This window comes from Pituophis catenifer, unplaced genomic scaffold, assembly GCF_029215685.1.
Source record: "Pituophis catenifer annectens isolate HBS135680 unplaced genomic scaffold, rPitCat1.0.hap2 SCAF_11, whole genome shotgun sequence".
Classification (NCBI taxonomy): domain Eukaryota; kingdom Metazoa; phylum Chordata; class Lepidosauria; order Squamata; family Colubridae; genus Pituophis; species Pituophis catenifer.
Window position 1 is genome coordinate 9657562 of NW_027256891.1, and position 66894 is coordinate 9724455.

Consider the following 66894-nt stretch of genomic DNA (forward strand, 5'->3'; position numbering starts at 1 on the left):
AAATGGGGATTTTGCAGTAACCTTTCCCTGGAGTGGGGTGAGAATGGAGATTTTACAGTATCCTTCCCCTGCCACGCCCACCAAGCTATGCCACAGCCACCAAGTCACACCCACAGAACCGGTAGTAAAAATTTTTGAAACCGACCACTGCTTCTGGCTCTTTCTAGCGATTGCACTCAAAACTTTTAGGGATCATCTGTGAGCTTAAAATATCACTTTGCATGTTTCTGCCCAACAGGAAAGACTAGAGACCACGTAGGAAATAAACATCATCAGATGCAGACAGGAAAGACTTCCATATCCCAGAGCAGATCAAGAAATAATGCACTTGGACTTGTCCATCATTTGGACTTGAGGATGGAGTTCTGAAATGTCTTTAAAAAGTTGCACTTGTTGACTTGAAGGGGAGGGGAAACAAACCGCAAAATATGTTTTGTCTCAACTATGTGTCTTCAGCAAATAATGCTGCAATCAGGATCTAACTCAGCAGCCAAGTCAAGATGTCTTCAGCCAACTTCTGCTCTGGTTAAGGTTTAGCAATACAATTGCTCAACTGCTGCCTGCTGAAATGTTCACTTCCTTTTTCCTTGCACAATGAGAGGTAGGGAAGCAAACCAAATATCTAACAGATCCATGTTAGTTAATCCCAGAGAGCAATATGTCTGTAATATGATCATCGTCACAAAAACTGTGAAGCTCCCAAGAACAGCGCCATGTAATCGGTCAAGGTGATGGACCAGGAGTGGGAGATCCAAATCAAGTTCACCCTTAACTGTGGGAGCTCCCTAAGTGACTTTGGTGTGGTGGAATGTAATCTGGATTCCCAGGTGGGAGGGGTTATCTGGGTGAGGAAAAAGAAGCTGCAGAGCTTGGAATGTCTGGTAAGCAGGAAGAGGGCAAAGGCTAGCAATTTCTAACAATTTGTAGCAATTCACAGAGAATGTCTATAGTTATACTATATTTATAGTTATGCGGATAGTTGCTTTGGTCTGGCAAGATTCTGTCTGTAGGTGAACAAGATTGAAGACAAATATTAGGGTTAAGGTTCATTCTCCGAGCTTCTGGGTTGGTTTACAAACATTTTGTTACCAGGCTAGGTAACATCTTCAGTGGAGTTTAGGCTAACTCTAGTCTAAACTGTACTGAAGAGGTTACCTAGCTTGTAATGAACTGTTCAGAAACCAACCCACAAGCTCGGGGAACAAACCTCCACCCTCATCCTACACCTGAGTTACAGATATTCACCACTATTGCAAAGGCAAATATGTCGAAGAGTCAGTCATCCAGGTCAAGTTGTCTGGAGGTTGAGTCATGGCAACTAGGCTTATAAATCCAATTGCCATGATTCAACCTTCAGACAACAATAAACTACTTGGAAGTAATTCCACATGTCCTTCTTGGGCAGTCACTCTCTCTGATCCCAACATGGTGATTGTTGGAATAAAAAGAAGATGAAGTCTGATCCCCAATAAGACCGTTGGATGGCCGGACAAAAATCAGGCTATAAACCTAATAAATAGATAAAATATGTGTGTTTACAAGTTTCACACTGCTTACATAGAGTCAAACTATAGTGAAAGTGGCTCCGAGTTGTATTTTGCTCACTGGGTTCACATCATCCATTTCATTCCTGGCTCCACCCTAGTCATCCTTTCATATTGGAAGCATTATCACAAGGAAAACATCTGCATTTTTTATCGTTCTCATTTCATTTGATAGAAGGTAAATAATTGTAATTTTGTCCCCCTACCATCAAGAACATTTCAATGAAATATTAATGGAAGGAATGTAGGGAAATATCTTGTTTTTCATACCTCCAGTGGCTACAATGTAATTGGGATTAAGATTCTCTGGTACGGTTGTCAGAGGCTGCCTGGACAATCCCTGCAGGTTTCTTGGCAAGGATTTTCAGAAGTGGTCAAGGGTCATTGCTTCCTTCCTATTGCTGAGAAAAAGTGGCTGGCCCAAAATCACACAGCTGGCTTTATGTATAAGGTGGGACTAGAATTCACAGTCTCCCAGTTTCTAGCCTGGTGCCTTAACCACTATGAATCATATGTGTTATTAATAAGCAATGGAAATAAACCATTGTTCCATTCTTCTAAGTTTACTGCTCAGAAAAGGCCCTTTATGTTGGGGAAGAAACTTCAGCCACACATAATTGGAAGAAGAAGAGAAAGAAGAGACACAACACAAATGCAAATTTGAATATTCCAACATATTCATGATATGATAACCTTGAAAAATTTATTGCTAGATTTAAAAAAAAGGCACTGGCAGTTCTTTCATTGTTTTCTCTTTTGTGGTAAGAAACAAAGGAAACAGTGAGAAAGTGAGGATTATGAACAAATGATTTCTGGGTGCCACTTAAAATTCTGCAAATGACCAAAGCAATTGTTGCGTAACATCCTTGCTCATTGGTTGACCCATGATACAAGGCAACCGAGTGCATTAGCCATGAAATCAGCCATTGTATATGCATCAGATAAATGTTCTCTTTTAGGAGTGGAAACAAGTTTTATTTTGTATAGGTTTTTGCACTAAGTTCTGGAATTACTTGATCTGGACAGAGAAGTGTGTTCCTATTACCTCCCTATAAACAGCTGCACAGCTAAGCTTTACTTGTGCTTGTGAAGCTACTGTTGAGAATATCAGTTGAAGAACACAACTTGCTCTAAATTGTAAGTTTCACCAAGATTGTCCCTGAAGTTGACTTACTTGTAAGTTAGTGGCCAACCATCGTAGACCATACAGTAAAGCACACAATATATGCAGAGAATTATGAAACTATATGTTGTTTGGGCAGCAATTACTCAGCAGAGAGTCACAGCAGGTGGCAGTATCTAGCTAACCCTGGTGATTTGAAGAAAGCTAAACAGCATTAGATCTGATCAAAATTTGGACAGATGAAAGCCACAGCTCAAAAGAGCACTAGGAAGCCAGAGTTTAACCAGATTGTGGTTTGAATAACATCGTCAGTTTGGTAGTTCTCATCATAGGTGATGACAATATATAATTCTGAGGAAACACCCTGATTTCCAAGGTTTTCCCTCTGGTCCAGTTAATAGTTATAATTTGGTACTTGTTGAGAAAATCAGCAAGGTGTTCTGGGTTCTTTTTTCTTCAGTAAGCTGCATGTGGCTAGAATTTTTTGCACCAGTCTACAATTAAATTTCTTCTTTCTCGCCTTCTCCAGACTTAGTGCTTTCAATGGTTAACCATTCATGGTTCAGTTGACAACCAATTTCAAAGCTGAGCTGACCTTAGCCAACAGTTTATGTATCTACCAGTATCTATCTCTTTCATCTATCTATCTATCTATCATCTATCTATCTATCTATCTATCTATCTATCTATCTATCTATCTATCTATCTTCGATCTATCTATCTATCTTCTATCTATCTATCATCTATCTATCTATCTTCTATCTATCTATATCTATCTTCTATCTATCTTCTATCTATCTATCTTCTATCTATCTATCTATCTATCTATCTATCTATCTATCTATCTTCTATCTATCTAAAATCTTGTGAAAAGTGACATTTGAGTGCAGGTTATTTTTTCATCCAGTTTTACACCAAAGTTGTAAACCTAACAAATTAGGTGGAAATATACCTAGGAATGTGTTCTTTAAAAAAACAAACAAACTGCAAACAAAACTGCTTTTTCTATCCCCTGATGTTGTCTAACCTCGGCCCTAAAACATTACATTTGAAATCGCTCTCCAAAGAGGTAATGGTCAGCCTCTCTCCAACTTTAAATTGAAAAGTTTTTTTTTTTTTGTCTTTTGTTTTGCTTTATAGCTGAGGACTCTGATGAACAGTTTCACAACCAAACAAAAAGATCCTATTCTTGCTCAGGGTGTACTGAAGTCAGCTTTTTCCAGATGCAGTTGGGAGTCTGGAAGCCTGGTCAAAGCTCTCATTGTATTCTCAATACAAGCATTTGTAGGCGATTGGCACTAGCACGGTCACCAATAACCCGTCCTTGCACAGGAGCCAAAACCAAATGGGATGAAGCTGAATTCACTGTACTGTACTGAGGCTCACATGGATGGCCAGCAACAGGTCTCTCCAATTTACTGTGTTTGAGCCAACAGTTTATCTATATACTGCCTTATCTATCTTATTCCTTACTAGCACTGATGATGTTACCTAGTTAGGGTCATGAAACGTCTGCAAGTAAACAACCAAATTCACAGAGCACCAAGGACCCCCCCATCCATCCAAGTCTAAAATTAAGGGTAAAGGTTTCTCCTGTCCAGTTGTGTCTGAATCTAGGGGGCGGTGTTCATCTCTGTTTCTTAACTGAAGGCAGGGGTGGTATTCACTTAGCTTCGCTACAGGTTCGCAAATGTGAGCATGTGCAAACTTGCTTCGCTCGCATGTGCCACCTTTGCGCATGCACAGGGCCTTCCGCGCATGTGCAGAGCATCAAAAACGGGATGTGATGTTGTCTGGGTGGGCGGGCGGGCGGAGCCTCCCGCAGCCGCCGCTACCAGTTCGTGCGAACCGGATACAAACGGCTGAATACCACCACTGGCTAAAGGGAGCCAGCATTATCCGAGGACACTTCCATGGTTATGTAGCCAGCATGAATTTATGCTGAGGTGCATAGCATGCTGTTACTTTCCCACCAAAGTGGTACTATTTATCTACTCGCATTTGCATGCTTTCTGTTGCATGATGTTTGGATACTGAACCCAGCTATCAGCTTTCAGCTGACAAAATGGCTCAGCATCTTTAACAACTGAGTGATCATGCCTCCATATCTATCTATCTATCTATCTATCTATCTATCTATCTATCTATCTATCTTCATTCCCTATGCCATTCATCTGGTAAGCTTGCAAGATGCTTTTTTCTTGCCATGTACATGTATACATCCAAACAAGACTGTGCTGTTTCTCTCTGTCATAATTTTGTGTTTATTTTGCCATGTTAATGTAGTGTATATTGGAGGTGGTGATCGTTTGACAGCTGTATGCAATGAAATTTCATTTTAATGTATGCCGATTAGTGTACATTTCAAAATGACAAACTATTCTATTCTATTCTATTCTATTCTATTCTATTCTATTCTATTCTATTCTATTCTATTCTATTCTATTCTATTCTATTCTAGTCTATTCTAGTCTAGTCTAGTCTAGTCTAGTCTCACTCTGTCTAGTTTAGAATCTGCCCATCTTGCTCACATAAAATCTGCACATAAGAGGCAAGGATGGTTAAAAATTCATCCTTACAAGTTAATTCAAAGGCTGGGATGCCTTCAGGATGCTAACCAGCCCCACAGGGTGGTTCTTCTGAGCTCCCCACGAAGCCGCAGAGCCACATTTTCACTCCTTTGCCAAAGGCCAGGCGACTGACTGACTGACTGCCAGATTGGATCAGCCAGCAGATCCTCCGGGAGACGGTCAACGTTGTTAATGCCACTCATGATCGTTAATCCCTTTTTCCAGCAGCTACAAGGTGAAATACCAGATCATGTTTCACCTTCATTAGCATACTCAACTGCATTTCACACCCCACAGACCTTGCTTGAATGCACAGGTGCTATTTTAGCAGGGCAGGTTTTGCCCCCCCCCCCCCCGCCCCAAGGGGTGCGCAGCTGGAACCCAGGCCGTCTTAAGGACCCCTCTCCAAAGCCCACCTCCCCGCTGCTGGGGGAAAGCCTTCCCCCGATTATTTATTATTTATTGGTGGCAGGAGACCGACTCCTGCCACCAATAGCCTCCCACTGGCCAGTCCGCTCCCACAGAGAGGGTCTCCTCAGGGTGCCATCGGCCAAGTTATGTCGGCTGACGACACCCAGGGGGAGGGCCTTCTCTGTGGGAGCCCCAGCCCTGTGGAATGAACTGCCCCCGGAAATACGTAAGATCTCTGACCTCCGGGTGTTTCGCTGTGCACTGAAGGCCCTGTTGTTCCGCCAGGCCGGGCTATCGACATGATAATTTTAAATTGGGGTATTTTAAATTTCTGGGGTTTTAAATGGAGCCAAATTTATTTAATAATTTTAAATTTTAAATGGATGTTTGTCTTGTGTTTTTAAATAGGCTGTACACCGCCCTGAGTCCTTTGGGAGAAGGGCGGTATAGAAATAAAATTATGATTATGATTATGATTATTAAAATTTGTATACCGCCCTTCTCCCGAAGGACTCAGTGCGGTGCACAGCCAAAATTAAAATACATACAATACAAAATTTAAAATCATTTACAAGCAGAATTAAATCAAATTGGCTTCCCAAAACATTAAAGCCCATTACCCTTAAAATAACCCATTAAAATGTTAAGCCAGCATTCGTGGAGGAGGGGGGGGCATCTTTTCCCTTCCCTCGGCGTTGCTGCGGTCTTTCCATTTTGCGTCGTGAAATCTAGGGCACTTTTCCCAAAGGGAGCAGCTCTTCTGAATCCAGGCACATAAACCGATCCCCCAAAACAAAGGCCGGCTGCCTTCATCTCCCTCCAATCGGAGGTGCAAATGCAGCCGCCCAGAAGAGGCAGCCCATCCCCGCCACCCCCCCACCCACCCAGCCCTTCCTTCCCCGTGGCAGGGGCGAAGCCAGGCAGCCGCCCACCGAGCACCCCCGCCGGGCTGGCTACCCAGATCCAAGAGCCGGAGACTCGGCCGGCTCGGGGAGTTTTGCAGCAGCCCAGCCCAAGCTGCGCGCCGCCCCGCGGGGACCCCCAAAGCCCGTCCCGGGTCTCGGCGCGGCTGCAAACATCGCCCCGACCCAGCCCAGCCCCGCCCCGCAGGCTGCAAAGCCAGCGCCGGGCCCCGCCCCCGTGGGGCGCGCGGGGGGCGTGGCCGGCCAGGCGAGCGAGCGAGCGAGGGGGGGGGCGTGGCCAGCGGCCTGAAGCGTCGCGGCCCGCCGGTCACATGACGCGCCGCCATTTTGTCTGGCGCGGGCGCGGGCCTCTGAGGTGAGGAGGCAGCGGCGGCGGCGGCGGCGGCGCCGACAGGCCGGACGGGGCGGAGGTCTGGCCGGCCGGGAGCCGCGTCGACGTCGTTGCCCGCGAGAGAAGAGAGAGAGAGAGAGGAGAAGGAGAAGGGGAGAGGCCGGAGGGAAGCGGACAGGGCCATCCCTCGGCTTAGCCTGGGCTGCACGGCGGCTGGGCCGGGCTTGGCGGCGCTCCGCCCCGCGGCCTGCCTGCCGCCGCCGCCGCCGCTCCTCCTCCTTCTCCTGCTGCTGCTGCTGCTGCTGCCTTGCGCCGTCGGGGAAGTCCTCCGCTGCTGAGGGGCCGCCGGAGCCCAGCTGGGAAGGGAACGCCGCCGCCGCCGCCGTCATGTCGGGCCAGTCGATCACCGACCGGATCACGGCGGCGCAGCACAGCGTCACCGGCTCGGCCATCGCCAAGGCCGTCTGCAAGGCCACCACCCACGAAGTCATGGGCCCCAAGAAGAAGCACCTCGACTGTGAGTGCGGGGGGCGGGGCGGGGAGGGATAGTGGCTGCCGAACACGCGTGTGCATTCCCACGTTCCTCCCGCGCTCTCTCTCTCCCCCGTGTCGGGGCCCAGTGTGGGATTCCGTAGCCGCTCTCCGATTTTCTCCAGGGTTGGGTGGCGGCTCGTCCTGACCGGACTAACCAGGGCTTAGTCAGGCCCAGCGGCCGGGTTTCTGCTGCGTTTTGGGCCCCTGTCCAGAACAATGGGGGCTGGGGGCTCGGATGGTGGGGGGAGGGGTGTTTCTGGAAAAGCTGTGCTTGGGCAGCCCCCCCCCCCGCCAGCCTCTCCATGGGCCAGGTGGGTAAAATGGGTTAATGGCTGGGCTGCACGGATTGACAAGAACGGCTTGGATGGGGGAATCGAACCCAATTCTTCAATTTTGCAGGAAGGATTCAGATGGAGTGTGTGACAGGCAGAGATTTTAGTTTCCTCTTTTTCGTCGCCTCTGGAAGACTAACTCCCTTCTCCTTTGGTCAGATGCTGAGGGTTCCCCCTGATGTAATGACCTGCGGGAGTCTGTAACCTCTCTGTCCTGGCTTGCTGGCATCCTGGGTTGTGCTGGGTTGTTGGCATCCCTTCCTTGGACTGCATTGCCAATTGGGGGATAGGATCTCTATTGTAGCAGTTGTCAAAAAAGTATCTGGGTATGGAGCTATGCACACTATGCCATCTTTTCAGATCCAAATCACAATATGTCATATGTAACTTCTTTCGGCTCTACCTCTACTTACCTACCTTGGAAAGTAGTGTAACTGTTTGGCAAAAGGGTTTATTTTAATTGTCAGCTAAAGAAAAGAGTGGAAGGAAGGAAGCATCAGGTGATAAAGACTCTGCCTGGAGTCCTGAAGAGCTGATAGCAGTTACTGAGGATGGGATAGTGCTCTGGGTTAAATGGAAAAATCAATAGCTTTGGGTTAATCAGATGGCTTCCAGTCCTTATCTTTCTTGGATGAGCAGGTGCAAAGGTGATCAGCAAGACTGCTTCACAGTTGGGGACAACAAAAGAGGTGCAGTTTGCCAGGCAGGGTCGAAGGGCTGAAGCCACTTTAGAATAAACCTGTGAGCAAGCATGATTAAACACATGAGTTGTTACCACTTTGATGAGTCCTGACCAGCCGTTAGAGAAGGTGTGAATCAAGTTAAATGTTCCTGTCTTACGGGATCAGTAATATTCTGCTGCCCTTTAGAACAACTATCTGTTAGGTTAATGGGGTGGGGAATTGCTATTTTAGCTTTGTTTTAAAAAAAGCAAACACCAAAATATATAAAAGAGTAACAGTTTTATTTCCTGAGTTTCTTCGTTTCCTCCCATCTCTTTGTGGTACAAATAAACATGCCTCTTCCAAGTAACTCAAATGTAAAGAAGACATATTTTAAATGTGAATTACTTGGAAGAGGCATACTTATTTGTACCACAATACAAATAAACATGCCTCTTCCAAGTAACTCAAATTTAAAATGTGTCTTCTGTAAGAGATCAAGTAAGCAGGTCCAGTAACTCTTGTCATAATACAACTGCCTCCAAATAAAGGACATTCTTGACCTAATGATCTGAGGTCTAAAGCCTTCTATTAACATGTCAACCAGATAAGATAAGGTAGTGTGGTTCTGGGCTTTCAGAGCTCACCAGTATAAATTCAGTTGTTCAGCCTTGCTTTTTATATAGTAGTTAAAAATTGCCTCCTTGGAAGAAGAGTTTTTATTTTATGCTAGAAGATTGCAGGAGAAAGTGTTTCTTGGAATCAATATGGAACTACTAAACATTATAGTAATAATAATATAAGGCATTATTATACATGCACAGTCTTTGGCTGGATTTGGTATTTTTATCCACCTATTGTGTTTTTCCCCAGGACCCAGTGTGATAGACAGATATTGTTGTTTAATAATATTAAAGCTTATATCACAAGATGTAGACTGCTCCAAATAAATCTGCCATTGGCAATTTTGATGGTGATTTTGTGAATGCTGATGGCATTCAAGTGGTGTTCCAGATGTTTTGCACCCAAGTCATCTATTGGTACTTTCTTTGCTTTGCCATAGCCCTCTATTTTGATCTGCATTTTTTTTTTTTTTGGTATTTTGGTATTTTTCTCCAGTTTTTTTGTTCTGCTGTTTCCTAGTACTGCCATGTCCACTATCCAGACTTTTTTTTGTCTTTCTTAGCAATTGTTAAGTCTGTGGTATGGCATATGCTTATCTGTCCCAGAGCTCTTTGGCTTTTTCATTTTCTACTACTACTTCTACTTTGTGTTCTCACCAGTTCTTGCAGCCAAGTAGTATTTCTGGCAAGATATTCCAATGCACCGTTGTTGCTACCTTTCTTATTCGGTTCTTTGTTACAAAGCTGAGCAATGATCTTGCAATATTTTATTATGGTTATGGTTGAAGTCAGCCACATATTTATAGGAGATTTGGCATTTTTATCCAGCTATCATTATTATTATTTTTAAAAAGCTTCATTCTGGCTGCCTCCATGCAGTTATTTTGACAGCATTAAGAAAGTGGCTTAACCTTGCTTTAATCCAGAATGTTTTTGTTTATTTCCAAATGTAGCCAACAGCCTGGGATTCGCTGGTTGGTCCCATTCAAATGCTAACTGGGGCCAACCCTGCTTAGCTTCTAGGATTAAGCAAGGACAAGTAGTAAGCCAAAGATCTGAGCCCAGTAATATTACTTTGCAATTTAGTAAGCAACATAGATAATAAATTATTGACTAATCAGGAATTTTCTAGTTGCTCTTTGGAATTATGCTGATATTAAATGCAGTCCCAGGGCATGTACTTTTATTGAAACTTTGACTCTTCCTTTCTGTATTTTCCTGTTATAATGGAGCAAAAGTTATAGTGCAGCATTAAGTTTGCATCACTTTGACTTTCTAAAGAAATGTTTATTTCACAGTATGAAACAGATGTCATTCTCATGTTTTATTCTGCAAAAAGGCACATTGTAAGAAGCATCTGCTTTTACTCTTTGATGTAGCATATAGAAATATGTACACTTTTATTTGTATTTATTTAAGGCTTACATTTTTTTTGAGACAATACTACCTGTTCTATACTCTCCTAGCAACAAGTTTACTTTGTCACTAAAGCATGCATGCATCATCTGCAGTTGCAATTAGCAGTGCTAATATGAGATTGTCATTTCCTAACCTTTCAGCTTGCCTGAGTGTTGCTGATTATAGAATTGTGGTTGTTGTAATAGAAGATGCTAGCCTAGAAAAAACTACTTGACATATAGGTGCATTATTTACTCTGGAGTAAATTTAAGCCATACATGCTAATGTTTATTTACTTTCAGAAAGGTAACAGAGATCAGTTGTTTAGTTCTAGAAGGATAATTGTTGTAGGAGCAGCAAAGTCTTATGGCACCTAAAAACTTATTGCTTCTTCAAACTTGCTTGGACATTTCATCTCTACTAACTACAGTCCCAAGATATTTTTCATTTATAGTCTGTAGATATTTTGTATGTCTTCTGGTTTTTACTTCCTGTTCAGATGTCAGCTTAAAATCAGTAAACTCAATTGTACAAGGAAGTTAGGAAGTGAACAACAGGATAGGGTTGCTCAATAACATTGAAAATGATGATATTTTTAAAAAGAAAATAGATTTAATCTATTGCAGCAGTTGTTCAAATGAGTTCCACTACATTCATTTAAGCATTATGTCTGCCATAGTGCAAAGAAAGAATTAAATTCAAGAAGGCATGTGAAATGCTTGTTTGATTTTTGTTCAGTATGGTAGGAAAAATCTATACAATGCTGCTAAATTCATCCCGTTTCTTTTGTTTGGAAAATGTCTTATTTAATGGTGAGAATGTAAGGTAAACTAATGTGAAATTGAATGACATCATTGGATGTTCATAGTACAAAAAGGTTAACAAATGCCTCCATGCTGGGTTCCTATACTTATGTTTAAAAATGTCCTGTACTGCTGCTTTTGTTGCCTTGAATTCCTTTTACAGCACAGGGATAGAATAATATATATATTTTAAAAAAGCATTGCCAGTGCTGTATTTAAATTCCCCCCCCCCCCATCTTTGTGTTCCTGCACATAACAGTAGCTAGGATTTATGAACATTCCTTCATTCTTCAATTTTTTTACAACAGTAAAGATTATTAAAGTAGCATTCTGGAGGATAAGTGAAAAGTAATATAATTTAAGAGCAGAAAGTACCGTAGGTTTTGATCAGAAGACAAACAAAATTCAGAACGCTCCCGTTCAATTCACTTCAGGTCATAGACTTTCAGATCATATACTAGCTCTCATGCTCATTAAGTATTGCCTCTGCATATTACATGTGCATTGATTTAAAGCAAGGAATTTATTATTTATAGCAGGGGCAAAAGTCTGATTAAACTGAGTATAATGTCCCAATATTGACTGTTGCATTTCCTAGTCGGTCATTCACACTAGTTGCTTTAAATTACATTATATGTTGTTTCATTCTTGCATCTTTGTTGCATTGTTTACATTTCAAGCTATCAGTTTTTCCTAGGATTAGTATCCTAGCATTAATTATGAAAATATAGAAGCCAGTAGTGCAAGCATGTATTTGTTAAACAAATTGTGTTATGATTCAGTATGGTCATAAATCACAGTGACTCCATTCACATATTGTATTAGGCCAAACCAAATTAATTACGTTATGTCTTACATGATATATATATGATATATATATATACCCATCCATTAGGTGGGTTTACATATCTTACTAATGTATAATGTGGTTTCTTAGCATTTTCAATTGTTCAAACCCTGACATCATTTGGCACAATATAGGAGTTTAATCACTGTGGCTCAGCTGATGGTGGCCCAAAGAACAAAATAACAATATCATACTGTGCTTTATATCGCGGAGTGTCTGCTACCTCTCAATTTGAGTGATTTAGAGCATTTATGTTTATAATATGATAAATATACAAACACATGCTCAAACTAGTGTTGAGTGCTTGCTTTTAGGATCATTGCTCAGGCATGTCAATTTTCCCTTCTTAGCCACTCTTTAGAACTTAAAAAAAAATTCAGCTATTCTTATAGCTTCCACTTGTAAAATTTTTATTCCAACATAGAAAACTATTGTAAACCATAATCCCCCTAGCCACAGCCCCATCCTTTCAGTGGATAACAATGACTGCACATTTTTAAAGGTTAACAGTGTGCATGGCTATCTTTCTAGGTCTGTTAGAAAGTGTGTGTTATTCTTAGAATAAGGGCATTTTAATACCCAGTCATAGCTTTGCTGAGCTCCTGTATTTCTCCATATTGTCAGCAGTTCTCGATTTAATTCCTGGCAAGTTCAGAAATGAGTATTTATTATGCTCTCTAAAACTTCCCTAGAAATTAAAATTAAGGTGATCTATTGTGACCTCTTCTTATATATGATGTAAATGTTTCAGAAGTCTTGGAATCTCACAGAACTGTTCTTTTTATTTTTAATAAATACTTACCTATTGTATGGCTATTAACTATTGCTCACTAAACCATATATAGTTTGGTATTCACCTGCTTTCCCACGATATTTCAATATGGCATGTCAGTTAAAATGTTTACTAGAGTCAAATTAGCAAATCCCCTTACTTCGTTGTGGGTGGCAATGATATTTCTACTTGGATATTAAATAGAATTATAAAATTTTGCATCTTTAAAAAAATGATGCATCTTGAATCTACTTTGGTCTGTTTCCGTTAATGCATGGGATGTGTGTGTGAAGAAGATGGACACATAATTATCAAATTTGCCTTTTCTGCAAATGCGCAGAATGACCTACATAATTTTTTTCCTTCAACACAACCTTGTGAGATAGATTTGACTAAGAGATAGTGGCTATGTTTGATCTGAGGTATGATTTACTAATTAATTTTTCTGGATTTGTGTGCACACTGAGCCAGTAATTAAATACCAGTCTGGATTCACACAATATACTAGGCTAAAAATCTGGCTGGCCAAGTCAGTAATTTAGGCAGTAGTGCAGACACAGCCAATGACTGGCCCATAGTGACCCAGTGAACTTGTCCAGTTGAAGGTTGCAAATATACTGCAGCAGAGATTCTGCTTTTTTTAAAAAAAAATAAAATGTTAACTCAGATTTATTGCTTGATAAAAACTGTTCAGAAATCATGTGATCCAGGAATGCAGTTCAGGCTAGCTGTCATGTTCTAGATAGGCATTTTTCACAGTTTCTTATCTGCTAGATGAGATGTTCAGTAATCAATAATGGATTTTCAGTACAGAAGGTTTTTTAGTTTTCCTATTGTGATTGTGAACATTGGGCAGTTATGTTGATTTATTATAACAGCATTCTTGCTGGAAGTTTATCTTCACTTACCAATAGTGACTTTAGCTACATAACACAAGTTTTTAAACCTTAAATAATAGTAATTGATATTTTTCATTCTGTAGATTGCTTTACACTCGAGAATAAAAGCTTCAAATTGATTCAGTATCAAATGAGCCTGCTTCACTCTAGGGCAGGCAGTGCAAAGCAGCATATTCTAGGTGGCTCAAGACTAGAGGATAGCTTAATATTATGAGCCAGTTGCCAGACAACAATGTCATACACCAGCAGTGCTGTATCTGGGGATATAGTTACCACTCTTCCCAGACAGTGGGGGTGGTAGACTTGCCACTTCTTGTGATGGCTTGCTTCTATTCTACTACATGCTTTGGGTTTTGCAAGCCAAATGGTAGTCCCTAAACATTAGTTATGCCTCGGGATTATCAGTAGCGCAAAAAAGTCTGCAGATTTATAGCTTGCATTTGATAATAGAGGAAATCAGAATTGGATCATATCTTTAGTTACTTATAGGCATGCTGGATAGGGAAATCACTCGATTCTTTTTGAAAATAAGAGTATTTCTAATGCGATACCAAAGGAGTCACTACTCCTTTGTGACGTAGAGGGCATGGCTGAGTTAGATTGCCCAGTTTTGCATTTCATAGTGCTTGAATCTTGTTCCTTCTTGAAAACACATCATAATTGATGAATTAGGATTCAGACTTCATATTTTTTACCATCATTTTATGGTTTTATGCCTATTAACCTTTAATATAAGCCTCCATTTTCTCACTTAATTGCTTCATTGATTTTTTTCTAGGTTTGGCTTCAGTCTAGTCTAGTGTGTAGATGACTGTTATTAAAAGTCCATCGAGGCAACAGATATAAAATGTATAATAATGGACAGTCTTTGTGAAAAAGACTGAGAACACCCAGTGAATCAAAATCCTGGAAAGAAAAAAGATTCCTTGCTAGTTGCAGAAATCTGTTTTCTAGAAAAAATTATCAGGCCTTTTGATGAGTTTTTAAGTTGAGATTTAAGAGGCAGCAATTCATAAAAAATGCTGTTTTAATGCAGCTTCTTATAATTCACAAAGCAGTACAAAATTGTCATTGTAATGCAAACAAATACAATAGGATCTGAAATGAATGCAATGAATTATACTGCTTGTTATTGCAGTAAGAATACTGTATTTTTCCCCCTAAAGTCCAGTTTGCACATCTAGGGAAAATGAAGAAATGTATATATAGATAACAGTGATATGCTGGGAAATCCAATGGGTCACTTTGAATAACCACACTATTCATATAATCAGCAACTAATTGAGTGATCATGAATAGAGGGAAAAATTCCAGCTATTACTTTACATCTTGGCACTATGGTATAATTTAGATGTCCAGTTTGAACAAAACCATAGTTATCAAAACATTGGTTATCTTTTCTCATTTGTGGTCTTGAAGCACTGAACAAAAGGCTCAAATTCCAATTTGCTGGGATTTTGGGCAGATCAGCAATGTATTTATATTTAAAATACATTATAATTGCAGTAAAAATATATTGTAATGTATTTATACAGGGTCTAAAGTAACCGCTGTTTTTCTTGTGAGGAATTTTTTCCCCATGTTTGCTTTGAGCATTTCATCCAGTATCAACTACACAGTTATAGTTTCTTGTTCCAGATATATGTATGTGAATGAATTGGACTGAACATTTCAGAAGGATAGGCTAAATTCAAAGTAGATCGTGAATTGGAAAGAGATGGAAGTATGCTACTCTTCCATACTTGATTTGCAAGGGCTTGTATATTGATCCCTTAAGATTAGAGGTTAAGAGAAGGAGTGGCTGAGACTTTGATAGTCTGCAGAAATTCTTTATTGCTCTTTGCCCTCTGTGGCTGTCATGGACTCTCATAGTCTGATTGAAGAACATTTGGAGGGCATCAGTGGGCCTGTGCTTTCTCTGAAGGACGGGAATATTATCACTCAACTCTATGATGCAGACGTGCCTGTATATGGTGAAGAATTACTGTACATGCTATGCTGGGTCAGGTTGATAAATTAGCTGCAGAACATGGACAAAGATTAAGTTCATCTGCATCTACAGTTTGGGCAGGACCATTTGCAGAAATGAAATATTTAATTATTTAATTATTTAATTAACCAATTCCTGAGTTGGCAGGCTATTCCTTTGTGATTTCCCAGGAACAACAATATCAAAAAAAATGGAAGTAGGAAATGATGGTTTGGAAAATAAGGAGTAGGAAATTTCTAGGAAAATGGTGACTTTTAGAGGCCTGAGCAAACAGGGAATATTTGAGCCTGGTCACACAAGAGGAAGAAAGTTGAATGATATTAAGAGAAATAAAATCAGGGTGATGTTTATAGTTTCAGAGGATGCAAAATTTGAATGCTTGCATATCCTGCTTGTTTACAGTAACAAAAAATCCAGGTGAGGAAAAGTGAAACAATACATTATTTTACAACCTGAATCATTTGAAGAAATTGGGGAATATAGGATAGCGAGGGAAAGATGAGAGATTTTCTAATGTTATTCATGCCTGCTCAGGTTCCAGTAAAAATGCTAACTGGATCTTAGCTTGACTGCAGGACTGTTAGACCATTGAACAGAACACCAGTACTATTAAACATTTGCTCTGCTGTCCCATTGCCTGTCTGTTTGTTCTCTCTTCAGCTCTTTGGGTTTCTTGGGTATGATATCAGGAAAAAATCTTAGCTGTGAATCTTTGGGCCAACCTCCTCCTATATTCATTTTCTGTTCATATTTCTCAGCTGGTTTCTCAGGTTACTATATGCTTTCTCTGCTCATCCTTGTTTCTCATTTAAGAAGTAACATGGTTCTCCTTATTTTTGCTATAAAATAGTCTCCTATGCCAATTTTATGTTATTCCAAGGTAAGATCTCTATAAACTAACAAATATTTATTAAGGAATTAGTTTTTTTTAAAGCACATTGGAAATATATTGCTATAATTTGTTTGAATTTAAGGTGTCTGATTTTGCTGCAACAAGCTGATATTTGTGTGTGAAATGTTTATAGACAATCCAGCACTATTTGTATTTTCTCACTGCTTGTATAATCAGTGAAGTTTGGGCTTGTCCTATTTCACTGCACGTCTTTCAAACCTGCCCAATTGCTTCCCATAACATTTTTATCTATTTTTTTAGCACGTTCAAAATGTTAGTGAATAATAATCCAAGAGTCTTGAAGTTCTGGAAGGGACTCCACTCTCTGTCCCGCCCTCCAGTTTTGGCTAGATACATTATTTTAAACTTTTGTCTACGTGTCAGTAATAATATACCCTATTTCTAATCCTGTCATGCTCTAAACACAATTTGCCACTTCTGATTTGGTAAAACTTTTCTTTTAGATGCATACATCAGTTCCTGTTTGTAAAGGATGAATAGATGTGTCTGCTTGATTCAGCAAGTGTCATTTTTACCAGAGAACCAAAATGATGCTGCAAAAGAAAGTTGCTTGATACTAAAGATGTGGAATCATAATGAAACATTTAGAAAGTGTTTAATGTAATTTCATATAGAAGAAACTTTCTCCAGTTAATGTGTGAAAGGTGAAGAACACAAGTAGTCCTTGTTTAGCCATCACAGTCAGGAGAGGCAATTTGACTGTTAAGCAAAGCAGTCACTAAATGAAACTACAACTGCCTTTGATGTTGCTTCAGCTTTCCTTTCCTTTACAGATCTAGAAAGGTCATAACTATGAGGAATGATCTTAAAGTTACTTTTTCATCACTGTTGTAACTGCTAAATGAGGACTACTTGTAGTTGGTTGAATATGAGAGTAAAGTTTAGGATTCCAAATGCTCTTGAATATATCCCTTTTTTGAGCTTTTGTCAGTATAAAAAATCACCTTGTGGTGAGACTGGCAGCAAACAAATTTGATAAATAAATATTTATTAAAACATCTTGTTTTTGAATTTCAGATTTAATTCAATGCACAAATGAGATGAATGTGAATATTCCACAGTTAGCAGATACGCTTTTTGAGAGGACGGCAAACAGTAGCTGGGTAGTAGTGTTCAAAGCTCTAATTACAACGCACCACCTCATGATGTATGGAAATGAGGTAAGAAAGCAGCATTTTGCAATACGGAGTTTCATTTCAAAATGGGAGAGGTTTCAGAATAAGAGTCTGGTGAATTTCCGAAGGACAAGTATGGTAGAGACATCAAGAACCTCAGGAGGAATTGCATAACTAGCTCCTTATTAGAAAGCAAATACTGGCATATAAAGTTACTCTATTAGTTTCTTCTGTCCCCCACCCCCCATTACTGAGTTAGCAATGTGTTAAATGAAATACTTACACAAGTGTTGGTATAGTTTCTAAATCCTATGTTCTCATGAGATTCTGGTCTGGCAGGTTTTATTTTTGCCCTTAAAAATTCAAGAGTTCTATTGCTGACTTGCCATTTTAACCACATTGTGCTGTTAGCATTTGACTATTTCAGACTTCTTGGGGAGTCCGAATGAGAATGTGTTGAATGTACATTCCAAGCTTACTTTGTGACGAAATTGAACAATGCATTCTCCATTGTTGTCTAGTTACCAGTCCTTTGTCCCCAAAGTGTGTTTATGCTACTTTTAGAAGGCATGTTTGTCATAAAATCTACCAGTTCCACTCTTACCATGCAAAAATGTATCCCTTTGATTTGAAAAACAGAGTGGTATTTGCTTTACAGGAGACTAGTTTTTACAGGATCGAGACAATCCTGACTCAGATAAAGGCAGATCTTCCTAAAGGGGTTTATAGTGTTCAGTCATGAAGGAAGCTGATAGAATGGAAACTAAAACAAAACAAAAACAAAAACCCATATCTTACAATTGGAAGAATCCCAAAGGACAATGAGATAATAACTTGTTAGTTGTGTCACCTTGCAGCAATTAAAGCATTAAGAGTAGACTGTCTTTGCCTTCTACTAGCTCTATTTTCCTATTATATGTAGATGTAAACCTTGTTTAGTTGCCATGAGAATAATCTCAGAATAGTATGTATATCTTCTTTATAACTATGATATATGAGGTGCATGCAGAATGAGCAATGTGCAGTTGAATTTTGCTTCCATTTCCCTTTTCCATGGAACCATTTGTAAACCAGAGTTGCTATGAAATACATTGCATATCAGTTTCTCTTACATCATTCTGCTCCACTTTTGCCTCTCTGGTTAGTGATTGCAAAATTGTAACTATTAATAGATATAATTGATTTGCCTTAGTAAAAACAAGAAATAGTTTTTGTTTAGGTGATTGAGGAACTACATGTAGTTCTCTATTTATAATAGTTCACTTTGATTGTTCAAAGTTATAATGGCACTGAAAAAAGTTACTTATGACCGTTTTTCACAGTTACAATCTTTGCAGCATCCCCATGATCACATGATCAAAATTCAGATGCTTGGCAACTGGTTCATACTTGTGATTGTTGCTGCATCCCGGGGTCATGTGATCACTTTTTTTGCAACCTTCTGACAAGCAAAGTCATTGGGGAAGTCAGATTCACTTAACAACCAGGTTACTAACTTATCAACTGCAGTGATTCACTTAACAACTGTGGCAAGAAATGTAATGTTTTAAACTAACAAATTCTCATTTCACAACATAAATTTTGGGCTCAATTGTGATTGTAAGTTGAGGACTATCTGTATTTCATGTGTCACTTGCTTAGAAATTAGCAATATAAAATATTTCTAAAGAAAGATAATCTGCAGAAATATAATAAAAATAATCTGAATTCTGATTCACTTGTTCACAGCGCTTTATTCAATACTTGGCATCTCGAAATACATTATTTAATCTCAACAATTATCTGGATAAAAGTGCCATGCAGGGTAAGGATTCTTTTTCTTTAAAAAATTAGTTTGAATTTATATTCTGTATTTAAATTGAATCATATTTGATTAGCCTGTTACATTTCTTTATCTTGGTCGGATTTTTGTTATTGATAATGAAAATGATTCCTCAGACGATTGGGGCTTTACAGGTGAACATTGAATTTGCAGCAGTCAAATCTTCTAACTTGAGGAAAGGAATTTTTTAGGGCCAGCATCCTTCCATCATTGCTATTACCTGACATATATGCGAACATTCTCCTTGCCTTTGAGAAATTGAGACAATTCAACATCTTTTTACTGTAGCTTTTATAAGGATCTTCCAAAGGACATGATAATCCCTCTTTTACTATTTAAGTGCACCTGGGGAACAGACCATTTTTACGCTCACTTTTTACTTTACAGTCTCAATCTGTGAAACCACCTACGCACTAGACAAAATTTATTGTAGTAGCAGTTCAATTGAGGCAACAATTAACATGAAACATGTCTTTTGCTTTTTAACTGATGGATTTTGTTTGCTTGTATATTGCTGATCTCTATAAATAAAGAATTTGTTTTGAATTGTAAGCAATTTGTCAGAGTCAATTACTAAAATACCAGCTTATTGATGATTTACAAGCTAAATAATGAGGACATAAATTGTTCTAAAACAACTTCTCAAAGTGTTGTTGGCTTTTATTTAATGAGGTAATACTGCCATTCATAGGGACTACATCAGTTAGCTAGTATCAAGAGGTTTACAAGTTGAAGCAGTTGGAAGATGGATATTCCAAGGAACTGGAATTAATTTGGATCCCAATACAGCCAGAAGAATTGTTATAAGAAGGCTTTTGAAGGGATTTGAATATGGCTCTGTGAAAGGGGAGCGAATGATTATGCCAGAGACCAAGAAACAGATGAATAAATAAGTTCCTTGGACCCTCTATTGATAAAGAGAGGACAGATCTCCCACTTGTGCTCTGGATGGCTACTTCATGTCAAGAAATCATAGGACAGTAGTTTCCTGTGAGTTTGAACATCAGAAGACAACCGTGTTAGCCATCTTGCTTGCAACTGCAGTGGAGATTTTTAAAGGACACTCAGTTAGCAGACCTCACTTTCTAATCAATTTTAGAAATTGCTTATTAACTACTTCTGAACTATTAGAGATCTTTAGAATGACAGTGTGTATCTTTAATTCTGAATAAAACAACATTTTAATCATAAGCTTAAGAATTTAAAGATTCTGAAAGAGATAGCAAAAAGCAAAAAAAAAGTATTTTTCAGAGTTTAAAACACACCTTAGTTTTTGGGGAGGAAAATAAGAAAAAAGCTGATTGGTGGGTGGATCGGCCTCCCTGAATACCCCCAATCAGCTTTTCCAGAGGTGAATTTTAGCAACGGGTTCCTTGGTTGTAAGCTCTGTGCCTTGCTCTGCTGGTTATTGTGTCATTCTCCAGATTTGTTAGTATAGTTTGGTTAGAAGCTTTACTGATTCTTCTTTTGTTGCTTGCCATATTATTTTAGATAAAACCTTTCTGAGACTTTTTTCCTGAAGCTTCTTTCAGAGGCTTCTTTCAGCCTCTGAAATCTCCATTTGCGAGGCTGGGTGAGGCTACATTCGGAGTATAAGATGCACCCAGATTTTCACCCTCTTTTTTGGGGAGGGAAAAAGGTCCATCTTATACTCTGAAAAATACAGTAAATAAGATTTTGATCTTAGAAAGTTATAAACAGACTAAGAGTCCATATAAAATTGGAATATTGAAGTTTTTATAACAAGATTTTGGAATTAATTATGAAGAACACACCCCTTCTGGAAAACAGATTCTGTTTTGGTTTTTACAAGATTAACAAAGAATTTCATGATTTCAAAAACTGGACACTAGAATGAACTAAAGATTTGGACTATAGGAAAGATATGTAGGTTTTCAAAATGGTGGAAAACATAATAAAATTGAAATACTGAAGGAGACTTTTGAAGAATGGAATCAGAAAATAGCCACAATATCAACAATATAAGTAATTATGTTTGCTTCTATGGATAGACTGTAGTATAGTAAAAGATGTTACTGAAGCAATGTCAGATATAGAATAAATATTTGATAAGATAGAAATGGTTTCAAAAATTAATTTAGACTGACAGGCGAAGAGAACAATTTAGGAAAGAATGTTTCACTGGATCTACAAAAGAAATTGGCTCAGGCTTTAAAATTTAAAAGGGAAGTGCAAATGACAAACCAAGAGAGTGACCTGAATAAAATTTTCCTATTGGATTTACAGAATTGGCTTCTTAAAGATTTGAAGTACTCTGTGTAATGGGACAAAGAAGAAATGAAGAGAAATCAAATTCTATGATAATATTTATAATTAAAGATTAAAACTGTTAAAAGTGAAAGGAATTAATATAAAGTTGGTTTAATTGATTAAGGTTAAAATGCAATATTTTGTTACTTGTGGTTATCTTTGTGCTGACACCAGGATTGAAAACATGATGCTTTATATATTTGTTTATAGTTAAGATATAGGATGAAGAAATAAATGTAACTTTAGAAAGGATGAAGAGTTATTAAATTTGTTTATACTTGTGATGAAGTTGTAAAGCAACTTTTTAATGTTTCTTTTTCTTTATTCTGACTTATATATTTTCCTTGCATTTTTATTCCCAATTTCTTTCCTTTCTTTTAGCTTGTATTATTATCTGGCTATTATAGTAAAAAAAAATTCTGACTAATTTTTAACACAGAAGAAAAGTTATAAGAATGTAAAAATAAAAAAAAGTCTAACTGAAAATTTCTTTATTTTCAGGCTATGATATGTCTACCTTCATCAGACGATATAGCAGATACTTGAATGAAAAAGCACTTTCTTATAGACTTGTAGCAGTTGATTTCACCAAAATGAAAAGAGGGTAAGGGTCACTTCGATTATCATGCTCTTGTATTTGGCAATCAGATGTTGAGTGGAACCAGCTTAAAGGAAATACTGTACATAGAGAAAACCAAGAAAGATCCAAATTGCTACATCAATTTAAAGTATTTACAATACTGTTTTCAGTTAACTTTTTCTGCATTTTGAATACAGGTATAACATTAATAGGAAATATTCCTTAAAGAGATTCAATAATGTGATTTGAAAAATGAAAAAAATCCCTTTCTTTGCCTATTTTTCTACTTGATTTCAGAAGTTATTCTCATGTACATAATGCAGAAAGGGGCAGTTTTAGTAGACTCTGACACATAGGGTGCAATTTTGTTGCACTGCACGCATTATTCTGATAAACCTCTCAAAATATATTTTCCATTATGTCTTTGAAGGATTGATGGTGTGATGAGGACAATGAATACTGAAAAACTTTTGAAAACCCTGCCAATTATTCAGAATCAGCTGGATGCACTTCTTGATTTTGATGTAAGCCTAGGAATTGCTCTTTACTGCTATAAACAGAGTTCAAGTTATCCAAGGGAATGAGGGAATGTTTTTATTCTCTCATGTTTTAACTCTTCATTTTCCCCATTTTCTGTGCAGGCAAACCCAAATGAACTAACCAATGGAGTAATCAATGCTGCCTTCATGCTCCTCTTTAAAGATTCCATTAGGCTTTTTGCGGCCTATAATGAAGGGATCATTAACCTACTAGGTATGTGAAATAAAAATAATTTAAATAGAGACATGTAAATATGCGTATGTGGTTTTCTAAATATTTTCCATCACTACTTTATATTCCATTTTGTTGGTTTAGTTTGTCTTATTTCACAATTTGTTTCTCAGACACACATATGTCCCTTGGCCAACACATAATAGCTTTGCTTATGCTTTTCTCTGTTGCATTCTTTTCCAATATCTGCATGTAGCTTCTTCTGCCTTATATCCGTAATATGTTAGAAATTACTTTAAAAAAACAACTACTACTATTGTACAGCTTTGACCAGCTAGGATGTTGAAATGTTCCATAACACTTCAGCAGCTTAACTAGTTCTCAGGAAACACACACTTCACTTACCAAAATAAACAGCTAAAGAAGTTTCTAGAGTTGTAATTTGCATTGTTTGTTATTTCCTGGTATTAAATTAATCTGAATTTTGGAAGTGGGAGAGGGGAATAAATTGACAAAAGTGTAAGCAACATGGTAAAACAAACCACATGTGAACCAGCTAATTATGCTTAACGAAACTAAAACTGAAATTATGCATACCACACATGGTTTGGGGGAGATAGAAACTTGATTCTTGGTATATCAATGCAGACCAAATTCTTAAAGTATTCTGAATGTAGATACAACTTCTTGGGACCATCCTAATCTTTGTAGTAATGATAAAATTGTGAAAATTTGCATTCATCCATAACTATGAAAAAGGCCTTGTGTGGTCAGAAGATGCTGAAGAGTTAGTAAAATTCTCATTAAACATCACCAAAGCCACTTTGGGAATAAATTGATTGACATTTATTTTCGTTGTCTTAAGATTTATAATAAAGTTAAAAAATGGAAAGTAGAATAATAGAATTCAGTGTGGATGAGAATTCTATTAATCTAAATTCTCACCCACAATTTAATTTAGGATCCAGCTGTTTGGTTTTTTTTTTACTAACTTCATTGAATGTCACAGGTTAGAAATGTTTTTAAGAATTTTAATATGTATCTCAAAGAAGTTTGTCAGCTTGCATAATTAATATTGTAGTAGCCTTACTGTAATCTCCCAGAGTTAGAAAGCCAAAGCTTTTTTCTAATGTTGCTATTATTAATTTGTGGTCTGACAGACAGAAATAAAATCCTTTTCTAAAGCTTTTCATTTACAGATGGTTTTTATTTGTCCTCAATAATATAACGTGAGAATTTATAACCCCATAGTAAAAAAAAAAAGGGAGATTCTTATATGTTGATGTTAAAGCTCTTGGTTAGGATGTATTTTATTTTCTCAGCCTATTAAACCCCTAATAAAATATGTATGTTTGGAGCCCTTTTATTTACAATATCTTTCTTTGAATTTTATGCTTCAGAAAAATATTTTGATATGAAGAAGAACCAGTGCAAAGAAGGTCTGGATATTTACAAAAAGTTTTTAGCCAGAATGACCAAACTATCAGAATTCCTCAAAGTGGCAGAGGTAAATAAATCCAGTTATATCAGCAGTATTTCATTTAGCTTTTCTGTACTGGTACAGTAATAAGTGCATGATTGTAGTTCTTGCCTCATAATTTCCTGCAAATGTAGGTTTTATGTGGTTGTTGAATGTAAATGTCAGCGAAATCATTTCCATTTTAAAGGGATATTTTGATCGTCTGATTTCTATTAATTGTAATTAAGAGATGTCTGTGCTGAGGTATTTACTGAAGTTGTTTTTCCAAGTGGTGTCAAAAATTCTCACAAGCTATTTTTGCTCTTTCTGGTATTTGAAATGGATCAATACTTAATATTAAAATTTGTGGTGGAAGTGGCATTTAGAATTGTACCAGTTCAGAAAGCAGTCCGTGTCCTCCCTGGTCTCTTAGCTTTATGTAGACATTCAGGTCCACAGTTCTTTCTTTTCATTGCCACTGCATGTAGTAATGTACATTTTTTCCCTTTTTTGTGAACCCAGCAAGTTGGAATTGATCAGGGTGACATTCCAGATCTTACTCAGGTCAGTGTACATTTCATATTAATTTAACCCCAATCCTTTGTGCATTTGTGTTTTAACAGTGAGTGCTCCATTATGTACATTCTAAGAATTCATTTTCTTCCATATATATATTATATATGGAAATAAGTGTCATTTTTTTCCCTGTAACCTCTGTGTGTGTGTGTGTGTATGTGTGTGTGTGTGTGTGATCAGTAACAAATTGTTTCAAGTATTTTCATGAGCTCTCTAGATATTGTTAGATTGGGGGATATATCTATACCTATGTCTACCTACCTCTATCTATCTATCTATCTGTCTATCTGTCTATCTATCTATCCACAGCCATATACTGTACATTACAACTGGACTGTTTTGCTGAAATCCATACTGTGCCAGAGAGAAATCCTTTATTAAAATACAAGCATCTTCTCCAATTTCATCAGCTTGAGGACAGTGCTGTAATGGTCCCCTGCTTAACAAAGAGGGAGAGGTTGTAGTTCAGTGGTTAAGCCATAGAATGGAGTTGCAGAGATTCATAGCTTCAGTTATCTCTTTTAAGAAGTGCTCATGGGAAATGTTTCTCTGTGAAATTCTTGATAACTGATGCTGAATGGACTATATAATGTAGTCTATATGTTACTGTGTCATACAGGTAGATGATAAATCTAATATTTCTTAATGTTCATTCTGTGATGTTGTTGATATTAATACATTGGGCTGAAGAAACTTCTTGGGTGAGAAGTGAAACATTTTCAAGGACAAACCCAAGAAATTCCAGTTGCCTTTTGAAAAGCACCTTTGGGATGGTTCTACTGTTAATGTTCCAGTACTGGGACCTGTTTCAGTTTGGCTGAGAGAGAACAGGCTTAAAATGAACCCCAACAAGACATAATGGCTGTGGGAGAGCGGTTGCTCAGATGTCAGAGATTCTCCATCTTTGGTTCTGAGTAGGGTATCATTTTCCATCCAAGACAGGTGCACAATTTCGGAGTCCTCGTGCACTCAAAATTCCTGTTCAATGAGCACATGGTAGCTATAGCCAGAAGAGCTATTGCATCGATTCATCTGGTATAGCAGTTGTGCCCTTTCTTGGATTGCGAGTCCCTTGTCACAGTCACTCATCTTCCGCTGTGATCTCACGTGGCTATCCTTGAAGACCATTCGGAAGCTACAGATGGTCCAGAATGGAGCAGCACCAGCCATTGTGGAAGCACCTTGGTATACCCATGCAATACCTCTGCTATGAAAGCTGCACTAATTATCATTGAGCTTCTGAGTGTAGTTCAAGGTGCTGCTTATCGCCTATTTTGTGGCATAGGGGATCTGGCTATCTCAGGCAACCTCTCTCCCATTCTGTCTACTCAATAGTGTCTGAGAAAGTGAGTTTGTTTCATGTCTCATCTGTTAAGTAACCTTATCTGATGTATGAAGCCCCAACTTCTCTGCTACAGTGTCAACCCCTGGAATAACACCGACCAGAAGTGGCACTGTCCTGACCCTGCAAGCCTTTAACAAGAGTTTCCCAGCCTTGGCAATTTGAAGATGTGTGTGGACTTCAACTCCCAGCATAGTGACTGGGGAATTCTGGGAGCTGATCCACACATTTTCAAGTTGCCATGGTTGGGAAACCCTCCCCTCACGCTGAGAAAGGGCGTATCAGGTAGGACCAACGCCCAATCTCTGAAAAGCATACACACCCTCCCCCCAATTTTAGCATAGGTAAGATGTACCTATCTGGTATACAGTGTTTGTTTCATTTGGGCATGACTGTTCTTTCCATTATGCTTATGTTTATTTTTGGTTTTGATTTTAGATGTTGTATCTGTTTTTATAAATCTGTACAATGCCCAGAGTCAGTGTTGAGTTGGGTAGTCTTATAAATCTAAGGGACTAAAGTATAAATAACTTTATCTTTACTTGGAGAAAATGTTAAGATTCAGTGCCCCAAATATTCTGATAGCATTAAGTGGACAAGACAGGATTTTAACTTTAAATTTTGGAGGACATTTTCTTTCATTGTACTAATACAGGGCTAGACAGATAAGCCGACACTCTAATTGTGTCTAAGATAGCATTAGATGCTTGTGTGAAAAGTTGTACAGAATTAGCACAACAGAGTGATTCTATAGACTGGGGATCTCCAAACTTGGCAACCTTAAGACTTGAGGACTTCAACTCCCATGCTGGCTAGGGAATTCTGGGAGTTGAAGTCCACAAGTTTTAAAGTTGCCTAGTTTGGAGACCCCTGCTATATAGACAGTGAGAGAAATTCCTACTATCCAGCTTGTAACTTTGATCATTCAGATGCAGTAGCAGTTATATAGTTCCATCAAATGCTTCTGTAGATTCCTATCATGTGAGTCCATCTGTCACTATGCTGACACAGTGCTTTAGTTTTTTCTGCCTCTTTGCTTATGCCACCCACCCCATCTTACCTCTCTTCCTTCCTATTTGCACAGTTGCTATTTAGCTCTCTTTTTATTACTTTGCTGTCCAGTTTATCCAAGAATCATTTGGCCTGCATTATCTGCAGATTGCCGTGTCAGCAATCTGGTGCTTTTTATCTATGTTAAACACTGAGAGAGGGAAATTGTCTCTCTAGATGGCTCCTTTCTGAAAATGTTTGCTAGCACAATATTCAGTGGAAGCAGACTTTTTTAAAAATTACAGTGAACCTCTCCCCAGTGAACATTTACCATTGGTTTGTGAGGTGTGGAGTTTAACATGATAGAAAAGGGAAACAGGTGTAGTTAATGCCTTAATAGAGCCCTGTTTGAATTATGGGGCTAAGGAAAATAAAAATAGTAGCTTTGGGCACACTTCATTCGATAAATTGCCTTTAGATTGTTTTGAAATATATAGAAATAAGGTCAGTAAATACAAAATAGAATAGATTGTTTATCCAATACTCTGTGTTTGAAACTCACACAGCCTCAAAATTTTAGTTAGTTTGATTGATCAGAATGCCTATTAATAAGGCTTTGTAAAAGATACAGTTCACTTGATATAATTCAATACATTCATTCTCCCATAGCATTGTGCTCTGAGTTTACAATTTGTAAATAATCTTAAATGATCTTTCTCTTATCTCTTAATTCTTACTAAATTGCTTCCCGATAGATAGGTGTAACTGGGATTTCTTTCAGGCCAGACCATTTTTCAAACAGGAAAAAACTTTTTTAGTTTTTAATGGTTATTAATTGTTTAGTTTTAATTTGTTAATGGGTTTTAATTCGCACTGTTTTAATTCGGGCCAAAGTATATAATTCTTTTAATTAATTTTAAATTTTGTATTGTTATGTATTTTAGTTTTGGCTGTGCACCGCCCTGAGTCCACTAGGAGAAGGGCGGTATATAAATTGAATAAATAAATAAATAAAAAACACTTGCAGGAAGTTACACTAAATTGCTGAAAAATAGCACCTTTGCATTATCTTCCAAGTGCCTGTAAGCAGACCGTAGGATCAAATAGTCTGAACACTTAACCCAGACTAGCATCCCCTGAAAAGAGGGATGTAACCGTAATACTTTGGCCGGGGTGTGGGGGTGGGGTGGCCAGTTAAAATTCTATAACTTTCTATAACTATACAGCAGGGGAAGTTTAGCAACAGAAAAGATTGCATTAACGATACAGGTAGTCCTCAACTTATGACCGCAGCGGAGCCCAAAATTTTTGTTGTTAAGTGAAACATATATTAAGTGAGTTTTACCTCATTTTACAACCTTTCTTGCCACAGTTGTTAATTGAATCATTGCATTTGTTAACTTAGTAACCTGGTTGTTGAGTGAATCTGTTTTCCCCATTGACTTTGCTTGTCAGAAGATCATAAAAGGTGACCACATGACCTTGGGACACAGCAATAGTTATAAATATGAACTAGCTGCCAAGCATCTGAATTTTGATCACATGACCATGGGGATGATGCAAAGGTTGTAACTGTGAAAAATGGTCATAAGTCACTTTTTTCAGTACCATTGTAACATTGGACAGCTGCTAATGAACTTATAATGAACTGTTATAAGTCAAGGACTACCTGTATTGTATTTGGGAACTCCAGTTTTCTCCACAAAAGCCTGGACATCCACTTGCTTGGGCCAGTGTTTGTCAACTGTAGCAACTTATTGGCTAGGGAATTCCGGGAATTGAAGTCCACCCATTTTCATATAGCCAAGGTTGAGCAATGTTGATCTAGAAGGCAATATAAATTATCAAGACTTCCCTAGACTGAGAAACTAGTCTACAAGAATCTTATAGAAGATTCTGTGTTTAACACCTTGCTGATCTGGCTAAAAGTGGTGCAGGAAAACCCCTGGCATCTTGGAAAACTGCTGCCATTCAGAATAAATGATTTTTGGCTAGATGACCTATCGTCTATTATAGCTTCTGTGTTCTTAGTAATTATTTGCATCCTGTTATACAGAAGACGTTTTTGGATTATTTTCTCTCTGTCAGGTATAAGCAAGAGAAACGCCTAAATTGGAGTAGAAATGGAGGTTCTCGTCACATTAATCTATTCTTTACAAGCATTTTGCTGTGATGTCTTAGAGTAGAATTTAACTCTTGGTAGACATTCAGAATAGAAAATGCAAGTTAAATACAATGAATTTTAGAATCCAATATACATGAGATTTTTAACTTTAGGCTCCCAGCAGTCTGCTTGAAGCCCTGGAGCAGCATCTGGCTTCTTTGGAAGGAAAGAAGACCAAGGAAGTTTCAGCTGCCAGCAGGTAATTGCTTGAGGCTTGCAATTGGTTGCTACTTATCTTGGATCTTTGGCCAATGTCTCCTATCACTTGCCTATCTCTTCTCTGGACCTGTGTTTTCTTACCTCAACCAAATCTCTCAACTTTCTTTCTTGTGAGGACAGCTGGTGGATTAATTCAAGTCCTGCCTGTTCTTCAGGGGATAAATTACACTAAAACAGTTGGTTAAAATAAAAGCTATGATACCAGGTGCTGGCAATTAAAATGCACAGAAACCTATTGAACAGTTCTTAGCACAGTCCCAAAATTGTGATGCTATTGCCTGATATTAAAGGAGGGAAAGGAACACAAGGCTGTTCATTCCTGACAGAATTCCCACTTGTATACAGACAGTCCCCAACTTATGACTATAGTTGGGGCTATCGCTAAGCAAGGCAATAATTAATTGAATCAGGCTTATTTTGACAACCTTTTTTGCCATGACTGTTAAGCAAATCATTGCTGTTGTTAAGTAAATCGCATGCTCATTAAGCCAATCCAGCTTCCTACATTGATTGCACTTGTCAGAAGCTGGCTGGGAAAGTTGCAAATGGAGAGTATGGCGACTGGGATGTTGCAACAGTTGTAAATATATGCCAGTTGTCAAGGATCTGAATTTTGATCACGTGACTATGGGTATGTTGCAATGGTTTTAAGTGTGAGGATTGGTCATAAGTCACTTTTTCAGTGCCATTGTAATTTCAAACAGTCACTAGAGGAATTGTAAATCAAAGATTACCGGAATCTTAATATTTCCATTTCAGATTATTTATTCATGTAACTCAGGTAGTCATCCCACCTTGGAGATCTCTGCCCATGTTTGCAGATACTCTTAAACATCTTCATTTGATCGGTTAAGTATGTGAAGGATTGCAGTCTGAATGCCTATCCACCTCTTTTTTTTTCTCTCATTGATTTGAGAATGTTTAATTGTATAACAAGAGGTTCCTTCTCTCCCTGGGTAGCCCCCTGCCCCCAAGAAAATAGACTGGTTCTTCTCTAGGCTGTTTGTTCAGGCTCAGAGCTGCTAAATGCCTTTGTGTCTGTGTGTTTTCTCTAAAATTCAGAGCAAGTACTCTATCCAGTGCCGTTTCCACCCTGGCCAACACAGGAATGTCCTTCAGTAAAATGGATGAAAGAGAGAAACAGCAGGCTCTGGAGGAGGAGCAAGCTAGACTGCAGGCTCTGAAGGTATTAACTCCTGAGTTGGTAGACATAACAGCCAATAGCATTTAGACTTGATTTATACCACCCCATAGCACTTCACAGCACTCTCTGGGTGGTTTAAAATGTCAGCATATTGCCTCCAACAATCTGGGTCTTCATTTACTGACCTCAGAAGGATGGAAGGCTGAGTCAACTTTGAGCCCCCTCTGGATCAAACTCCAGGCTGTGAGCAGAGTTAGCCTCCAATATTGCACTTTAACCTCTGTGCCAGCAGGGCTAAGTATCTCTGACATGTAGAAGCTGCTTTTGTTGCTGCTGCCACTTATCTCTGCTACATCCCTAAGAAAAGCTTCCTTAATTTTAGCCCATTAGATCAAGCTTTGCTGAGAAAAGGACCACTTTCTTGCTTCTGCCATTTTGTCTGAATGGAAACACACACCCCTCTCAGTTAATGAACATTTGGGAGAACTACTGCAGTCATTTATCACGTGATGTCATCTTAATCTCAGTTTGTCATACAATATGCCTTAACACAGCTTCAGTTCACAAGTCAAGTAAAGGCTAAACTCAATGAACTCACATAAATGCTTGATTCTTTTCCATTGAAAAGACGTTTGGCTAGGTCGTCAGCTTGTAAAAATCATATAGATCATGTAAAAATTCCATTACTTTCTGTGGAAAAAGTTGAGCAATCTGTTTTTGTATTTTGCCAGAGAGCCCTGTCACAAGACAGGGATGTGGGTTAATTTCCGCAAGATAATGAAGTTTCACTTCTGGTGCATTCAACCTTTTTTGTGTGAGAAGGCTAATGCAGCATCTACTGTCATCTCTTTTTTATTTTTTGTAGGAACAGCGATTGAGAGAGATTTCTGTGGTTTCCAATTCTACTTCTACTTCTGCTTCTCCAAGCACTTTATCAGGAAAGAGTGTGAACACCAATCCTGCCGTTGATCTCTTTGCAGCCCCCGCCCCAACTACCAATAGGTAAGCATGGGTTTATTTATTTATTTATTTATTTATTTATTTATTTATTTATTTATTTATTTATTTATTTATTTATTTATTTATTGGTTCGATTTATATGCCGCCCTTTTCCGGAGACTCAGGACGGCTTACAATGCGTTAAGCAATAGCCTTCATACTTTATATACTGTTATACCTGCTTAGTAGGGCTTTTGCCCCCCCCCCAAAAAAAAGCGGTGTTCTTTTTTATACAAACTCAGCTTATTGCCCCCACAAACCGGGTCCTCATTTTACCTACCTCAAAAGGATGGAAGGCTGAGTCAACTTTGAGCCTGTGAGATTTAAACTTGCAGTAATTGCAGGCAACTGGTGCTACTTAACAGTGCTTTAGTCTGCTGCGCCACCATATTTTAGTCACGGAAAAGCTACCAGAAAATTAATAGGGTGAACATTCATGATCTGCTTGTTCATTTTGTTTTGCACTGGAAAATTTACCCAACCTGGTGTGGGAGGTTTCTGGGGGCTGAGAAGGGGAGGAGTCAGTCGGTTGCAGAACATGTGGTTGCAGTCAGGCCAGGCCATGAAGGATATGATGAGAGGCTGAGAGCTGGAGTCCCTCCTTCCTTCATTCCCAGGGCACTGAAATGTCAAATCTCTGGAACCCTGGGGTTTTCAGTGCGGTTGTGGAATGTTAGGTCTCTTTTAATGAGTGAAATTGACTTCATTTCATGATTAGCTGTGACTTAGGGGGAGACTTGGCTTGCATCACTCAAACCTGTGTGGGGGACAACAGGGATGTTCTTCCTTGTGGGTTTGGCATCAGCTGCAGTCGTAGTAGGGTGGGAAAATCTGTTGTCATCCATGAGATTCTGCTGGCATCTAGAAGGGCTGCTCCATAGATAAAGAAATACGAGACCCTGTTTATGTGGTTGGGCCTGAAGGATCAGTTGCATGTTCTGCTCCCTCTGTTGCTCAGCAACACACCGTTTCATCCCCTCTCAGGGGTGGAATTGGGGCTTTCAAATGCTTGTGCCGGAGATTCCAATCTGCCTTCCTTCTGCAAGGAGGTCTGAAGCTATGCAGGAGTTAATGACAGCCATGGACCTGATTCATCTTACAGTTGCATATTAGATTTCTTCCTCTTTCCCTTTCTCTTTCGGGTGTCTTGGACAAGATACAACATGAGCTGAAAATGCATGTGGGATGGGGAGGACTGACCTTCACTCCTTCTCATGGACAGATTTCTGTGAAGATTTACGAGCGAACCCCTCTCTGCAGTGGGAAAATATCTATTAAATTTACCTATCCCGAGTGCCTAATGGATCTTGAGAAGGTGCTTGGGGAGTTTCCCCAAGGATCTGATGGGCAGTTCAAGCAAGATTCTGGCTCCAAACTTTCTTCATTTTTTCAGGACACTTTGAATAAAAGGGGGGGTCTTATTGTTGCCAGCTTTGCTAAAAAAAATAGAGACTAGGTTATTCTTGATACTCAAAATGAATCAACAATGGGGTTCAAATGGAATGGATTCTTCCTAAGATTTACCATAAATCTTGTATTGCAAGAAATAAAGTGAACTATTCAGTAAACAAATCCTTCTGTTGTGGAGCTTAAGATGCTTGTTCGGTTTCTCATTCAGTTTCCAATGTTCTGGAAGATTGAAGTTTCAACTTCAGCTCCCTCAGATGCATAGATAATAAGTATGATCTTTGCGTAACTGGTATTCTTGAAATTTTCAGCATGCCCAACCTTTCTACCGATCTCTTCGATCTTCAACCTGCATTTGTTCCTACAGTACAAAGTACTCCAGCCATAGCAACGTCAGCAAGCAGTGCCTGGGGAGGTAAGCAGCTTTTGTGGCTAAAGAGAATAGTGATGTTACTTGGAATTCTTTCCTCTGTCAATTTACCTTGAACACCTGAGCACATAACTAAGCCTCTGTTGCCATGCAAGTCAGGTATCTCTTGCTTCCACTACCAGCTGCAGCGGAGAAGTAGTAGCTAACAATCTGGAAGAGAGCTGCTTCTGCACAGAATATATCAAATTAACTTCGCTGTATTTCTTGCTTGAACTTTTTTCACACAGTGGCTATTTTGTGATATTGTTATTTCCTTCTGGGTGGTTTGATTTCAACATAAACTTGAGTGAATTGAGGAGACTAAGAAGTATGTTCTTCAGAATTTGAAGTGTAATTGGATCTAATTGAGAGAATGGATTTTAGTCTAAGAAAGATTTCTATTGATATTTCATTTTAATTAAATAGGGTTCGGGTGAAATAATAGTTTAAAATTATAAATTTGAACTGGGAGATTCTGGTTTAGGTCCCTGTTTGAGCTAACTGGTGATTTTGGACCAGTCATTTCCTCTCAACCTAAGATACCCCACTGGATTGCTGTTGGACAAAATTAAGGGAAACTGTTATGTATGCTGTCTTGAGCTCCCAGAAAAAAGATGGGATGTACTTTGAATAATTCCGTACATTATTATTTGAATGCTTTGTGTTACTAGCATTCCTATAGTGCTAAAAAGGGTTCATGTACCTATTTCTATGTACATTGCCATTTCTCAGTTGCCTATGCAGAAGCAAATTCAAGTGGTATTCTGCCAGAAAAGTTGAATTTCTGATTGCCAGTCTGAATTGTTTCAAGTGCAAAGTGTAGATAAAATTTTCAACCCCCCACCCTTCTCTCCTGGCATCACACATTCTGTGACAAATTTGGACTACTTTTACACATCAGACTAAACCATAATGTGATTGCTTGACTTAGTGCCATGTATGAACCTAGCCATTGTGATACGCAAACCATGTTTTGCGGCTTAGATGAACATGTGAACTGAATCCCTGGTGTCCCAGATTTTCAAGAGACTTGTAGTTAAGATGTACTTATAATTAAGTGCCACACAGGATTTCCTTTCTTCCTGCCACACTCCCTCTTTTTCTTTAATTCATCCCATAATTAAATCTGCTGAGGTAGCAGCAGCACATTTAACTCAGATGCTTCACCCTGATTCTCTAGATACATAAAAGTAATAGTCCTGATAAAGATCTGATAGTTTCTCTACTGCATAATTTTCCATCTTGTGTATTCACTTTTATAAGTGGATAAGACAGGATCTTCCCGATCTCCCATTGCTTAAAGCTGAGCAAGAGAATTACAACAATCAAATTCAACCTTGGCACTATAATAAAATGATCTAACCCTTTGAGGAAAGTGGCTGTCCAGAGTCACCTTGTAAGAGAGATGAGCGGCATAAACATTTAATAAATAAATAAATAAAAATAAAATAAATATTTTAGGATGAAGTTGGTGGCTTCCAAATCAGCTAACTATGTTAAAAGCCTAAACGATAAATGATCTAAGAATTCTGTTGTCAATCTCTGGAGAACAACAGCAAGAAAACCGTTCTTGCAAACCAGTTTAAGTTGGTTGAGATCAGATCTTTCTTTTTTTAAGAAACAAATTACAACTTTGATTTTCTGTATTATCCTTTCCTAATCTGGTAACTTCTACATGTATTTGTTTGCAACTCCAAGAAAATCAACTAGCATGTTGGAACACATCTGGAGGGCATCCATTTGGGGAAAAATGTCTCATATCTGTGAACTCTGCAGATTGTGACTATGCTTTCTTTCCTGAACACTACTTGTCTTCTGCTTTTTCTTCTTTCCCTTTCTTGTTATCTAATGCTGTCACCTGAAAGGACATTTCTCATCCACAAATGGTTGTGTTGGGTCTCCACCCCATCTGGATGTCTTTGATATGAAACCGGTTGAAGAAGCTGTAAAAAGTACAACTCCTTTTGTGAGCTCCACCTTTGGCTCCAAACAAACAGTGGAACTATTTAGTGGTAAAAAAAAATATTCTCTAATTCTTTCCTACCAATAGAAATTGTAATTCTGGTTCTTATATATGTACATCAGTGGAAATTCAGTCTTTGCCTAAGTTTCCACTCAATATATTGCCATTTCTATTTAATTCAATGAATAATTATGGCGATTTTCATTTGGACTACAAGTGGCATAATTCTATGAAAAGTGCATGTTTTCTATTTGACATAGTTTTAGAATCATAGTAAAATACATTGGGTTTGCCTTTCATTTTCTTCTACGTTCTGCATGCCCTTGCTTCAATTCATCCTTTGCAATCTGCCTGTCTGCCGAGATGAGTGTCAAGCTCCTTCATTTTCTCCTCTGGTTTTGTGGTCCTTGTAATAATTTTTGTTGTTCTTTTAGGCTGCAGGACTGTTTAATTCTCTCAATCTGACCAATGTTTTGCTAGGCTACCCTCTTCATTCCGCATCACAGAAAACAACCTCTTCAACAATCAATGTGGACTTCGATGCTGTATTTGGTGGAAAATCGACTATAAATGATTTTGGAACTACAGCAGGTAAAGCTCTTATTTTTCTCATGTCTTTTCTAAAGCTTAGCTTCATGCTTCTCTAAATAAGGTAATTTATTAAAAAGCCTTGCTGGAAAGTCACGTGCTCATCAACAAGAGATAAACCTGGCATCCATCCACCATTTATTGTTTAAGAGGAGAGGTTTATAATATCTAAACAATTTCTCCCTTTACTAATAATATCTAAAACTTGTGATTCCCTTTTGTAAAAATGTAAACACTACTTAATAGCTTATGGGACTGTTTTGGAATTTAAAAGCTGTGCTAGTATACTCCTGTCGTGGCTTGTTAAGCTGAGTTGTGAATGAATCTTGTCTGCTTTCACATCGCTTATTTCATGTCAGAGAAAAAAAGTCACGTCACTATTAGCCTTTTAAATCATGGTGTCATTGTAAGCTATAAACTAGCTTTAACACAAAATGATGTTTAACTTTATTTTTGTGGCTTGTGCCCTTGTAAAAAGAAAAGATTGAAAGTTGTACTATGAAAGAATGAGATAGATCATATTGAAACACTGGAAAGAGTGCAGAGAAGAGCAGCAAGGATGATTAGGGACTGGAGGCTAAAACCTAGGAAGAACAGTTGCAGAAATTGGGTATGGCTAGTCTAGTGAAAAGAAGGGCTAGGGGGGACATGATAGCAGTGTTCTAATATTTGAGGGGCCGCCAAAAAGATGAGGGGGGTCAACATATTCCAAAGCACTGGAAGGCAAGACAAGGAGCAATGGATGGAAACTAACCAAGGAACCTAGAACTAAGGAGAAATTTCCTAATGGTGAGAACAATCGGCCAGCTTGCCTTAAGAAGTTGTGGGTCTCATATTGCTGGAGGCTTTTAAGAAGAGACTGGACAGCCACTTGTCTGAAATAGGTCTCCTGCTCAAGTAGGGGGTTGGATTGGAAGACCTCCAGGGTCCATTTCAATTCTGTTCTATGTATCTTATAATTTTAGGAGGCCAAGATAAAATTGCTTGTGCATGACTTAGTTCTTAATGAATTACCCTTCATTTTCAGATGATGTATTACAACCAACAGTACCTGCACAAAATCAGAGAGGAAATGTAATTGGGCAACAAAGTGGGAGGATTTTGGCCAATGACCTTGACTCATCACTTGCTAATCTAGTAGGAAGTAAGGTCAAAGCTTTTTTTAAATGTAATTCCACATTTGTTATATAAAGCAATCCTCAGTTTTTAAAACTAAATTATTTTGATGGGTTTTCTTGCAGATCTTGGATTTGGAGGGACACCACCCAAAAAGTGAGAACACATACATATTTTATCTCAAAATAATTGCTTATATATTGATAAACAGTTCTTAAATGTAAGTTGATATTTTAAATCCGACTTTCCACAATCTGATCACTGCAGCAGAATATTTATAGGAAGTCAGTTGAAGAAGATTGCTACATTATGTTGAAACAGTTCATGTTAGTAAACAATAGTTTGTTTATCCAAAGTAATGCCTGGTGAATATACTCAAACATTTACAGCCAGTTAAAAGCACATAGTCATCTGCTTGCTAGCAAGTTTCTGTTCTAGTTGCTCAAACAGATCTCATAATCAGAAAATTACCCACTTGAATAGCATTGTTTGTACAGTGAAAATGAAAAGTTTTGTGAATTTTGGGAGTATTCAACCAATCCCTTTTAACCTTGAGGGAAAAGATACACGCAAACATTGACCCAGTAAAGGCCTCAATGTATTGCTTTTCCATTTAGCAAACTTCAAATGCAGCAGAAAAATATCTGTCCATACACTACATATTTCTGCTCATGTGCAAACTTCCATTTTATGCGTGCATAGGATATACAAAGTATGTTAAATAAGTATGCTTAATGGATGTTTTCCTTTAGCAATCTCCCCACCCCCAGTCAGTTAAACAAAGGGTTTTCTGTATATACATTATACATTATACATTATGCTGTATATACAGGTATTTAGAATGTGGTGTTGTTTTTCTAACAAACAGTTTGTATGTAAATAGCAAACTACATGTAATAATGCATAACCATAATAGGAGAAGACACCGACCTTCTTAAACATTTAATACATCTTCTGAGGCCTGTTCCACATAGAATGTGGCCATCAAAAAGACAAAAAGTGCCTGTCTACTGAGGAGTTCCTACTTTAGCAAAAACTGTAACCATGCCCATCTCCAAAATGTCCAGGTGGTTGAGCTGATTGTGAGCAACAACTGGATCTCTGAAATTCATAATAAATTTTTGCCTCCCTATTTTGCCTGGCTTGCTGAAGGAAGCAGTTTGGGACATGAGATGTGATGAAAACGGCAGTGAAAAGAAGCCTAGGCATTAATACGGGGTTGGACAAATTTTGAGTGACCTTTATTTATTTTTTCCCTCTTGGTCCAGGGCCACAATTTGATGCATAGTGGCAGGGTAGGCTTTGAGGTAAATTAAATAATACCAAAATGCCCTCTATCCAGCTTATTTCCAAGCAAAATGTGTATTAAAAAAAATGACACCACTTTTTAATACCTATTTTTAGAAAATCTAAAGTTTGATGTAGTGGTTAAGGTGCTAGCTTAGAAACCAGGAGAATGAATTCTAGTGCAGTCAATTTTTTTTTACAATCATAGGTCAACTTAAGGAGGATAGAATACAAATAATAATTTTAAAAGCTAAAAAGATATAAAATACGCAAACATTTTAAAAAGCTGAAACATTATTATAAACAACATTGTATTTCAGCTCTTCTTACACTAGTTTATGTCTGTAATAAAGATTTGATTGATTGAGTTCTAGTCCAGCCTTAGACATGAAAGCTTGTTGGATGACTTTGGACCAGTCCTGTTCTTTCAACCCAACCCAACTTGCAGGGGTTTGTGGAGGAAGAAGAGGTATTAGGTATGTTTGGCACCTTGAGTTATAAAGGTGGAATAAAAATCAAATCAATGAATCTGAGGAATGCTAGCATTTGTTCAGAGATTTTTGTGACTTACTCCTAATTGTAATGATGAGAATATGGCAGAAGCCTTGATAGAATAAAACTGCTGAATAAAACTTCTTTGTTGTACAATTCCCTTTAGATCTGATATGCAGTGGAATCAGCCTACAGAGAAGAAACTTACTGGTGGTAACAACTGGCAAGCAAAAACAAGCACCTCAACTACGTGGAACACTGTTCCTGTACCTCCTGCTCCACAGATGGTATGTACTTACATTTTTATTTTTTATAAAATTTAAATTTCAATTTCAATTTAAGTATGTATGTATGTATTTATTTAAATTTTTACTTTTAAAATGTGAAGTTTGTGTATAGCAGCTAAAATATATTCAGAAGAAAAGTCTCTATGTATTTGCAGTACACTTAATGTTGGCCAGAATGCAAAGAGCTGATTGATTTTAGCTTTTGTTCTACCATAAAATTCTTTTGACACTTTTTGACATTTTCAACTTGCAGAACTTCAAACTGTAATTTGGTATTAAATGAATGAGCCTTGGCCGTATCTCTTTCCTTCCCCATTTCTGTGCTATGATCCAGTTTTTTTTCTTCAACCAGACATATTAAAATATGTCTTTTAAATAGTTTTGTTTGGAGTTTTCAAAAAAGGCAATAGTCAAATGTTACATGCAGATTCTTTTTATTCTCCATCAAAGGTACCTGCTCCAGTAACCTACCCAGTAAATACACCTCAAGTGCCTGTGTATGGAATGGTAAGTTATTCAGGGTTGATAGCTTTATCTTTATTTGGCATCCACCCCCAGTTTTAATGTCTGATTTTCTAAGGTTATGTAGAGAAGAAGTGACAGAACGCGGGGGCGGAGTTAAAAAAGGAATCAGCCTAGAATCTCTATGTAGCCTCAAACGGACTAAGTCCAACCCCCTTTAAATTCCTTTAACTTCTATTAGTGCCAAAATAGTGCTAAACATTAGTTGAGTAGATTCCTGTGAATAGGCACGAGTAATAAATCAGTTTAATTGCAACTTCACATGTGGTCCTTTTGCACCTGACAGCTTAGCATGTTCTGTATTGGGTAGCATCTGCATACTCAGGAAGTTTATTTAAGATTCATAATCTTTATATTAAGGACAAGGCGTATTTGGACAGTAAAACTGCAAAATGGAAAACTAACATACTCTCTGCTAGGATTTTTTATAAGATGGTGTTAGAGCTGTGGAAATTTCAAACATTCAGAAGATATGCTTTGGGTCTTGCAAAATTCCTAAATAAGAAACAAATATTAAATACTTCCTGACTATCCCATAATGATCCAAACAAAGCTAATAAGTAAATATGCCACAGAAGTTTGAGTGTATAAATATTTGGATGGGATTGAATATTGTTGAGCCATGTTGATTACTCAATCGTGACTGAACCCCAGCTATATAGAATTATTTATTCGTGCAGAAAGCCATCTCAAAAAGTGATTCTGGGCAGCAAACAATGTTTAAAAAAATTAAAAACAAATCCCATCACAAATACCAAGATGCTAGCACATACAGGAGATCAGCTCCTTCACACATTTTGGGGGCCTTGTCAGACAGGTTGGGGCCATCCTAATACCTGCAGGAGAAATGGTCCGTAGGGCATGTGCTAAGGCAGAAAAGGCACACCTCCTGGGCCTTGCCAACCAGCCAACTCGGAGCATGCCTGTTCTGCCAGACCGATGGTGGAAAGAACTGGGAAAAGATGATCCCTCAAGTAACCCAAGCTATGAAGGGCTTTAAGATGACAGCCAGCATCTTGAATTGCACCCAGAAGCATACTGGCAACCAGTGTAGCTCTCGGCTTAATGATGGTTCACGTGTTGAATAACCAACACCATTTTTTAAGCTGTGCAGGTCCATCCTGCACTAGTTGAAGCTTCTGAATGCTATTCAAGGGCATTATGAGATACAACCAACGCAGCTAAATAATTATGGGTTCAGTACTACTGTGTTTCCCCGAAAATAAGACAGGGTCTTACTCACTTTTGAACCCCGAAATAAGAGCTTGGCCTTATTATCGTGTGTGTGTGTGTGGTCTTATTATTTTGGGGGTGGAGGCAGCACTGCCACGAGCTTCATCAGACTGGCACAGCTGGCGTCCTGCTGCTTGCGGCTGCGCCAGTGAGCCAAACAATGGTATACAGCAGGGATCTCCAGATCTTCCCCAGCCAGAGGTTATGCTTCCCCAGCCAGAATTCTGGGAGTTGAAGTCCACAAGTTTAGGCATCTTGCTCTACAGCATAAACTTCCATTCAGGAGACACCATGAGGATTTTCCAAAGGACCATCTCTGGACAACTTCTGGAACAGCTGGTACATTTGCATTCACTAAAGGTGACACCCTTAGCAGGCCACTACTGCACAAGAAAAAGCAGCTCTTCTTACTAGTTGTTCAAGGAAAGTGAGACCAAACTCTAGCAACTGTCATGTTCATTTTCTTTGCTACTCTAGCAAAGTAGAACCAAATTGTATTTTAGTCGTTGCACATACAAATTCCTCGCCGTTGTGTCCAGGGAATCACATTGTAAAAATAAAGTTCTCACAAGTTCGAGAGGTTTGATTGAACTCGCGAGGCTTCTTTTACGTGTTTCCCTGGACACCATAGCAAGGAACGCGACGGAGTTTGAAAGATTTATTTATTTATTTATTTATTTATTTATTTATTTATTTATTTATTTATTTATTTATTTATTTATTTATTTATTATATTTCTATACCGCCTTTCTCCCGTAGGACTCAAGGCGGTGTACAGTCAAGAAAAATATAGACACACAAACATCATAAAATTGCTAATTAAAATTGTTACTTAGTTTGGTCAATTAAATAAAACCCAGAATTAGATAACATTTAAAAATCATTTGCATGTTTGTATGATAAGATAAGACGCCCACCCCATTTGCCACCCCCAAATTGCATCCCTAAAGAGGGTAGGTGGCTAAGCAAGGGGCAGGAGTCCTGCCATGCCCGGCAAGGAGGTGGAGGGGGAGAAGAGACGGCAAGGGGAGCCACGTCTCGTTCCACGCGACTTGCTCCTCCCCCGCCTTGTGAGACTCATTGCGCCGCTGGTGCCGCCTTGTGGAGCAGCACTCTGCAAGGCTTGTGCTGTTGTACGCAGGAACGGCAACACTGCCGCGAGGTTCGACATACCAACTCAGCTGCGAGCGGCAGGACGCCAGCTGTGCCAGTATGATGAAGCTTGCGGCGATGCTGCCATTTGTATGTGCAACGGCTCAACAAGCCTTGCAGAGTCCTGCACCACGAGGCAGCGGCGGCCAGCCGCTTGGCCAGCATGAAGAACAGGGAGGGGAGGGCATGTCCCCCCCCCCGACCTTGCCTCCTGACATCGTGTTGTTTGCATGGCAAGCAACCAGAGGAAATGGCGGGCACCGGCTGTGCATGCATATAAGTAGTTGGGGGGGGGGGGGTATTTTTTGCGCGGGGGGTGGTTATTTTAACTCATGCACTGAAAAGCCTGATTGAGCTTATTATCCAGAAAGGTCTTAGTTTCGGAGAAACATGGTAAGATTCAGCCAGGACTGATAGGTGGTCATTATGACTATGTTGGGAATATGAGTATACCCCCACTTTAATTTTTCAAATAGAGTTACTAAAATACAATTTGGTTCTACTTTAGAGTAGCAAAGAAAATGAACATGACAGTTGCTAGAGTTTGGTCTCACTTTCTTTGAACAACTAGTAAGAAGAGCTGCTTTTTCTTGTGCAGTAGTGGCCTGCTAAGGGTGTCACCTTTAGTGAATGCAAATGTACCAGCTGTTCCAGGAGTTGTCCAGAGATGGTCCTTTGGAAAATCCTCATGGTGTCTCCTGAATGGAAGTTTATGCTGTAGAGCAAGATGCCCAAACTTGGCAACTTTAAGACTTGTGGACTTCAACTCCCAGAATTCTGGCTGGGGAAGCATAACCTCTGGCTGGGGAAGATCTGGAGATCCCTGCTGTATACCATTGTTTGGCTCACATTTGTGACTTTACATTGAATTACATTGTGACTTTTCAAGCTGAGAGAACAACGAATCACTTAATTCATTCTTCTTTCTGACTTCAGGTACCTACTCAGATTGGAACTGCCCCTATTATGACACCTCAGCCCATGATTTATACCCAGACCGGTCTAAGGCCAAACAATCCTTTTGCACCTATCTCTGGAACACAGGTTAGTGGTGTTTTTTTTCCTAAAGGAGAATTGAATGTTAAAATGTTTTGCTACTGGCATTTTGCCACAACTCCTTCAGTGGTTTGTTGATGGGTCATTAGCTCATTCAAGTTTTTTTGAAAGATTTTAAATAAGAGTTGGTTAGCACTTCACGGTGAGATTATGAGTGGATTTATAAAAGCAGTACATAGAAGAGGAAAAAGAAACAATAGAATCCTAAGATCCCAGGAGAACCCAGGCAGAGAGAGAGAGAGAGAAAAAACAATAACAAATTAAAAACCTGCCTTTCACAAGTTGAGACATCAAATAAATGATAACGAGAAATCAGATTCTGTCTGGTTTGCAGATTGTGGAGAGTTGGATAAAGAACTGAAGGAAAACAAGTGGAAATGGTAGAAATGAACAAAACACTTCCAACGGCTTTGAGGCAAAGAGAAAGGGAAACACATAATCAGTAATAAGAGTAGAATTGCAACAGAGGTTAGATGTGAAAAACAGAAAGCAGCATTGGATTGTGATAGAACTTGAAGTTCTCCTTCAGGATTGTTTTTCAAGATTTGGCAAGTAAATGACTAGTTTGGCAAATAAGCCTAGTTGCTTTTTGAAACGCACCTTTGGCAGGTGAATGCTTCCTTCATCTCCACCTCCCTTTGGTTGTAAACATTTTCAGAATGAACCAAACATACTTATGAAAGTGATATTTAAATTTTAAAAAATTGCTATGGCCCTTTTCAGCAGTGAGTCTATCATTATCTGGTAGTGCTAAAAACTATTGCAAGGGCAAAACACGTTAATGTTTTTAAACTCTCATTTAACTTGATTTTTTTGAAACTCCTGAATAACTTGAGTATATTTGTTAATAACTTTAATTTGGTTTTGTTTCTTCTGTTACAGATTCAGTTCATGTAGATCTGCCAAAACAACGAGACTCTTTGACAACCAAATTGGTATAGAGAAGATGAAACTTTCAGACTGCAGCCTTTGCCAGAGCTCATACTTGCTCCGCGTATACTATAAAATTACTTTTAATTGCTGTGCTTTAGAGATTCTTTTTATAACAGTCCCTATGGTCTGAAATCATGTGTTGGTTTTGATGGGGTTAAGACTGTTTTCCACGAGAAGTTTAAGTATTTTGAAGCTAAAGGTCATCCAGGTTCAAAAAGAATATCCTAGTTTTTGTTGCTTTTAAAGACAAGCTTACTTAGGAATCCTTGGAAGGATTTGTTTTTTAATTTTGAGCCTGTAGTAAGCAAGTGTACAGCCTCAAACGTCTATTTATTTTCTCCCTGAAACTCGGTGGCTGATGTAATCATGGGCACTGTAGAGCAAAGTTGAGCAATAAGCCTTTTAGATGCTCTGAAGGACTACCCAAAACAGTCAATACTCGGACAGGAGTAAATCCTGCATTGTGAAAAAAGTTGGTTCTCTTGGGAAACCAAGCTGTTTTTCTTCATATTAGGCTGGCTTCTTCTGATTCATAGATTTTATACTGTGAGTTTTCAAATGCTGTGAATCAACTTTAATTAAATGGGCCATTAGCATTAATTGAATTGGCCATTAATGGAAAACAAATTAATTGGCATTCAAGCGGAGGGATTGTTTAGCCCAGCTGTAGGTCTACCCTTGGGCCGGGGGTGCTGGAGTAGCGTATTACTGAGCAATGTGCGAGGTTCTGGTGTGAATGGCAACAGCTGCAATACTTTATACGAGTAGCATTGTTTCTGACTCTGGTGAGAGTTGACTTCTATCCTGGCTTTAAAAAAAAAAAAAAAAACACCCAGTAAATGGTCAGCCAGAAGTTGTAAATCTGAGAGGTTGCTTGTCCTGAAAGGGGCATCACGCATTTTTCATTGTGCTTCATCACGTTCCGTGGTGCACTTTAAGAACTGGAAAGGTGGATTTCTAAATGGTCCATCCATGGCATAGCCTAGTTTCTGTCAACAAGGGAGACAAGGAAAAGATGCCTGTAAGGTAACGTTTTTTAGAGGAAAGAATTGTAAATAATGTGTAAACCTTTAAGGACAGAATTTCTCCAGAATTGCAGGATTTTTTTTTGTTGTTGTTTATCTTTGTAACATTCAAAATATGAATATTTACCGCTTAAAAGATATACAGCTCCAAATTTCTTTGGTATTGAAAAGCTCAAAACTATTGTTCCTGAAAATATGTGAGATGTTACTGCAGTTTAGGAGAGCATATATAATGTGATGATACAGCTTGATGGTCCATAATTTTCAACTCTCCTCCAAAACTGGTGGTGGCAATGATGATGATAACAATAATGATAGATTAACAACCATGGGAATTGACCCAGCTTGTTCAGCATGTATTATCAGGGGGAATTGCAAGAAATTTGGATTTAAAATCCCTTTTTAAAATCAAAGAAGAGTTCTAATTAATGGAAGAGTTGACTCCTTTATATCACTGCCAGGCTTCTGGTGTTAGGCCCGTTACCACAGCAATAACAGGACAAAGGATATCAAATAATGCTAGTATGGTTCTTCTTTCATAGAATTTTCCCCTATTTGGTCAGATATTCTTAAAACACTGCAATTGATCTTGCTCTTTCAAGCATTTGCCAAATTGTGGGTTTTGTTCCTAGGAAAAAGGGATTTAATAGCAACTACAAAGAAAAACATTTTTGCAGATCAGAATGTCAAACTCAGAAAACCATTTTTTTCTCTATACGTGTTTTCTCTTTTGTGTTTGTTAATATTGTGCCAAGAATGTAAAAAAAAAAAAGCCTGCTTCAAAAAGGATATACTTGTTTTGTCAAGCTAAACATGATTTTTTAAAGGAAAGAATCATTTTTTACATATGTGTTTGCAATTTGTAACCACTAACTTTGTATGGATTAAATGTGCAAGTGGAAAAAATGTTTTAGACCAAATCTTCAACATGTACTGACAAAGACGTAAACTGGATGCATGTAATTAAATGTGGAAAGTGAATTTTCAAGGGCTTTTGACTTTAATGTATTCTCCAGATTTGCTCCAAACCAGTATTTATTTTGACCCTGTATAAGCTGGAGCAATTTATTTGTGGGATTTGTTTGAATTGATATTTTCATGCATTGATTTAACTAATCCTCATATAAGATTGTATAAACTCGCCTTCCCATCGATTTTCACTCTTTCAATCCAGTTTAGACCAGTACATGTGTTTTAAATAACATAGGTTTTATAATTAGAAATATTTTATCACAGACATTGTGATCATGTGAACCATAATATAAGCAGCAAGCTTTTTAACTCCCAGAGATTGTCTAATCATGGAATTTTAATAATGTTTAATTTATTACATTTACTGGCTGCAATTTTACAGCAAGGAACATCTTGCAATATCCATCTCATGAGAGAGAGAGGGGGGGGGAGGGAGAGAGAGAGAGGGAGAGAGAGGGAGGGAGGGAGGGAGGGGGAGAGAGAGAGAGAGAGAGAGAGAGAGAGAGAGAGAGAGAGAGAGAGAGAGAAACTCTCCAGATGGAAGTATGTTATGTTATTGCTTGATATAATATTATGTGTACTTACTGATTTTATTGTAATTATAATAATTCAAAATAATAACCACAATGTTCCCATTGCAACATATTGATGTATAAAATTTCTGATATTTACAAATTCCTCCTTCTATTTCATGTCCAGCACAGTTCATAAAAATAGACTTTAATTTCTCTGTAGCTTAAGGTACTTGCAGCTCAGCCACTCTGAACATGCACAACCTCCTGTGCCTGCAAAACCTTTAACCAATTCACACACAACCAGTAACAACCTCTTTCTCAGAAGATACACAAAAGATTGTATTCTCCTTACACCTCTCCACAGTGATCTTCTAAATAAACATGATGTCCAGTTGACCCTGTGAATAACACCGTCCGTGAGCTGCAGTTGATAACATGATGTGTTTTTACGCCTTTGAACTGTGTGATTTCTATCAGGATTTCATCCCATCTTTAACAGTTTAATTTGAGGCTTCTATTTTTATCATATCCAAGTCCTGGATGTGATTATATTTTAGCTGATTTTAGACAGTAAGCTTTATTCTGTCAAGCAGTGGTTTCCGAACCGCAGCTGTCCCTAGTTGTGTATCAGCTGTAAATATTAGCTTTGAAATTGGAAGTAATCTCTAGTATGTAGTTCTCTGGGTGATGTTTAAATAATATTGCTTAGTTACCAGACCTTTAATTAGACAAGGTGGGAGTTGTCTGTTATCTCCTGACCAGCCACTGTGTCCTGGAATTGCCCCTTCCCATTAAACTGGCACAAGAGAGGAGAGTGGAAAAATTGGCATTAGGGCATCATGGCCTGGGTGGTAGTGCTTATGACTGCACTGAAGAGCTGGCAGGACAGGAATTGCGTTCATAGAACAGTTTGGCAGAAGTACCCCTGCATTGAAAAATTGGATTCTTCCTGTCTTCCTGACGGTGGGTGCAGCATTGCAATTCCTTGCTGCAAGATTGCAAGATCCTTAAAAAATAAAAAAAACAGTAGACCTGCGTAAGTGGTCTGAGTTAATTTTATTGCAAGTGTTTTTGCACCTGCCACAGTTGGAATTTTCTGTCTTCATGCCAGAAATTACCATTGTACAGGCAACTGTACCATTTTCAACTTCCAGTTGGCTAAAGGTTGTTTACAGTGATTTTAGTGTTGTTATAGTTGAATGGTCTTGACACGTTGGACAGTAAGTGTATATGTTGTGCATACTTAAAACAGTCCCCTCTACCTGATTTTATATATTTATTTATAGATCGAGGTGAACTTCCTAGAACGTTATCAATCAATGGTATCCCAGCTAAATCCAGGAACACTCCAATCTGAGATTTAAGCACGTGAACTAAGACCGTAACACCCCTGGTTTCATATGCCTTGGGTTATCATTAGAGCTGTGCAGACTTTCAGGAATAAATCCCAATAGGTGCTTCGATGCACAAATGCAACACCTGGCTGCAACTCTGTAGAGCACTTGAGTTTGCAGGATTGTGTGGTGGCTCTTGCTTATAGCCTCAGGAAAAGACGCTGCTGTTTTAAAGAGGGACCAGGAAGTTCCATCTTTGTGTTCTTTTGTGCTCCACAGCAATGAAGTATATAAAAATAATAATACATTTAAGGAGAAAAATCATATTCAGAATTGGCATTTGCCTATCCAGTATTGAAAATGTACTTGTAAATATACTGGTGACGCTAAAGAAGATTAGTAAAATGTAATGAATGTAATATTTTACCCATTAACATTTTTACTGCAAATGTTTCTAGTTCTCAAATGTTTGCTATAAGAGAGAGGATGCTTCCCATTACAATGTTCTTTTTAGACCAGTGGTGAATTTAAGGTTTCTGTTTAAAGAAAAAAGAAAAAAAAACAACCCAAATTAAGACAAATGTGCCTGTTTTATGCCACCCGTTATTATTTACTGGGAAATCAGCCCAGTTAAATCCAGCAGAACTTATTTGCAAGTAATCTCAGTCTGAAATTGGAACATCCTGGGTTTAGCTGTCATTACTGCTTTTATGATTTGCCAAAATTAAGATAGCAGAACAAAATGAACTCCTGAGATAGTCAGAGATGACATTTATCAAAAGAAAAGGAGATCTCTGTGTTGCACATACATACATTAATAAGGTTTTGTATGTCAGGGTCATTTCTTGTCCCCCACCCCACCCCCACCCCCTTACAATACTAACAAAACATTGGGGTTTTGATTTTTTCCAAAAGAAGCAGGATGGATCTGAAGATGGCCAGATGCTTCTGTGGAACCTTTGCACAGCCGCAATTCCATGTTAGGCAGAGCTGGGCTGCTATGTGGCTTTTAGGAAGTTGAGTGAGATTCTAGAAAATGCCTTTGGGCACCCTAGTGTGTTATTTCAGCACCATGCACAGTAGCAATATCTCTCATAGGATGCTGGGCATGTATGTGGTCTTAAAATGGCATCCAGAAATGAAGTGACAGAAGACGCACTCTCTTGCCTTTGCTTTCGTCTCCCTGGGCCATCTTCTAAATACCTTTGCCCCCTCCCCAACAGTTCTTTGATATCAGAAATTAACTTGGTGTAGAGAAACGTCCTGCAGCCAGTTTCAATACTGACATTTGTCCAATACTAACATTTTGGAGCAAAGCCCTGTGTGTGTCTCCTGATAGGCGTGTGGCATGTTGGCATCCCAGTCAGACTGTCCTTCTCATCCCACTGCTGGCCCTAAATGGGGGGAAAAGCTAGATTTTGTCATACTTGAAAAAGTCTGTTCTGAATTGAAGGTTCCTCTTTCTAAATAACACATTTTACAAAGAACAATAAATATTTTTAGTCCTCTGTATATAGTAAGGATAAGTACCATTTTTTAAGGCAAGACTATTTTGGGGGAGGGAGGTGTTAACTTTAAAATTGAATACAGGGTGTACAGAATCTGGTTTTGTTTTGCTTTTTTGGTTTGGTTTGCTCTTTTTTCAGGTGTGGTTTGAGAATTTGTTGGGATATCAGCTTTTGAGTAGAATGCACTGTGGATCAGTGCTTTTATTTGTAATGAAAGGGAATCCTTTTTCCTCAAGTAGTATACATTTTGAGGATAATGCTGAAATGCTTTGTGTACTGCTAGCTTATTTCCATTCTAAAGATTATATTTTTGAGTTAGGGAAACTACATGTTTTCACTGCAGTTTCTAGAAAATGTTTAGAAATAGAAAGTTGCTTCTGATTCTGGTGTACTTTGACTTCTTGATTGTCAGGTACCGATTGAAAAACGTATTGTGTCACTCAATTTTCTCTACGGCTGTCTGACACTCATTTTAAATATTGTAATAACTGGTGCAGTCTCTCTTCTCCTTTTGTCCCAGTCTTTCACAGATGTTTCTGTAGTATTCTCCAAAACTGATAAATCTTTGGATGTATTTGTATTCGTGTATCCAATGGTTGTAGGATTTAGAGCAGGGGTGGGGAACTATGGACCCTTTATAACCTGTGGACTTCAACTCCCAGAATTCCTGAGCCAGTCATGCAGCAATTTTGTTACTCTGATTTCTTTTTTTCCTCCCGAGTGTTTTGCTATAAAACCCGCAGGAGGCTTGCAGTTTAGCTAAGCTTTAAAGCAGATTTTAGGCCATGTGTAGAATTGGACTCAGAATATAGTAATGGCATTGGAATGGTGCTAAAAAGATTGTAATGTGATTCCCATTTAAACAGGTAAGAGTGAAGCGAAAGTAGCTTAGTCTTGAACTAACTCACCAGGCTGAATTAGTGGAGCAGAAACACCCATCAGCAAGCTTGCAGTGAGGAGCTTTTGAATAGTCTTCCAAGATGATGCTACTTCTCAGCATCCTTTACTGTTACTCATATTGATAGTGGCTGCTGTTGAGCAAGATCTGGAGATCCCCATCTAAGGTACTCTGTTCACTTGGGAAGGCGTTTGTTGTGTATCTGGCAGTTGACCTCTGTTTGAGCTTCTCTATCAAGATCAGGGGTGTCAAATTTTATTTCATTGAGGGCTGCATCAGGGTTGTATTTGACCTCGAGGGGCCGGTGTTGGCATGGCCAGGGTGGGCATGGCCAGCTTGACGTCACTCATGTTGGGGGCACCGGTGGTGGCCTGAGCGCTCTGCCAGCAAAAACTGAGACTGGGAGCAGTTTCGCTGGCAGAAGCACCACGGGCCAGTCCTTTGCTGCTTCCAGGGTGGCCCTGCAGGCCAGATCTAAGCACCCTATGGGGCCTTGAGTTTGACACCCCTGATCTAGATCAGTGTTTCTCAACCATAGCAATTTGTGAGGACTTCAGCTCCCAGAATTTTCCAGCCAGACGACTGCCTGGGGTGTTCTGGGAGTTGCAGTCCAGACATCTTAAAGTTTGCCATGGTTGAGAAACACTGATCTAGATGGTGAATTGGCAGAGTTGGAAGGGCAAATGAAGTAATAAAGGTCACATTTCCTGCTTTCATTTTTAAACAGTTGTCAGGTAGAACAGGGTGTGGATCAAAATACTGATATGCAGTGAGGCGTCTAAGACCTGCCCCACAGGCACTGCTCAAAAGGAAAAAAAAATTCTGTGCCAAAAAGGTGAAAACCCCTTGAGTCATTCTTAACTCCTGAAGATTAAATGGACATTTTGGGATAGCTTTGTGGAAGTGTTTGTGGCGGCCTAATTTGGGTGTGTTGTATGTGTAACTTCCTATCTAATCTACAGCCTGACGGCTTTTAATTCTAATTTCTAATTAGTACATCCGAGTACTGACCCTAAGTTTTTTTTTAGTTCAGCTAAGATTGGCTAGATACTGATTCAGTTGTGAAACCCCCAAGTTGCCAAAAGCATCATAGTTCCCTGTACAAATAGCAGTATTTAGGAAAGAGTTGCAGCTCTGCCCCTAAACCCCCCCCCTTTTTTTTAAGAAGTACATAAAATGCAACTCACATTTTTCGTGGTGTCTAGTTTGTAGGGCCTTTTTTGTTGAAGAGCCAGGAAAAATGAGCTAAGTCATTCCCACAACTACAGCTGTGGAAAACCCCTCTTGTGCTTGTCTCTTGGTGTCAGACAGCCTCCCTGCAAAAGTAGATTGGCACAGCCAAGGAGAGAATGTTGCCTGTCATTTCTGTCAGTGAACTTGGTGAGCCAATGACACACATCCAATATTGGTGGAAGCAGGGTAAATTGTGGCAAATTGTCCGTCTTGTAATTCTAGCTAACCTGTGAGCCATTGTTTTTTTGTTTGTTTTTTACAAAGTATGTATCTGCACCACCAATACAATTACTTTGGTTGCTACCAACCTGTTCTGGAAATGAAGGTAAAGATACTTTGTAAGTAAAGCCTACAATTTGAGGTCTCCTTGCTACCCTACAGCTCTTGCCTATAGGAAGCCAATGATATTCAAAAAAAATACGGAACTGTTGAATACAAAGGCAGTAAGTGGAAAACCTTATAAGATTTTTGCTTTGGTTCTCCAAAATGCATATTTTTAGAATTCAAAGGCCAGAAGTAGTTGCCATATTACTTGGGTGACAGATGATAAAGTTATTGAATGTTGTCTGAGTATCTGTAGCCAAATAACAAAATGTTCAATTAGAATACAATAAAGTACGGTTATTCACACCAATTTCTCATTCATTAACTGAAATTATTGTGAAATTCGTACAGTAGTTCTAGTGAAAACCACTTGAACCATTTAGTTGTAAATTGCAATTTACCAGGATTGATATTTGTATGTAGATCTTATTTGAAGTAATTGTAAGCCTAAAATCCAAGTACAATTAAAATTCCAAGATGTTTTTTGTGTCAGTAAGGCACTATTGAAGGAATGTAACCTTTATTTTGAAAATGCTTAATTTCTGCAAAAGTGTTTGTATTTTTTCATATTTGAAATGTTTTTCTAAGTTGACATTTTTGTTCAACATTTGAAATATAAATTAAGTATATTGTGATTTTCTGTTTGAACTTCTCAAAGTATTTATTTTGCCCAGCTCATGTTAGATTGCAAAAGTGTCGGAGAACACATCTAGCCATCAAAACCTTTTTCAGTTTAAGCACAAACACACCCCCAACCAATATTTTTCTGAAATATTTTGTTTGCCATGTTAACACTTCAAAGATTCTGGCGCTAACTGGCTTGACAGCATATAAAACAAGGAAGTGGTTGAGACTATTGTATAGACTCCATTTTGTTAATGAAACAGGTTTTGGAAAATAAACTTTGGCACAAAGTGTTTTGGCTGTGTTTTGTATTCAATTTGATAATTTTTAATTTTGCACAATCGAAACATTAGTTAGTCAGATGCCAAGTCCCTCGTCCCTCAGTGCTGTTGAAGAGGAAAGTTTTTTGTTTAAAGAAAACTCCTGCCTTTCCTTAGAAGATTCAATCATGTTAATCTAATATACTGTAAACCTTTAGCAGAAGAGACCATGCCTAATAATCCTTCAAAGGTGTCAGCAGAGTATCTAATTTGGGACTTGAACTAGTTTTCAGAGAGTAATCTTAAAGCAATTCTAGCATCAGCCTTTGCTAAGTTAGATGGCCTGCATTTTGTCTCATATTTTATCTTACGTGATGGGAATTGTAGTCCAACCATACTAGATGATGCCTCATTAAGATTACTTCAAAGAGCCTGGAAAGCAAAGCAGATTCTGCTCCCCATTATTGCTGCATTGCATCCACATGCTTTAAGGACTTTCTGGATCTCAAGTCTAAAATTGATCCATTCTAGGCCATCAAGTCATTTTCAACTCCTAGCAATTTTCTCCACAATGATCTGTCCCTAATTGGAATACAGAATACAGAGTTGGAAGGGACCTTGGAGGTCTTCTAATCCACCCCTCTGCTCAAGCAGGAGACCCTATACCTGTGTTGGTGAACCTTTTTGGCACCGAGTGCCGAAATGGGAGTGGGCGAGCGCTGGAAACCAGAGTAGTTCCCTGGCATATGCATGCCGGTCACCTGGTCTTCCCAGTGTGCGCATGCACGCCAGGGAGCTGTTCTTCCAGTTTTCGGTGCTCCTGCGCATGCAAAGACCAGCTGGTGCACCAGAACCCAGAAGAGTAACGGGCAGCACGCGTCCCATAGGTTCGCCATTACAACCCTGTACCATTTTAGACAAATGATTGTCCAGTTCCTTCTTAAAAGCCTCCAGTGTGGAGGATCCTAAATTCTGGAGGCAAGCTGTTCCACTGGTTGATTGTTCTATCAGGAAATTTCTCCTTGGTTCTAGGTTGCTTCTCTGTTCTGTTTCCATCCATGACTTCTTGTTCAGGAGCTTTAGAAAACAGGTTGACCCTTTCAAGTCGGCCAACTCCCTTCCCTCAATGCCACTGCAATGCTGCAACCGAGTTCTTCCACCTTGCTGCGGTGGTCACCTTTCCTTCCACCTTTCCCAGCATTAGAAGCCTTTTCCAGAGAGTTGGGTCTTCAAAATTAGAGAATGGGAAGCAGTCTAATAAATAACTAATAAAGAAGGAATAAAGAATGGGAAACAGTCTAATAAATAAATCCCACACTGAGCTTATCTGAAGGGCAGTGCATAGGTGGAGGATGCAAAGTGGATGTCGGGTCACCCGGCATCGCCCCAACACACGAAAGAAGGTGGAAAACGCTAAAGGGCCATTTTTGCAGTTACGAATCTGGAATAGGAAGAGAAGAGAGAGAATATTGGCCAAGTGTGAGTGGACATGCAAGGAATGTATGTGCGGTGCATAAACAACTCGGTATTTGCGCTGAACTGAGATTGCAACCTCCTCTTGTCCCTCCGATGCATTTCAACCTTAACCAGCTCTGCAACTTCTCCCCTCAACCAGTCCATTCCGGCTTGTTGAAGAAGCCACCATTCTTGAAAGCCAAAGGAGCCTTGTTGCCATCCTAGTCGGGGATGCCCCCTCCGCCAGCGACCTCGCCCCGAACAAATCCCCGGGGGCCGGGCAAGCGCGCGCCTCCTCAGCCAATAGGAGCGTTAGGGCCCGCCTCGATTGTGACACCTGGTAACGCCCCCCCCACCCTGCACGCCTTTGTCTCTACCGCGCATGCGAGCGCGGGCGTGACGGCGCGCGCCAGCCGCGGTCGCCTTCCCTCCCCAAGATGGCGGCGGCCACCGGCGGCGAGGCGATTTGTGGCGACGGCCCGGCCAGCGGCACCGGCGATGTCGGCAAGAGGGGTCACCTGGGCATCCCCGAGGCCATTTTCGTCGTAAGCAAGGGAGCGGGGAAAGGTTTGGCGAAGCGGCCGGGACGCGGGAAAAAGCGACGGCGACGTTCCAACCGCCCGTTTTCTCCTGCGCATGCGCGCTCCGTTTCTGTCAGGGGCGGTTACGGCCCGCGCGGCCGGCCGTTGGAGATAGACTGCCTTCCTCCATGGAGGCTCCTCTCCGGGCGGGATCGGCGAGGCTACTCGGTGCTTGTGCCTGGATGGAAAGGGCTGAAGCGGCGATCTTTCCCAAATGCGGTCCGGGTGGTGACTCCCGCAGCTTTGGCTGGGGATTCTGGGCGCTGTAGTCCGTGGGAGCTGCTCAAGGGCACCTATTGGGGAAAGATCCTGTTTCTTGGGAAAGAAGTGATGATGGGGGGATTCTGCCTAATTTACCGGTATACTGCCTTTGAAGGTAGAGGCTCTATTCTGTTCCAAGACCGTCTTGTGCCAATCCCTCTCTCTCTCTCTCTCTCTCTCAGCCCAGCCCACCTCACAGGGTGGTTGTTGTGAGGTAAATAAGAGGAGAAGGAATGCTTGCCACTTTATTGGTTTGTTAAATTTATTTGCCACCTATCTTGCTCTGGGGCTACTCTAGGCAGCTTGAATTATTTGTAAAAAATAATAAAGGCAGGATATAAATGAAATAAACAATTCCTATAAGTCCAGTTTTTGCTTCTATAGATCCAGGGCATCCACTGCAACAGGCGTCTGGCTGGTCTCTTTCCTCTCTTTGTTCTCTTTGGGGGAGCATCCCCAGCAGATAACACTGGAAATGAATGCTTGGGGGAAGTTTAGTTTTCTTGCATGTGTACCCTGCAGTGTAAGGATGGGACTGAACATGGTTTCAAAAGGAGATTGCGGAAGTTTATGGAAGATGAGGTGGTCAAGAGCTAGTTTGGCTCAGGAGTCAAAGAAAGCAGGCTGGAAACCAGGAGAGGATGAGTTCTAGTCCTGCCTTAGGCATGAAAGCCAGTTGGGTGACTTTGGGCTAATTATAAGAAAATGGTGAGTTCTAGCCTTACCTTTGGCACAAAAGCAGCTGGGTGATTTTGGGCCACTCCTTTTCCCTCATCTCCAAGAAGGAGGCATTGGCAAAACACTTCCAAAAACGTTGCCCAAAAGAGCCCCTGCAGGGACTCATCTAGGCAATTGCCCAGAGTCAAGACTGACTTAAAGGCAAAGACAGTTAGTTGGCAATTGGCATTGGGATTGAAGGCACCAGACTAGGAACTGGGAGACTGAGTTCCAGTCCTGCCTATGAAATGAAGATAATTGGAGGACATTGGGGCAGTCCGTCATAGCCTTATGAAGAAAGTAGTGTGACAAGCAAGCATAAACCACTTTCAGTAGAGAGCCATTTGGGGGTCATGGCTAAGGCACCAGGCTAGACATCAGGAGTCCTATCCAACCTTAGACGCAAAGCTAGCCAGTTAACTGTGGTCCCGGTCATTCTCAATCCAGGAAGAAAGAAGGCAAGGCAAAACACACTGCAGGACTCATCCAGGAGGCTACTAGAGGTCAAGACAGGTTTAAAGGCACAAAAAACAACCCCCCCCCCAAAAAAAAGCAGGCTTCTTGTAAATATTTGTCTTGTCAGATGCTGAAGGAGTAAAGTTGAATGGAGCTATTGCATTCCTGGTTTTAAGCTCCTGTATCACAAACCTGATTGGCAGAGCAATTTTTGGATCTAAGAATCTTTCTCTTTTAATACAGAAAATACCTCCTTGGTTGTAACATACTCATCTGCCATCTTTCCTAGAATGTAGTGTGCAGGGTCTTTTCCATTGACTGCTGGTTCTTCATCCACCTAGCTCTTTTTTTAAAAAAAATCCTTCATGAAATATGCTAAGCAGAGGGATAATGATCAGTCCAAGATTTCCCAGCTAATTTTGTAACCAAAGAGAGTTAAATCTAGGCTGTTACTCTATTGTTATGATGTAATGCTCTTGGTTTGGACCAGTCTGGGAAGACAGGAAACTTTCTGGAAGAAGCCCATTGTATAGTTGCCTAGGAAAGAGCATGAACAGGTCTATACATTTTCTAGGAGTTCAGTTCAGTGCTTTGTTTTTGTTTCTCCTCCACCAGTGTTAGGTTCCCAGCTAACCAGAGAGACTTAAGTGAACCAGTAGGTAGAAATGATTTTGAGGAGCAGACCCAAAAGCATTTCAGTGATGGGCTGATTATCCAATTTTGCCAGTCCTTCTTGCCAGGATATGAAAAAAAGCAAACGAACAAATTATTGGCTCATCAGCCTGATGTTGTGGTTTTGGAATTAACCATATATGTGTATTCTTACTTTAAGGAAGATGTAGATTCTTTCATGAAACAGCCAGGAAATGAAACAGCAGATGTAGTACTCAAGAAGCTGGATGAACAGTATCAAAAATATAAATTTATGGAGCTTAACCTTGCCCAGAAGAAAAGAAGGTGGGTATGTTTACGATAACTTTTACAAGGGCTGTTCTAAAATTTGGACACTTCTCTGCAAGGCATAATATAGTGTAAATTCTTTCGTTAAACTTTTCAGATATTTCTTTCCAGTAATATTTGCCTAAATACATATCTTTATAAGCAACTGAAATATGAACGTTTTAATACATAACCTGTTCCCTCTACAGGAAGTCTTCAAATCATCATATTCATCTAGATGATGATATTTATAACTAACTTTGTGCTTACAAATTTTCATATATTCATAAGGGCACATCTATATGTTGTGTATCCTGAAATACATTTGAGATTATCAGAAGAAATTGAATAAAATGCACTGAAATATAGTAAAACAATTATTCTGTCACAAGTAGAGCTTTTGATGCTCATTTGCCATTCAATAATGGGAACAATGAAAGTTATTTTTTTAAAAAATGCTGTATTAGCTCAGAGGTAGGTAAACTGACAATAGGTCCTGTTTCTTACATTTATATCTGAAGAGAATGCTTTACTTTTTATGTGTTGTGTGAGGGATCGTCATGCAAAGTCACAATGGTAAGTGCAAGTAACTTATTTGTGACTCAGCTGTTTTCTTCCTAAGAAAGTTTAATATCCACTGTCTCACTTATTGCCAGCCCAGGTGGTTGGACCATCCAGGAAATCAATTCCATAGAAGGCTTAAAACAAAACTACTTTTATTAAGATTAGCTATAATACTACAGTCTTGCAAGTCGGATTGTGCCCTTCTTTTACTCCAGTGAATCAGGGAAGTGTCTGCCTGAGCCACTTCTGAATGTTATCTCATCTTTCAAGACTTAAAAAATGCTTCGCCTCTTTTGCCTAGGTAACAGTTCCTGTATATTTCTGTCAAGGTCATCTTCTTTACTTTCTACACTTTTAGTACGAATCACAATGTTGGGCATTTTTTTCCAAATAAAGAATGATAAAAATAATATTTTAAATGTTTTATTTTACAGATTAAAAGGTCAAATTCCTGAAATTAAACAGACATTAGAGATCTTAAAACACATGCAAAAGAAGAAGGTAAGTACAAGTAGTTCTTGACTTACAATCACAATTGGGCCCAGAATTTCCATAGGTAAGCAAGGTGGTCGTTAAGGGAGTCATGCCCAATTTTACGGCTAACCCTAACCACTTTTGAGTCATAATATTTATCTGAGTGAATTCCTTTGGAAATATAGCATCATTTTCCATGTACAATTGAAAAATGAAATAATTCATTAACTCTAAGCAGTATACGTATTCCTAGACAAATTCTAGGAATTTGAAATATTCTATCTTGTGCACATCACTGCGCCATTAGTTATAACAAACAGGTTAGCTTTAGATCTTAAGTATTTTCATCATGATAGAAAATTAAACGTACTCTATAGACCATTGATTTGATTATGTTGATTTGTCTTTTCCAAAGGAATCTACAGATCTGATGGAAACCAGATTCTTATTGGCAGATAATGTCTACTGTAAAGCATCAGTTCCTCCTACAGATAAAGTTTGTCTCTGGTTAGGGGTAAGTAATTAGAAAGTGAAGCACCTCTTCCAATGCTGAATGTATAGTAGTTCTAAATATGGTTGTAAGATATTGGGAATTTTTTAGTAAAAATTTAATGTAACTTATTTGCTTACATGGTAGGAATCTGTCTTTTAAGACAGGACTAGTTTTTTTTTTAAATCACAAGAATACCTAAGCCACTTTCAAAGGGAGCCCAGTGATGTTATTTTAGCAAACTTATTTTAGATGCTGACACCAAACTTTGCTTTGAAGTTTGAGACTAAACTCTGAAACTCTTCTTTTTTTATTATTTTCTGTTTATTATATCTGATATGGCAAACTATAATGTATAATTCTCTTCCATGGCTTCCTTGTAAAACATAGTTTGCCAGCTTGGAAATCTTTGCCAAACAAAGAGTTATATCCTGAAACAATGTATGAGTTAAGAATGAAAATTGCTGGTCAGTAACATGATTCTCATCTTCATGGCACAGTTCAAAGATTAGCTGAATCCATTATTTTTGCAGTTTTCAAGATTCAGTAAACAGTTAGGTGCCAGGTTTCGGGTTCCACAGGCATTTGCTGATAACTGATATTAAGTTCACCAAGACCAATAGAGAGGAATGGGCAAGTTCGCTGTTCCTAGTCCCAATTACCTGAATCTACTTATGCCTAGAGCTGGTATGAATGGAGGTCAGCATCTTCCAGATGGCAAAAGCTGAGCTTCAACTCTACCTTGACTTTAAGGAATCATAAAAATATGTTTTCATTTAAATGCTGCCCTTAGGCCAATGTTATGCTGGAATATGATATTGACGAAGCCCAGGCACTGCTAGAAAAAAATCTTAGCACAGCTACAAAAAACCTTGAATCCCTAGAAGAAGATTTGGATTTCCTTAGAGATCAATTTACAACTACAGAAGTCAGTATCCTTTTTGAGGTTCAAAAGTTAGGTTGGAATGGTCTTGTTGGGTGTACCTCTGCTTGTTCATTGCATTTGCACTCAGCTACTTCAAGGCAGCACCAGGTATCAAGGAATTGCAGTTCCAAGAGTTGTATTTCTGAGGTGTATTTCAGCCAAAGTGGATTCTTGGAGCTAGGTACCATCAAATCCACTTAAAAACAGTGGATGCATAACCAATGTAGGATCTGTGGGGGAAAAAATGATCCCTATTACCTCGATCATTGATAACAAAGCTCCTCTGCCTTAAGTCTTTAGCATATTATTTTTATTTTTTTGATAATGTGCAGATTCAGTGTGGACTTCAAACTATTTTCTCTACAAGCAGCAGTTCCCAACCTTTGAAGCTTGGCGGGGCGGGGGGAGGGGAAATTGAGCCATGTGAGCAACAGGCCAGTATGCAAGCACAGCTCAACTTGCGCAAGTTGAGCTGCACACATGCGCTGGCCCACCGCTCGCACGAGTTGAGCTGCATGCGTGAGTGGGCATACTGGCCTGATGCTACGCGGCCTTGTTACAAATAGCTGTGGCCCGATAGTGGGCCACCGCCCAGAGTTTGGGGACCCCTGCTCTACAGAAAAGCAAATGGATCCTCCAGGTGCTTCGTTAAAATATTGCTTATTTTAGGGCTCCATTTCAGGAGAAATTCCAAACAGTCTTTTATATTTCTGAAGCAGGTATAGAAAATACATTGCATTATTGAATAGACTGCTTATTCTCTCTGCCTATCTCTATGCTCATTCTTGAATTGTTGCTATTTTCTCACTGGGCTGTTTGTTAATAGAATAAGCTATTTTCTCTTTTAATGAATTGGAGCCTGGAGTAATCATCCCCAGTATCATTATAAGCTGCTACTTAAGCATGATGTGGGAAGAATTTCACCCGATATCTATATTTAGTAGACGGTGAAGAGGTTGATCCTATAAACAATTATCAGCAGGCAGATTTTTCAAAACCATACATGAATAAACTATCTGGTTGTCAATATTCTATCCTCTCAATTGAGAGCAATTTGATTCAAAGGAGCATTGCTGCTTCTCCAAACAAGCAGGGGATCCAGGATGTCCTAAAAGGGGAACTTTGCAGGGGATAGTGAAAAAGCCTCCTTGAAATTTGTTACCAGCGCTCCTTGGTCTATCTGTGTTGGCTGTGGAGTTATGGAAATTTCAAATCCACCTGGAAGGCATTGGCTTGGGAAAATCAGCTTTTCTATTCTCTAAGCACCATTAAGGAGCATTTTATATTGATAAATAAACCTGCCTTAGTGCCAGCGAAGCCGGAAAATGCAAGAGAATTGTGTCTGCTTTTGAACCATACCTTCCTTAATCTCTGTCTGCAGATATGGCCAGAGTTTATAATTGGGATGTAAAGCGAAGAAACAAGGATGACCCTGCTAAGAACACAGCATAGTTCTGTTAGTTTTAAATACGGTTTTGTTTTTTCTTACTTTTAAACTACGGTTCGGTTCAGCCTTTGATGGACTGTGTTTAATTTAATCTTTTTGGTTGTTGACATAATGGCGAGCATCTTTGGTTTTTTTATTCTTTAAAAAGGGCAAATCTTATTTGGTCCCATGCATGCTTCATGCAATTGGCTTGTTGGAAAAGGAGCCACAACAGTATGTAGTGAAGAAGCCCCTCATCAATCTGGGATTTGAGTCAAGGGAATTAGAAAGGGTCATTTTGTAAGTCACAGATACTCTTTAATGCTCAAGATTTATTAAAGAGGTCCACAGAATATATCATGGGGACAAACGTAGAGTTGATGTGACAGAGTGAATACATCGTTATGTTTTTGGCAAATGACCCCTTTAATATCCAGACGTTCTCTGTTTAATTCTGTTCCGGAGAATGGCTCATCTTGGTACTTCAAAAGATCACAATTGGCCTTTGAAGGGTTAAATAATAAAACACTGAATCCTGTTTGTGGTCTTAGTTGGTCCTTGTATACATAAATATCAATTCCTCCCGATTTTTCAAATGGGCAGCCAAATTTTTTAATACTTTGCTTCATTTTACTGACATGCTGGCCATTCTTCCCGTTTGGTCCAGATGTCTCAACACTTGCAAAGATACTTGCTGCAACTTCTGGAACATAAATGGTGTATTGCAGCTCAGCTGTGTTGTCAGGTTGAATGTTATTCCCATGTTGCTTATTAAGGAAGCCTTGCAAAAATGTTGCCTTGACACCTTTTCTTTGAAGCACACCTGATGGCCAAATTAGCAGTGTAACTACCATAGCTGCTCAGGTTTCACCTCACCATTCAGTGCAAATGTTAACTGGCTTCTAGTTTCATTTAATAAACAATATCTGTAAAGTTTTGTACTATTATTTCATTTATATTAAAACAGTGAAACTTAAAATGTGCTAACATTTCCAAAATGTTTCTTGTTAAAATAGCGAAGAGAAAAATAGAACAAAACAGGAGCATTAGGCATGTAGTTGAGAAAAAATAAAGACAGGGTATGTAAATGAAGAACATACAGATATATTCAGGAATGGCACCTCAAAATGTTACATCCTTAAGATTCCAAAGTGTATATTTGTGTTTTACCAAAAAAGAAACCAAAAGGATATTTTGTTTAATTCAGTTGCAGCTGGAACAAAAAAAGCAATCTTCCCAATTATGAAAAACTCAGACATTAACATGCTTATATTGCCAAAAAATCTATTTTGTTGAATAAACCTGCAACTTCCCAGTTGCTTTGTTATTTTAAAAAAATCCAAAGATTTCTTTGCAGTACTCCCAAAGTGAATATATAATTTGATTATCAATACTTCCTTAAAATCAGTGTTTATTATTACTATTAAAAATAATACTATAATACTTCAAAAACATTTAAAATCAACATTGGCTTCTGCACCATGATGAAATCAACAATGCCTGTGTACTGTGAAGACTTTTGGTCCTTTTTTCCAATAAAAATTGACTCAACACTGAAATGACCTGGATATAGACAGCTATTAAAGCAAAATTCTGGGAATTAAGTCTCAATCTATTATTCTACTGAAGCAGTGTTACACATTTTCCCATCTTTTCTGTCTTGTCCTTTTCCATCTTTCCATTTCTTCGATCCTATCTTTTTCTCCTCTTCCAAGAGAGAGGAAAAATGTTTTTCCCCCAATGATAACTGATATTCAGAAAATTTGCAGGATAACAAACTAAAACTAATCTAGATTTCCATATTCTGGTTGCCCTCCAAATGTGTTCAATCTCCTAGGTAATTTAGCTAAAGATCAGTGCTTCCTATCAAGACATCAAGATGAAAAAGGGCGAAATGAAAGGAATAACTGGGTAATCCAAGTATCTGTTGGACTCAGATCATCTTCATGTTTCACGGAAAGCCACATAATTTAACTTTCAACCCAGCTCATGGTAACTGAGCTAGAGCGATTGAGGAATTCTCCGATAAGGTCAACCAAAAAGGCTAGTCCTTGAAAAACTAATCGATTCTGGCCAAAATGCCATCCAGGCAGTCTCTCCTTTGCAACAGTGTACTTCGATAACCGTATCTGGTCACAAAAAATAGCACTGGCTGTGCTCTGAGTCTAACAACTACATTTCCCTCAGGGCCACAGTAGAGAGTTACTCCAAGACAACCACAAGAATCTCGTCTTCCTTGGACTGCCAAAATGTCCATGAAATGTCCAGGGCCAGAGATCAGCAGAGGCTGCTGTAATTAGAATAGGAAACATCTTCACTTGATGCCTGGAGTTGTAGCATTTCAGAAGAGGGCTATTTATCTGCAACACAAACCTTTATGGATGCATTTCAATGACGGCATAGCTACGCATGATACCAATAAGCCAATATCGCAAGGGGTTACCTTGGCAGTCATCCAATTGGAATATTATCCCATTTATGTTAGAATCTTTTCATTCCAGTTGTGCTTAATGACAGACACTTCTAAAATACTTCAAATGACGGCACATGTCTACAAGTTAAAAAAAAAACCTGGATTCCATGGCAAACAGTGGGTGGTGTTTATTTTTAACCTAATCTGTGGGGGAAGGGGGGGGAGTTTCCCACCACAGTTCATGTACACAGAGTTACTTGAGGTTTCATGAAAAATGGTGGAAAATAAAGTAATCCTTACATGTATTGCATGTCACATATTCACATTAACTGCTTTGCTAAGCGCGAGCATAATTTTCATCCACACACAGCTAAATACAACATATTGCATCACATTTCATTACAGTCATAAAACAGAAAGCTAGCAAAAATGTACAGTATAATTATATATCTGGAGGGTCTGGATTTTTCTTTAAATCCAGCATGCAGACTAAGATTGTGAACTTGAAACTAATAAACGGGCTCGTTTCTATTTTTGCTGGATTTTGCCAGATAGCAGAAAGAAAATGGAGCTTCCTATGGCCTCGTTAGCCCTTTCTCTTGCACAGAAATCTACTCAAATCAGTTCAGAAATCAGGTTTACAAAATCAAGCCCCTCCCATTTTTTAAAAAAGGCAGGAATCCTTGGTACACTGCTAATTGTATAGAGGGGTTACAAATGTAAATCAGAAAAAGACTGACAGGTTTTTATCAGGATTATTAGACCTTCCATTTCATTTCCATTCCATTTCACCTTCCAATATATTTTCTGTGTGTCTTTGTCATCCTCATACATGATAGTACAAATCAAAGATGTTTATTATTAAGTCAGTATTAACCCAGAAAAAAACTGAAAGACATTTGCTACTACGCTAGTTCATAGATTTTGATTTAGATTGGTGCAGGATCCAGACTCCTTTTTTAAAAAATGACAGTAAAAAAATTATTTTAAAAAATAATTTTTTAATCACGTAAATAATCTTAGTACATGGCCCCCCAAAAGCCGATGTTCCTACACAATCTTCTAGATCCCTCCTTTTTCCTTTTTGATTCTGTGATTACTTGGAAAATTTACTGAAGGTGTATTTAAAAGAAAAAGCTTTTGCCCAGCAAATTTGACAGTTCTAGGGAAATTTCTAATCAAGGGCAAACAGGGTTCCTGGTCACCTGCCATGTCCCTAGGAGAGATGCAGTGCTCCTGAGACAGTAAAAAAAGCCAAGGTGAGAGTTCACAATTGAACTTTCCATGTAGAAAGTCCTCCATTCACTCCATAACCCATCCAGTAAAGGCTGATTTAGGAGGTGTTCTTGATTTTGGACTTCAGATTAGACCGACTTGGGTTTGCACGTTAAATTTTGTCTTAACATCAGGTAGTGCCATTGGTGGGATTCATATAACATGCTGAGCCACAAAAAGTACTAACCAAGTTTAAAACTACCAAAGGTTAGGGTGCTATAAGAATACCACCAAACTGGGCCTGAATGCATCCTCATATCCAGAGGAAGTGTCACTGAAAAGACTATAACAGAATAACAGTTGGAAGGAACCTTGGAGATCTTCTAATCCAACCCCCTGCAGGAAATCCTATACAATTTCAGACATGGTTGTCCAATCTTGTCTTAAAAACTTCCAGTGTTGGAGTACTCACAAATTTTGGAGGCAAGCTATTGCACTCATTAATTGTTCTCACTGTCAGGAAATTTCTCCTTAGTTCTAGGTTGCTTCTCCTTTTGATTGCTTCTTGTCCTGCCTTTGGAGAATAGGTTGATCCCCCTCTTCTTTGTGGCAATCCCATAGCTATTTGAAACACTGCTATCATGTCACCCCTAGTACCAAAAAAAATAAAAATAAAAATAATAAACTAGACATACTCAATTCCTGCAATCATTCTTTGTATGTTTTAGCCTCCAATCCCCTAATCATCTTTGTTGCTCTTCTCTGTCTTTATCTCCTGCTAATGTACATGGTTCTAGGACAGCCCAAGTTTTAATCTGTGTGTGCACAATGTACATGTATATGAAATATTCTCTAGAGAATTGAACAGCACATGGAAGTATAAGGCTCATTTATAAAATCACTTCTGAATTAATTATTTTGCTTTAATGGATCAACTATTCCAAGTCCAGATGAAATCTACAAGCAACTGTAACCTAAGATACTTAAGCATATCTTTCAACACTTGGTAAACAGGCATTTAAAAAGTAGTTTACATATTGCCTTAATTTGATCATAGAAATTATCTGAAGTCACCGGTGAATCATGCAGAAACCGAAAACTATAGAAAAAAACTCAGAATGAAACAAAAGTTCCAACGAATGTACTGACACTTGTTAAAGTATTACATGGATTTATCATCACTTCTTCCCACCCTTTATTCTCCTATCTGAAAAAAGCTAGCTTTTAAAGGTGCTCCAACATTTCATCAGCTTGATAGATTGATTCTAAAAATCCAATTTGATTAATTGACTTAAACTGCTAACACCCCCTCCCTTTCTGGGGAAATAGACCTATTTTTTTAAAAAAGCATATTCAATGCAAACACGTACTGGATCATAAGCAGCAATCTATGTAAGAAGCTGGAATTTTTCTACAATAGTAATGTTTGTTTGTCACACCCACAGATACTATCTAAAAAGAACCCAACCTCTTTGTTTCATAGAAATGTTCCCCCCTCCCCCAAATGCATGTTTAAGTAATATTCAGAAATTCAGATGATTGACTAAAACGTCTTTAATTAGTTAATAGGCAGAAAGAAGCATTTGCCTTTCTATCTTTATTCCTTATATAAAGCTACAATTTGAGCCAGAGCATGCAAAATATAACCAATCCTACAATCTATTTTACTCCTGGGTTCAACGCTAGCAACATTCTTGAAATTAGTCTAAATCTGACTTACTGATAAAAAAAAATAGTCTTGAGTATATGTGGGCTTCCTCCCTTATTCTATTG

The 66894-nt window shown here is 38.8% G+C and overlaps 2 protein-coding genes across 5 annotated transcripts in view; both read left to right on the forward strand.

Annotated features, from left to right (window-relative positions):
• The first annotated feature begins 6921 nt into the window (after positions 1-6921).
• Positions 6922-46525, forward strand: LOC139322908 (phosphatidylinositol-binding clathrin assembly protein-like). Of its 2 annotated transcripts, XM_070952165.1 has the most exons (20): positions 6922-7419; positions 17693-17835; positions 19519-19594; positions 22385-22487; positions 22894-22987; positions 23105-23216; positions 24575-24681; positions 25156-25197; positions 29819-29904; positions 30987-31110; positions 31934-32070; positions 33786-33889; positions 35749-35895; positions 36327-36437; positions 37462-37578; positions 37676-37706; positions 39496-39616; positions 40067-40123; positions 43460-43567; positions 44462-46525. In XM_070952165.1, the coding sequence occupies exons 1-20, from the start codon at positions 7290-7292 to the stop codon at positions 44474-44476; spliced, it is 1965 nt and encodes a 654-aa protein (XP_070808266.1). In that variant the 5' UTR covers positions 6922-7289; the 3' UTR covers positions 44477-46525. The 2 variants fall into 2 exon arrangements, with proteins under 2 accessions (XP_070808266.1, XP_070808267.1); XM_070952166.1 differs by lacking the exon at positions 35749-35895.
• Positions 46526-55057: 8532 nt separating this feature from the next.
• Positions 55058-66894, forward strand: part of VBP1 (VHL binding protein 1) — a 13668-nt gene continuing 1831 nt past the window's right edge. The window contains exons 1-6 of one of the 3 annotated variants that reach the window (XM_070951697.1): positions 55058-55205; positions 57508-57632; positions 58613-58679; positions 59068-59166; positions 59936-60074; positions 61449-62426. In XM_070951697.1, the coding sequence (XP_070807798.1) occupies positions 55098-55205; positions 57508-57632; positions 58613-58679; positions 59068-59166; positions 59936-60074; positions 61449-61519 (609 nt within the window). In that variant the 5' untranslated portion in view covers positions 55058-55097 and the 3' untranslated portion in view covers positions 61520-62426. Of the gene's footprint in view, positions 55206-57507; positions 57633-58612; positions 58680-59067; positions 59167-59935; positions 60075-61448; positions 62427-66894 lie in introns of those variants that run through there. The other 2 variants (XM_070951699.1, XM_070951698.1) reach the window with 2 other exon arrangements.

What these genes read in the sequence shown, in the direction of transcription:
- LOC139322908 (XM_070952165.1), top strand. Translation starts at nt 7,290, where the DNA reads ATGTCGGGCCAGTCGATCACCGACCGGATCACGGCGGCGCAGCACAGC. An exon ending in TCATGATGTATGGAAATGAG is followed by an intron (nt 17,836 to 19,518) that starts GTAAGAAAGCAG and finishes ACTTGTTCACAG; the next exon opens with CGCTTTATTCAATACTTGGC. An exon ending in ACATTCCAGATCTTACTCAG is followed by an intron (nt 25,198 to 29,818) that starts GTCAGTGTACAT and finishes TTTTAACTTTAG; the next exon opens with GCTCCCAGCAGTCTGCTTGA.